The sequence below is a fragment of the Physcomitrium patens genome, chromosome 22 (assembly GCF_059467195.1).
Source record: "Physcomitrium patens ecotype Gransden chromosome 22, ASM5946719v1, whole genome shotgun sequence".
Lineage (NCBI taxonomy): Eukaryota > Viridiplantae > Streptophyta > Bryopsida > Funariales > Funariaceae > Physcomitrium > Physcomitrium patens.
In genome coordinates, this window is record NC_143431.1 from 6713879 (window position 1) to 6785967 (window position 72089).

The 72089-nt window shown below is 33.8% G+C and overlaps 4 protein-coding genes across 6 annotated transcripts; 1 reads left to right on the forward strand and 3 right to left on the reverse strand.

Annotated features, from left to right (window-relative positions):
• The first annotated feature begins 8541 nt into the window (after positions 1-8541).
• On the forward strand, positions 8542-11914 carry LOC112274848 (heparanase-like protein 3). The gene is made up of 7 exons (XM_024504658.3): positions 8542-8974; positions 9790-9826; positions 9934-10123; positions 10225-10619; positions 10748-10937; positions 11062-11187; positions 11289-11914. Exons 1-7 carry the CDS (start codon positions 8678-8680, stop codon positions 11752-11754), a joined length of 1701 nt encoding a protein of 566 aa, XP_024360426.1. The 5' UTR covers positions 8542-8677; the 3' UTR covers positions 11755-11914.
• Positions 11915-41650: 29736 nt separating this feature from the next.
• LOC141044727 (uncharacterized) lies at positions 41651-44076 on the reverse strand. Its single transcript, XM_073530026.2, has 3 exons — positions 43944-44076; positions 43526-43674; positions 41651-43226 (listed from the first exon to the last, which is right to left on the reverse strand). The coding sequence occupies exons 1-3, from the start codon at positions 44001-44003 to the stop codon at positions 43223-43225; spliced, it is 213 nt and encodes a 70-aa protein (XP_073386127.1). The 5' UTR covers positions 44004-44076; the 3' UTR covers positions 41651-43222.
• Positions 44077-45261: 1185 nt separating this feature from the next.
• Positions 45262-49933, reverse strand: LOC112274864 (ERAD-associated E3 ubiquitin-protein ligase component HRD3A-like). 2 transcript variants are annotated; one of them, XM_090246290.1, is made up of 8 exons: positions 49662-49894; positions 49180-49388; positions 48480-48737; positions 47807-48298; positions 47384-47602; positions 46934-47254; positions 46388-46630; positions 45262-46069 (listed from the first exon to the last, which is right to left on the reverse strand). In XM_090246290.1, exons 3-8 carry the CDS (start codon positions 48714-48716, stop codon positions 45863-45865), a joined length of 1719 nt encoding a protein of 572 aa, XP_090102416.1. In that variant the 5' UTR covers positions 48717-48737; positions 49180-49388; positions 49662-49894; the 3' UTR covers positions 45262-45862. The 2 variants fall into 2 exon arrangements, with proteins under 2 accessions (XP_090102416.1, XP_024360456.1); XM_024504688.3 differs by having other exon boundaries at positions 49180-49933.
• Positions 49934-50096: 163 nt separating this feature from the next.
• LOC112274863 (uncharacterized) lies at positions 50097-59057 on the reverse strand. 2 transcript variants are annotated; one of them, XM_024504686.3, is made up of 27 exons: positions 58517-58856; positions 58095-58213; positions 57844-57979; positions 57544-57615; positions 57211-57282; positions 56798-56869; positions 56567-56638; positions 56346-56417; positions 56125-56196; positions 55816-55887; positions 55634-55702; positions 55429-55500; positions 55156-55227; positions 54901-54972; positions 54698-54769; positions 54491-54562; positions 54291-54362; positions 54102-54173; positions 53795-53866; positions 53598-53669; positions 53333-53404; positions 52847-52918; positions 52600-52691; positions 52365-52496; positions 51856-52194; positions 51331-51698; positions 50097-51222 (listed from the first exon to the last, which is right to left on the reverse strand). In XM_024504686.3, coding segments are annotated over exons 2-27 (2820 nt in total). In that variant the 5' UTR covers positions 58096-58213; positions 58517-58856; the 3' UTR covers positions 50097-50835. The 2 variants fall into 2 exon arrangements, with proteins under 2 accessions (XP_024360454.1, XP_024360453.1); XM_024504685.3 differs by lacking the exon at positions 58095-58213 and having other exon boundaries at positions 58517-59057.
• Between the last annotated feature and the right edge of the window lie 13032 nt (positions 59058-72089).

The following is a 72089-nucleotide window of genomic DNA, read 5'->3' on the forward strand; positions in this document are numbered from 1 at the left end:
TGGCACCGAGCTTTAATTGACCTTTAGTACGTATCAAGGAACCTTAGCACAAGCAGATGGAGTAGTCCGGACTCATGGTACACTTGACTTAGAAGGTCTTAAAGAAATTTTTGTCTCAACCTAGACCAGATTGACTGGACCAAGCGCATGGATGGAGCTTGAGTGCCATGCTCTTGGTCTGTCCAGAGCAACAACAGTGAGCTAGTGCTGGTGCTGCAAAAACAAAACGCTCACATCATCAAGTAGCACAAGAAAATCAAACTGTGCACCGCTCCATTTGCTACAACGCAGTGATGGTTGTCGTGGACCTAAAGGTTGGGGTACTAATTGAGAAGTCACAAAATATGGAAGTTGTGGCAGAGCAAACAGCGAGTTCACAATGCTTGTGTGCAACAACTATAATGCAAGTTGACAAGTTGGTGCGTCACCCCAGCTTTGACCCAGCATTCTTGAGGGGGAAGGGTACGATTCACAGCGCTAGTCGGCCGGCTCAAGGGAGCAGTAACCGACAGGAAGGGATAGAGAGGATCGTCCTTGTGTCTTGTAAGCGTCATAGTTCTGTTCTGTTGTTGTAAGCACATCATTTAAAGCACAAGTGAGCTACTGAGAGGCTGTGTTGCTACTGTCATAAGCATAGCAGGAATAAGCAGTTCAGTCGTCCACTCCATGTGTGCAACAACCATCAGCGCTCAGATTCAGAGGAAGATTCCAGGGATCCTGATGTGTTGTATGCCATAGGCCTTTCGACACTATTCAGTTTCAACCTTGCACTATCATTAGAGCTGAATTCTTTGTTGTGGCAGGATTGGGTTTTGTGGTCTCTATTTTAATTTTAATCTCTTTAACAAAAAATGAAAAATAAAAAATAAAAATAGTTTCGACTTCTAGTTCATAGCGTGGCATCACTGGTAGCATGGGTCAGGTTGGTCTCAAGGCACAAGATGAACTCTATGAAAAGCACAAGAGTCGTCACTAGGCAAGAGGGACGTTCCCAGGATGGTTTATGAATTTTGTCAAAATATTTTTCTGAACGCGGTCCAATTCCAAAGAAAAATGAATATGTGTGTGTATATATATATATATATATATATAGATATATATTTCAAAATTAAACCAAATGTATGAGGAGTAAACATGGAAATGTGTAATGCAAATGACTGTTTATATGTTCTGTAAACTAGGTGTTGTTGATTGTAAATTTCAATCACAGTATAAGACATAAGCGACCAATGACAACAAATTTACTATGAAAACAAACTGTTGCTTTCAAGTGAATACAATTTGGAATTCATTTGAATTTTAAAGACTTACACATATAATTCTTGTTATGTGTAAAATAGATTTGTTAAAAATAAAGAAGCATTGCAGGATGAAATTGTGATAAATTAAATTTAAGCATTAATTTTGATGTAAACATGTTAATAAATCAGAAATTAAGTTGAAATGATAGAGTATATTTATTAAAAAATTCTTTAACTTCTTATGAAAAGTCTTGCTACATATTTCTCAACACTTGGTCACAAGTACTATGTATAAATGCATCAATAAAAAAATTTAATAATTTTTTGACATAGACTATTTTCAAGAGTTATTTAAATTTTTTATTAATATATATTTGAGTATTTTTAAAAAGAAAAAAATGAAAATTGCTAAAACATTGAGAACAAGTCTTTAGTCTTGCAAATAAAAGGAAATAAAAAAAACAAAAAAAAAATTTAATGTCATATTTAATCATATCAACTTTTTTATAAGTTAAATAATTCTGTGGCTTTTTAGCATAATTAAGATTTGACATAATTTTTGTAGTATTCTTATTATTTTTCTGTATATATATATATATATATATATATATTTAATTTCTAAATATTTTTTTCAATAATACAATAGAATATTTATAAAATTAAATTATTATATCAAGTTTATATATTCCATAAATTATTTATTTAATATTTTTAGTAGTTTTGGATGATCTAGTCTAAAACAATGTAATGAAGTAAAAAATAAAAGATGTTGGTTTATTATTTATAACTGCAGTATATCCTATGTGATTAGTTTGGTGGAATTCTAATACTTATTTATTTAGTATTATTAATGAGTAATTGGTTAAAATATTTAGTTGCAATTGAAATCCTAAACTGAATATCTAATCATTTATTAACTTTATTTTCTCTACTCCAACTCCATCCAAATCTTATATCTTAGTGTAATTGTTTATTTTGCAAATAGGATAAAGATTTATTCTGATTAATCTCTAGTTCTGAAACCAAAATAAATTTGTGAAGGATGTTAAACTTATAGGTGATTGATTATCTATTTCTTAGAATAGTATAAGTAAAAGCATCAACATATAAACTTACTAATTATTGTCCATCAATCCCTACAATTTTTACTTCTTTAGTACTTTTGTTTGTCAACATTCCTTAGAGTGTAGCATTAAGGACCTCTAATACTCTAAATAATAAGTATGGTATCAAAGATAACCTTGTCTTAAACCTATTTATATAAGAAAGTAAGATGTTTGAGCTCCATTAATAAATAAATAAAAATCTCGAGTAAATAATAAATTTTATTAATATTTTTAACTTAAAAATAATATTTTATATTTTACAATAAAAAGGAATTAAAAAAACTCTTATACACGTTTTGAAAAAGTCAAGTACCATGATATAAAGACTTGTTTAGATTTCTTAGTTGAATTAGTTATCTCTTGCATGACTAAGATTCTGTCAAGCTTGTCATATACACTTCTTTCAAGAATTCAACTCTTCTAATATGTTAAAAAAAACAAAAACAAAAAAACAAAAAAAAAAAAACAATTCTATAGTATCCTATTAAAAAATCATGTATAAGTTTTAAAAAATTAAATTAAAATTAAATATTGATAAGAATCATTATGAGCTGCAATAAGAGTTTTTTAAAAAATCAAAAGTGATTGAGGATACCGCAAGTTGTTAATATATTTATTTATGAGCTGCATTTTATTTTTTTCGTAAGCTATAATTCAAATTAAACAGAAAAGTTTGACCAAGTTATCCAACCCAAATAACAGGAGGTACTTGTTATTTTAAAAAGTATGTTTGTTTATATGACTTTGTTGAAGTCTTTAAGAACCTAAACTTGATTAATATTCGAATTATTGATTTTTTATATGATATTAAATCCTCAAATTTAGTGCCAAAAACATGAATTATACTATTTTATGTAAAAAAATGTAAAGAAGTTAAAAATAGACAAAATGACAGAAGTTTTGGGTGCCAAAGAAAGTGAAAGAATTTAAGAAAATGCTCAAGAAATTCTTTAAACAAAGCAAGTATAATATGTATAAAATGATGGAAAAATACAAGTTTGTCTTACAAGAGAAAGCTTTAAATCTCATAAAATGATACAAAAATATAATTGAAGATAATTGAAGATAAAATTTGTTGTTCTTATTGACACATAAAACTTCGCCTATTGCTATAGTAATTGTTCTATTCTATTCAACATATATATATATATATATATATATATATGCATTTGTCTCAAAGAGTTAATAAGTTTTTAAAGAATACATTAAAAAATATGGATGTAAAGCCTATTATGTTTTTTCAAATAAAATTCAGACAATATTCATTTTAGATTTTAATCAAACTTTTGATTTTATATATATATATATATATATATATATATATATAATTCGGAAATCCATATCTATTAGCTATTTTATATTAATATTGAATATGTATTCAAGTTGTATATGTATTAATGGATAAATATTTTTTGTTAATTATATGTAATAAAAAATTACTGTTTTTATAATATATTATAATTATAATAGTAAAACAAATATAACATTTATAACTATTCTATAATTGTTTTTTGTAAAGTTGATTCATTGATTAAAAATCATACAAAATCAATAACACTTTAAGTATCATATTTTTAAAATTTCAAAAATGTACCACATGTATAATTTATATAATTGTGTATAGTATTTATGTTATATTAAGATTTTGGCAATTACATAGAGTTTGACTTGTTTAAGAATGTACATATATATATATATATATATATGCATACATACATATTCATATGCATATTTTAGACATAGATTTTTTTTTACAGTTATTATTTATTTATTTATTCTTAAATTAATAGACTATTTTGTATGATTCATAATTACATTGTTTATACTATGATTTATTATGTATTGTCTAACCTGCTTAACAATACTAATTTGGAGGTGATTTAAGGCCCTTTATATTGGTTAGTTAAAAATAACCATTACTACAAATAAAAAATTATAAAAAAATCTAAACGAATAAATCTTTTAAAGATTAATTTTCTTAAGTCATATATTTGTTGCACCAAAAATCTTTATAATTCTTGGAGATTCTACAATTAATTAAAATTATTTTCAAAATTATACATAAAAAATTAAAATATAATTTATAAATTATAGTTTGATCTTTTTAATATTAATTTTAATTTTTTAAAAAAATCAGCCCAAGCATTTACTAAATCAACCCACCCATCATCACTGGTTAGAAATGCAACCGTTTTTTTTTTTTTTTTTTTTTTTTTTTATTGGTTTTCAACAAATGCAGATTCAACAATGGAGACTTTTTGGATGAAGATTAGAATAGATGGGTTGATTTAGTAAACACCTAGGTCAATTTAATAAATTTTTAATTTATTTTTAAAAACAAATGATCATATTTTTGTAAAAATATTATTTTTAGATTTAATATGATAAAATAAAATATTTTTAATTTTTTAATTTTATATTAGTTTTTAAAATTAAATTACCATTTTCTTTTTAAATTCAAAAAACAATTTATCAACTACTTTGATTGCTAATAAGATACTTTATTATTTTAAAAGAAATTTTAGATAGCAAAATATGCTCAAGTCATGTATTATATCTATTATTAGAATATATATATTAAAAATAGGTCTAACCAAAATAATATGCTTTAAATAATTTAGAATGTTGTGCCACATGGAATTAAATGAACAAGGATAGAAACAACACATGATTCATTGAGTTTCATTTCTATATGCATTATCATTATTAATCTATGAATTATTTGCAAACATTGTTGTCTTGTTAGAACTAAAAACCTCTCCAAGATATTTATTTATCAAAGATAAACCGCTTTTTTGACAAATTTACTTTGAAGTTATTTGTACTAAAAGTCCTATTGATTATTATTATTATTATTATTATTTTTACTTTTTCCCCTCTTTCTATCACTTTTTTTAAACAAAACTTAATTTAGATATTTTGATCATAATTCTGGGTTTAGTCTTGTGTGTCCTCTTCATGCATCTCACCATCTTTTCCAAACCCATTGCAAATCCACAAGAGATCTTTACACAACACAAACATCAAATTCAAAAGCACCTTCACATCTCCCCTCTCTAAGCACCAACCTACTCCAAATCATACCTCTAATGTCAAGTATTATGATGGGTGAATGTGCTAAAACACCCCCTCTAATCCTTCAAAACAAAAGCACAATCATGGGCATGTTTTCCATCAAAAATAAATTGAAAAAACAAAATAAAATTAATGAAAATACACTCTCCCTATGAAAAAGGCAAATGTGGACATTACTCTAAAAGATGGTGTGGAGAAAGCTCAGTGCGAGAAAGATGCAACCCTCACCAACAAATATGGGTAAGCCAATGGCGTGAGTCTGCATCACACAAATGATCCCCAAAAGACAAAAAGAAAACTGCTGCATCAGCAAAATTCATATATATATATATATATATATATACATGTGTGTGTGTGTGTATAAATGTATATGAAATCTATTATATCTGGAAATTGATTGAACAAGGAATGAAATGATTTATGTATCTCTGCTTTCTGTGTGTCTGCTTCCCATTGTTGTTGTTTCAGCTGTCTGTGAGTTGGATGCAGATGATTCTGGCTGAACCACCATGTCTCTCAGATGTGTACAATATCCAGTTCCCCTTTGTTGACAGGAATAGGGAATACAACCCCCTGTTTCCCTCACATTATCCCCTGCCCCCCGTGCTCCAAAACCATCACTCCCTCCCCCTCACAATCTATAGCAAACTACTTGGCAGAGCTCTTTTTCAATTAATTTCTGTGTGAATGTATATGTATGTATGTATATACTTGTATAGATATATATATATATATATATATATATATATTTGTGTGTGTGTGTGTGTGTATTTTTGTAGGAAAAGGCTTGGGTGATTGTCAGCTGTAAGAAAGAGTAGGCGGGGATGGATTCTGGGGTACACAATGGGCTTAGAATGAAGGAGAGCACGTGTGTATGAGTGTGTGCAAATGAGGAAGAATGTTTGGGTTTCACAGAGCTTTAATGTTTGTTTTGTTTTGTGTGTTCTCTACATCACCCATTTGGAGCAAGATTTGTTTTGTTCTTGTTGTGGTTATTAATTTACTTACCCCCCCCCTGTGGAGTGGAACTTGGAGGTGCAGGTTTTGTGCATTTTGCTTGAAGCAAAAGTGTAGAAATGTTTGTTTAAGGGTGTGTGTGCATGTGTTGGCTCAAAGCTGTGAAAGGGAAGCAATGCAAAACTTGTATTGTAGACCAGCAAGATCCAAAATATAAATGAATATTTATATATATATATATATATATAGACACACACATACACACAGATAATTCAGTGACCATATTAAAAATAGGGTTTGAGAATGGACATATGATTATCTGTTATCAACGTGAAATTATTGATATGGTTATGACCATCTTTTACAAATGCAAGGTTTATTTGTTTACTTTTACTTTTATATATATATATATATATATATATATATATTCACGATTTTAAAAATTTTGAATTTTCAATAAGGGATACTTTAGTGGAAAGAGAAAAAAAAATGTCACTGTCGCTTATTTGTTTTGTAAGTTAGAATAATCGTTTGAAAGAAGGTTCTCATGTTTTTGTTGACCTGCTTTACAAACTCTATTATTGTTTGCAACTTAAACTTTTTTCTACATACTTATTTATACATTTTTCCTTCCAACCGTATGATCTAAATTCCTATGAGTAAAATTTTCAGAAAATTTAATCATTATTATCATACAATGAAATGCAGTTTTACAAGATAATCACCTTGTTAATATAAAAGAATGAAAATGTGATTTTATTCATAAATTAATATAAACTACAAACTGTTATGTTACATAATTTAATACTATGAATGATAGTTTTATTGAACCAGTTTTAACTTGAACATTTTGATCCTTAATCTTACAAGAACATTTTATAATTCAATTTCAATTACCAAACAAACACATAACATCAAATCTAAAATCATGCTTCTATTTATTATTTATCATATCAAGCACTAAACCTTAGTATTACCCTGTACATTGATAGTTTTGATGTATGTGATTGTGTAATATGAAAATCAATGTGTTTTTAAAAGGTACATTTGATACCCACTATTCCTTTGTGAAAATTCATTATGTGCAAGACACCTGGTTGCATCAAAAAAAAAAATAGAATCAAGAAAAAACTCCCTTCCATGTGAAATTATGTTTACAAAATACGTGCACTAACATCACATTGCACAAACACCGATTCTTAAAGCTCTGCATCAGTTGATGGAAATCACATATTACAGCGCTGGGGCATCATAACTGAAAGAGTATCAAGGATCAAAATTAATCTCCACCAAGAGATGGTAAAAAAAAAAGGGTAATTCTTAGAATTACATGGGATTCAAACTTCCAAAAGTAGTAGGGAAACTTTGATCACAGAATCATGCACAAATAGCTCAATTCTCAGTTTGTGCGTGTCAATTCTCCAGGTTTTGCTGCGTGATATCTTCAACGTTGAACCAGGTGAAGCTTTCGCCCAAAATAGAGCACAATCTTCGAGGTTATGCTGCTTTGACTTGCTTCCCAATGAGTCAAAGCAGGTAACCCACACTGAGCATCATTCCACGGAGATATATATGCAAGGTGTGGTGAAAACACAAGCTCGGAAGCTTTGCTAGTGTCCTCCATGGGTATCCTGTTAACTAGAAGCGAAATGCTAAATTTATGAGGAAGACCACCGAAAATTAGCACATGTTCAAAATGAGTGAACGCCACATTGAAGCATCGGCACCCACTTGACAGTAGCTCTTGCATCCTGATGAATGAATGCTGCCGAGCTCTCGGGGTTGCTGCAACTGGAGCGCTGAGGAGGTAGGAAATGCACCCGTGCTGGTGCAGCACACTGTGAAGAATCCTACATGGAGAAATTGTGTACTGTTTTTTTATTTTATTTTTGTATTTTTGTATTTTTTGTTTTTTTTGTGCATTTCTATCTTTCTTTCTTTTTTGGCTTCCTTACTTTGGCAGGGATCTGCAGACAACTCCAGTGATCCTTCACGTCACTCCAGGAGCATGTGGTGTACAGCTCAATCATAGATCATGACATATAATGTGTAAGCATCACACTGGAGCACTTCGCATCAATTGCAATTTGGATGTATCAGCCAGCTCGGTAGGTGACTGCTGATCCCACGAACACACTCTCATGTTGCAATTGAAGCCTTTCAACAACGCTCTGCGGTGCAGGAAGGGTCATTGATCTCCTTTCCCCCTACCTCCAATCCCACCCCGACACCCCTCCCTCCCCTTTTTATTTTTATATATCACTGGCATATAGTTGCAGTATCCGAGTACGGGCACCCATGGGTCCAGGAGCAATGGATCCGATCCTCCACGCCTTCCTGTTGTGTTTGCTCACATCTCTGTCTGCTGTGAGTACTCTGTCTACGCTGCCACAAACATGTTTGTGTGAGGTGATGAATTCAACCGCAACTCAGGACAGCCATGAAGATGGTTTACATCTCCAAGTTGAAGTGGACGGGAGATCTGTCATGGCCACTACAGACACTACATATCTGTGCGCGACGCTGGACTGGTACCCACAGGACAGATGCAACTATGGAAGCTGCTCATGGGACCATGCCTCCATCCTCTACATCGTGAGTTTTCGGAGCACACTGAGCCAGTCTTGTCTGCCTACAACTTCCTTCGGGTCCACAGACCGTCTAACATTCCATGTTTTTGGTAGAGTCGTCTTGGTTTTGCTTCAGATTCTGCAGGTAGCCTACTGACTGGCAGTCTAGGGGAAGAGTTCTCATCTGTGTTGCCCTAGTTGTCGGCACAATATCGAATTCGTCGGAATTCTCCGAGACTTTTGCTCCACAACAGGAACTGCCACAGACGCGGACATGGTTTCCTGAACATGACAATAACTTGCAGGGAGTCTCTCTAGCTATGCACTTCTGCTGCAATCGAAACACAGCTGCAACAGCATTTTTCATTGTCAATTACAGTGATTCTTTCGATTGTCACGGAGAGTACGAATCTGATTGTTAGTGGAAGATATGGTCAGGATAGCAACACACATTCTTATCGGTGATGGACTCGAGTGAGGTAATCGACACTGTGTGTGTAACTCGAGTGAGGTAACCGCATTGTGTGTGTGCCACTGTTCTCTAACTGTCGTGAATCGGGTTTGCCCACAAGTTTGGCGTGGAGAACAGCAAAAAGGGACACTGATCTTGGAGCGGTGATGAATGCACAGTGGTTCGACCAACACTCAATTGGGAGTGGTCCTGCTCATGTGCATTATTAATGACAGGTCCATGTGGCGTCCACGTCAATGACCATTAGATGTACAGAATTTATGTTTGTCGATTGACAGATTGTGACAGCGGTGAAGATGAGCTGGGATCGTTGCTGTCTGGTTGTTGTGGAGTCAAGTACTGACGTGCTTCTCATTGGGTGTGTATAGGATCTCTCCAATTCGTTGCTGGAGAAGTCTCTCGTAGGTACGTCGATACTCTGCCTCACCTGTCAACTCTGAGTTTCCCTCGCAATCACGAGTTTCGCTAACCACACCGTAACTTTAAATCTGATTATATCTGAAATCATGCAGCGTTATCTCCTCTGAGACTTCGGCTTGGAGGAACAGTGCAAGACCAGATTGTCTACGACACAAAGTTGGGTAGTCTAGCGCAACCATGTCTGCCCTTGGTGAAAGACGACTCGTTTATCTCGGATTATCGGGGCGGATGCTTGTCCATGGAACGGTGGATTGCGCTCACCAACTTGTTTGCGAGAACAGGGTACGAGAACTTTGATCTTTTCTGACCCTAGAGTATCGGATGCTGTTGTAGACAACAATGCCAGCGATTGAGAACTAAATCCATGGAGTTTTTTTTTGCAGCACTCTGCCCGCGTTTGGACTGAATGCTCTTTACAACCGCAATCGATCAGCGGACGGTGTGTGGGGTCCTTGGGATCCTTCCAACGCACACGATTTCATCAAATTTACTGTGGACCACGGCATCTTTGTGGAGGCTTGGGAGCTTGGTAATGAGCTGACTATGAATCATGTGGTGACAAGTATTCCTGCAAAGCAATACGCACAGGACGTCAAACAACTGCGCTCTATCATAACCACCCTCTACAAAGGTCATTCGCAACAGCCATTGCTAGTGGCTCCTGATTCAACCGGAAACGTTGCAGGCAATGAGTACGACTGGTATATCACGTTTCTCAATGAATCCGGCCCCGGTGTCCTCGACGGTATCAGTCGCCATATATACAACCTTGGACCAGGTCGAACACTTACATGCTAACCCTCATTTATGCTGGCTTGTGATCACTCAATTCGAGTTGGTTTGCAAATTGCTATCATAGTGCTGATGTTATCTCTTTCCTTCTTTTTTCATTTCCCCAAAACGCAGGGAACAGTCTTGATTTAGTGGAGAAGATACTCAACTATACTATCTTAGACAACGACCTTGACAACTACCGCGCAGTCCAGAGGTTAATCCAAACATATGGACCGTGGGCAACTGCCTGGGTGGGAGAAGCAGGTGGAGCTTACAATAGCGGCAAGAATCTCGTCAGCAATGCTTTTGTTAACAGCTTCTGGTCAGCAACCCTCTTCCACATTTTTCAAATCAGATATTTACAAATGAAAAGAATTATAACTCAATCGCACAACACTTCCAAAAAGAATTTAAGCACGCCAATAACACGAGATCTTTCTATGTAGGTACTTGGATCAATTAGGATTGGCCGCAACATTCAACACCAAAGCGTACTGTCGCCAGACACTTATAGGCGGCAACTACGGACTGCTCAACTCCACCACCTTTAGACCAAATCCAGATTTGTACAGGTGAGGTCCCAGGTTGTCCATCACTACATGACTTCTCTGAAATTCTTAGCATCAGAAAATGTGAACGTGTATCTAAAGATGTGAAGTACTATTCAATGCAGTGCCATCCTATGGAAGAGATTAATGGGGAGAATCGTCTTAGCCACAAAACTCAAGGACGCATATCCACAATTAAGATCGTATACACATTGCCAAGCAGGAAGCAAAACTGGAGGACTTACCGTTCTCCTGATCAATCTTTCAAATGCAACGCTGAGCGTTGTGGTTGATATCAAATCGCCTTTCGTGGGTGAACCAGTATCGTCTAAAAATAAGATGTCTGGGCTTATCCCCAACAAGTCCAAGGTAACACTTAGACATGAATACCACTTGTCTGCTTCAAACGGCGACCCTCACAGCCAGACATCTTTGCTTAACGGAACGCCTCTGGAGTTGACCCCCCTTGGAGACCTACCGAACCTGGATCCCGTGGTGACGGAGAACATTTCCCCTGTTTCAATACGAGCGTTCTCCATCGCTTTTGTGGCGTTGCCAGATGCACAAGTTCCCGTATGTATTTACACATAGTTAAATATCATTCATATCCTAGCACTGCCATTCGTAACAATACAGCTCCTAAAAAACAAACCAAGTTTAAAGCTTTTGAATTATTCATTGATCTCTCATTGAGATGTATTCATTGAAACAATAAAGTTGATTCAGGAAAAGTAAACTGACATTCAATAAATGCAACTAGGAACACATGCATGAAAAACAGAACCACACCGCTGAATTGAATCTGAATTGCAGTCATTGACACAGCAAAACAAGATGCAACAAAAGAGACGACCAGACCCATATCAATGATACCCTCACTAGCTCCTAGAAAAAACATGCATCAATACTCACTGGGACACCTGACAACCTAAGCGACCTAAACTCAATAATTGGCATCCCCTAGCATCACTCCTGACACAAACAGATCTATCCATCAGAGGAAAAAATCCAGTGGAAATTAGGACAGAAGGAGGAGGGAATGAGAGAGAATGAGGGAGGGAGGGACGGGGGAGTAGAGAAGAGTGGCAGCGGCAATAGGGAAGTGTTGTCCTGTTTCTTCATCAAACCATTAACAAAACAAAAAGGCGGACAACGAGAGTGTCCCAGTCAGTCAAAGGCCCATCTTGCGACCAGGAGGGAGGTTTAGGGCTGCACTTAGCTGGGCTGGGCTGGGCTGCTGGGTGCAGGAAGAGGGACGAGAGTCTCGCCTTTCTTTTCAATGCGTGGACAAATTCATCGACTTCTATACACATGTAATATCTTGCTAGAATTGAATTATTCTGCAGGAATACCTTTGATGAGTAGAGCGTGCGGCTACCAACTACAAGATCGGACTTTCGACCCTTCGAAGTCGATTTGGTAACTCTTACACTAAAAATTATCTTTTACTTTTCCATCCCACGAAACAAATTTCAAAATAAAATAAAATAAAAAAACTATCACCTGATTGAAAATTGGCACTTCCTTCAAACCTTCTTCTTACAAAACTTTGCATCTTTGTATCAATTATCAAACAACTGTATTCTCTAATTTAAGAAAAATAAAACAATTTCACATATAAATACTAAATTGATTGTCTATCATTGCACGTGAATCCCAAATATACAAATTCTATATGACATCTACCACAAATATTTAAACTACCACGCCTTCTATCAAGTACATGAATGGAAAGAAGATGCATAAACTTAAAAACTCAAGTGTCAAAATAAAAATAAAGAAGTATATATATTAAAAGAAAACTGAAAAGACTATTGCCAAAAGACAAAGAAATTAGAAATTCTTGAATCTAAACTAGAAGCAAGAAAAGAGTTGATAAGAGTGAAGAAGGCTTCATTCTTACCTCTATATATATTATCTATTTAGGATCTATGTGGCGACATTCTATAGGACCTCTATAAATAAGTTAACTTTGCATGACACGTATCTTGACTTCCAAGGTAAGTTTTTTATATGGATGCCACATAGTTAGCTTGTTTCGCAAGCTACTAAGATATGTGGCACATGGGTAGCTTGTTGACTAAGTTTCTAACCTATCAATCAACTATACACATATGTAAAGTCAAAATAGCATCTAAAAAGCCTCTAAGAAGCTTCTTTAAAAGGTATTATGAAATTAATCTACTTTTATTTGATTCTACCTATTCATATTATTTAAGTAACAATTACAATAGGTATATATCCGTAACATTACCTCCCTTTCTAGGGACGAGTTCAACAAGGAGTAGTGATCATATGTTGAGGAAGTCTAAGATGCGGCAAATTGTATTTTCCATGTACTCTGATCTTTATTCTTTTTGAAGGTAGTTAATAGGTCCTTTGAATCATTGATAATGTCCTATTCTAAGGTAGAAAGATCAACCTATGATTTGATTATTGTTAAAATCTTTGTAACTTCCTTCAAACAAAATATTTGTAATACCATCAAGAGTTGTATCTACTTCCAATGAAATCACCAAACATTGAGAATCTTTTTCTAGGTCGTGATATCAAATGCATTGTATCTCGCCATCTATTCAAAGAAGAAAATATCATTCTTGAAGGTTTTCATTTCTATTACGTCATCTTGAAGACTGTGATAATTATAATGTCTTATCTGATAAGTCAGCAAATGATGGCTCTTGAGTTGAATTTGTCAACAGTTGGTTTTTAATCTCCCTAACGCCACTATTATTCAAAAACTACAAAGAAGAATAAAAGATAGAATGTAATCTTTCTTAAATTATATTTTTTTTATAGCAAAGGTATGTTATCTTTTATCTTGGTTTTGATGCATGTCATTGATAAAAAGCCTCCACTATCTTTATTGCATTTGTAAGATTTTTTGTTGGCTCTCATGTGCATTCACTAATATCATATCCATGCTAATAGATAAGATATTCTAACTTATTTCAGCATTGCCTTGAGTTTAGAACTTCTTGTATTTCAAACTCTTCATTATTCTTGACTTTCATAGGAAGAGGTGGGACTTGTCTTTTTCTTGGTATATTCACAGTCTTGTATGGTTCAAGAAGAGACATGTGGAATATAGGATGAATCTTCATTGACTCTAGTAGATGTAATCAATAAGCAACAAGATTGATTTGTCCACAAATAGGAAAAGGTTCAAGCTTGTGGTAGTCCAACTTGTCACAAGGATGAATAGTATTGATATTATAATGAAGTAAACATACCTTGTTATCTACATTGAATTATGGTTTTTCTTTTCAATAAGCATCTGAGTTGATATTTTTTCATTTTTGAGCTTCTTTTAATTGCACCTTCATTGTAACACATAGCTTTGATAAATAATTTACCAAATCTTTCGTTGTAGGATTATCAACTTTTAAAAAGTCAAAAATATCAAATCATGGATGGTAACCATAATTGATAAAGAAAGATATTTTTTACATAGAAGAATGTATCATATTATTATAAGCAAACTCTTCTAATAGCAAGAGGATTGTCTAATTATCTTGTTGATAATTGATGATATATTTTAAGTATTACTTCAAAACTTAGTTTATGCACTCTATCTATCCATCAATTTGAGGATGAAAGGCCAAAGAAAGCTTTATGTCCACCTTTAGAATCTTAAAAAAGATTCTCTAAAATCTTAATATTAATTGACTCTTCTTATCCGATATAATATCTTTTGACAATCCACGATATTGATAGATATTTTCAAAGAAAAACTTGGAAATTTCTTCACCTATAATAGATTTTGTACATATTATAAAATATGCCATTTTGATAAAATAATCAACTATCATAAATATAGAATCATATAAATCTAAGATTAGAAGATCTATAATAAAATCCATAAAAATAAAAGACCTTGGTTGTTCTAGAATGGGTAATGGCTAAAGAAGTCCATAAGGTCAATGATGAGGAGTTTTTGACTTTAAAGAAATGTCCCATGATTGAACTAATTCTTTTATAGCTTTCTATATTTGTAGCCATAAAAAATCTCTTAATATTAGCTTTAAAGTCTTGTTGTATCCAAAATGCTTTGCTGTTGGAAAGTCATGACATGCTTGAAAAATACATAAACATACTTCTCTTTCTAGAACATATAAGCATCCTTCAAAATAAAGTAGGTTGTTCTTGAACTCAAATTTGGAAGTATTATAAGACTTAGAAGAAGTATTTTTGATATTATGAACAAGAGGATTAGAGGATATACTTGATTGAATTTGTTTGAGAAAAGTTGAATCAATAGCCAATGTTGATTTCAATGCTCAAAAATGAAATTTTTCTTGCTTCAATAAAATTATTTTTTGTTGATCAAAAGTTACATCTCCTTTTTTAGATACAAGATAAGAATGTCTAGGAAGAGTATCAAAAAATCTTGTTATTTACCTAGACAATAAGTGATATTAAACTTGAATCTTCACAAAAACATGCTCCAACAAGCCTAGTAATGTTTCAAAACATGTGTTGATATGAAATACTCAAGGTTCTTATGATCCATATATACAGTGACTAGATTAGAAGAGCCTTCTAGACAATGATGCCATTCTTAAAAAAAATCTATAATTGTAAGAAGTTCTTTGTCATAGATCTCATAATTAATTTTGATTGTTGAGAATTTTTTAGAATAGAAAATTACTTAGTGGAGCTTATCATCTTCTCTTATTTATGACCAAATAGTACTCATAGCAAAATTTGATGCATCTATTTTCATAAAAAATATCTTCAAAAAGTCAATGCAATATAAGATTGATGCAGAAATAAATGCCAACTTCAAGGCTTCAAAAGATACTTTAGCTTCTTTGCTCTAATCAAGTTTGTCTTTGCATGGAAGATGTATAAGAAGAGCTGCAACCTTATGAATTTTTTTTGATGAAGATGTGATAGTAATTGGCAAAGTCCAAAATATATTACACATCTCTTATTACTTTTGGAATCTTCCAATTTATAATAGTTTGAATCTTCTTTGGATCGATCACAAGTTTTTTGTTAAAAATGATATATCTAAAGAAGTCAACTTGAGTAGTATCATGGATATACAACCAAAGAAGGCTTGGGAAGGTTCTAAGAGATTCTATAAGGTTCTATTAGATCCTAAAAGATTCTAGAAGGTTCCAGTAGATTCTATGAACGTTCTAAAAGGTTCCAATAGATTCTAAGAAAGTTCTAGAAGGCCATAAGAGATCCTGGAAGGTTTTAGAAGGCTTTAGATGATTTAAGAAGTTATCGAAGAAGGATCTTAGGCTTGCTTTGTTCCCAAGCTTCATGAAAATTTTTTAAGAAGCTTTTTAGGACCTAGTATATATAGGAATCGAGGCTAAAGAGATCTTCAATCTTGACAACTCACTTCTTGTGATCTAGCAAAGACCTTTTTGCTTTATATTTAGTTATTATTCTAATGTCAAGCTAATTCCATTTCTTAGTCTTGAATCCTTGTTTTTTATATGATTTTTAATAGTTTGTTGACATTGCCATAAAATAATATTAGAATTTTGGTCTTTTTTGACAAGAGTGGATTATTCCTCTTCTTGGAAGTACTATAGCATTCTACAAGTTGTGGATTATCTTCCTATAGACTAATATTGTTCTTTTCTTAATATTCTTTTGATTTTTTTCTTTATATCATAGATCAAGTTTTTTTTTTTTTTTTTTTTTTTTTTTTTTTCTTTGAATGTGTGTATTTCTCTGATTTTCTTTGGTAGAAGGTGAAAAAGTTAATATGAAAAATTCTAAAGAGATCAAGTTATATTCTATTATTAATATTCTTGAAGCATTGAAGATCAAGACAAAGACTTTGTTAAAGCAAAATAAAGAAATATATATGATCATACATAATGGTCAAGGAGCTGGAGTGCCTCAATCCCCACATCAAATAGCAAAAGAGGTTCTAAATTTTCAAACGATTATATTTGCTTCAACAAACATGAGAGGTACATTTATCCAAGGCAATGATCTGACAACAATAACAACAAAAGAACTAAGAATTAGCATTCCAAAAAAGTTCGATAGCACTTGTTCAAAAATTTGTGGCTTTATAAATTAAGTATGACTAATCACCTTATTTCAACCTCAACAATATTCTACTAAAGTATCTCATGTTGGATTGGTTAAAACCTTATTCTCAAATCAAGCTTTATCTTTATTTGCTCTATTATTTGAAAAGAATTCTCATATATTACATAATTTTGAATCATTTTTGGTAGCATTTGTAGAAACGTTTTATGAATACGATAAGGTTTGGTCTTCAATAAATAAAATTTGAAGCCTTTGACAAAGAATATATTTTGCATCAATATATGCCTCAAATTATTGACAATTAGTATGTGATATAAATTGGGAAGAAGATCTATTGATGAGCCAATTCATTGGAGATTAACAGACAATGTCAAGGACTTATTGTTGTCTATGCTAGATCTTCAAACACTCAATGAAGCTGTTAGTCAAGTTGTGAAGTGCAATAACTGTTTATTTTAATGATGATGAAATAAACGTTCTTCAATTATACTACATATATATATATATATATATATATATATATCAATTATTTTGTAACTTCTTTGCCATCCAATTCTAATGAGCATTTAGAAGCAAAAGATATACAGATTGATGCAATTTGCTTCAAACTTTCATCTGAGCAAGAAAAAAAGTGTCGAAGGGAATTTGGCCTATACTTATATTATAAAAAATCTAGTCACAAGATTGATAATTGTTTAGAGAAATACCAGCATATATATTAAATGAGGAGTGTGGCCACAACATCAAAAGCTTTGCAGGAAAATAAGGGCATCCAGCCACATTAAGGACCGTGTGCCTACATTCTTCACTATTTTAAAACTAAAAAAATTCTTATTCTCTCTACTAGCCCTTCCTGTATTTTTACTATACATGTACAGCTAAGAGTTATAAAACTAGAGTGTCATGCATTACTTGATTCAAGAGCCGCTACATGTTTTATTGATAAAGAATTTACTAGATCACACAAAATTTGTACGGTCAAAAAATCCAAAGCCGTACATATAGAAGTAATGGATGGTTGATCTTTATCCCTAGAGACATCACTTATGAGACAATTCTATTAGAAATAACCTTTGATAATCATAAGAACCAAGTAGTATTCAACGTTGTTATATTATAATTGCTTATAGTATCTAAAAATTAGTTAGAACATATAATATGTTCATAAGTCCTAATATATTTTAGAATGGTTAATAGATTAATTTAAAGAGAGTGGATATAAGAAACTCTATTTTAAATTTTATCTATTTTAATTATGACATTTAAAAAATTATAAGACCTAAATCTTAAGTATGAAGCCTTGAGAGGAGATTAGAGCCTAAAGATGAAAATCTAAATTAATAGGAGGCTTATTGGAAGGGATGAAAGAAAGATATGGTTGGATGAAGGTAAGGAATGGAAATCTTCATCCCTATTGGTCGAAGGCCATGCCTAATAGGCTTTTAAGAGGCAGTGGTTTGTAACCATAAGAAGAGTTTTTGGCAATTTCACAAAGGGATTTGAGAATCAAAGGCTAAAATTATAAGATTTAGGATTTAATCTACAATTTGAATACAAAAATTAGTGAGTTTGAAATAAGAGTGAAGAACTTATAGCCATTTGAAGTTAGGATATCATTTTAAGAAATACTGTTATTCTTTTGAGCATACGAGGAGTTTCACGATAGCTTTTGGAAATCAAAATATGTGACTAAAACAACGATTTCATGACTTACATCTTTTATGAAAGAATTATTATATTTAAACTTTGGATGAAGAAGTTATAGAGAGTTGAAGTTAATGCATCCAAATCAAAAGCAGTAAGTAAGTGATTTTATTCATAGTAATAGTTGGAGCCATATCTTGAGTTTCCAGATGAACTTTTGGCTCAAACCTTTTATAAAAGATATATTAATGTCTTAAAATTCTATATATATATATATAAATTTGTAGCATTTGAATGCTTAATTTGTGAGATATGAATAAAATTGCACGTAAGTGTATAAAAACTAGGATTTTTAAGCTATTCTTAGGATTTTTGTAATATCTTAAGATCCGCAATGAATTTGTAATTAAAATTTTTTGTAGTAGTTTTTAGAAAAATATCAATACTTCATATAAAATTTGAGTGTAATTGAACGATCTGATTGGAAGATATGAGCTGTTGAAATTCAAGAATAATATCCCATACGGATATATAAGGATTGAGGATTTTTTATCATACTTTAGATGTTTTTGGAAACTTAAGACTATATGTTTGATGTAATTGCTTCTAAAAATGACATACATATATATATATATATATATATATATATATATATATATATATATATATACTCTTTCTTATCTCAAGACTTGATTAAGTAATTAAAGACAACTAGGAGCCTAGTACTTTCTTGTGGCAAACTCTCTCTACCCTGACAACATCATTAGATCACCATCAAGTTCAATCATTTTAGGACTTTTATAGCTTAAAAAATACAATCCATTGATAGATCGGATATCCCAAAAGTTAGAATTTCTTTTAATAGAATATAGAAATCCCAAATCTATGAAAAAGCTTTTAATACTTGACAAGCTAAAACTTAAAGAACGTTTATTTATTGAAGCTAGAGCATTTGTGAGGGTGACCAAATATGGCATTATATTTGCTGTCTATGCAAATCTATGATTGAAACCTATAGTTGCTACAACAATAATTACAAAGGCGTATAAAGATTTTATAGATATATTTGAAAAAAAAAATGTGAACGTTTTGGCAAAGCATCGCCCTTATAATTGTGCAAATGACCTTCAAGAAGTTGCTCAACTTCCATTTAGACCCATCTATAATTTATCCTAGAATGAGCTTGTGACTTTAAAGGAGTACATTGATGAAAATCTAGCTAAGAATTTTATTTGACATTCCAAGTTGCTACTTGGTGCTTTGATATTATTTGTGAAGAAGAAAGATGAATCTTTATAGATGTATGTCGATTATCACGGTCTTAATAAAATCATGGTAAAAAATTAATATCCATTGCCATTGATATTCGGACTTTTGGATCAACTTAGTCAAGCAAAGATCTTTACAAAAATTGATCTACAGGGCGCATATAACTTGATATACATTAAAAAGGGAGATGAATGGAAGACAACATTTTGCACAAGATACTGATATTTTGAATACATGTCTTTTCGATTTATTAATGCACAAGCCATATTCCAATATTTAATGGATGACATATTTTGCAAGTATCTCGATGATTTTGTTGTGATCTATTTGGATGATATTCTAATCTTTTCCAAGAATCCAGAAGACCACAAAAAATATGTCTGCCTTATATTAAAAAAGCTACAAAGTATTGGACTATATGCAAAACTGGAGAAGTGTATATTTCTTGTACCTCAAGTCAAATTTGTTGGACATATTATTTCCAACAAAGACCTTTTTATGGAACCAAAGAAAGTACAAGCAATCATCAATCAAGTAAAGACAAAAATTGTATATGATGTCCAATACTTTTTTAGATTTGTAAACTTCTATAGGATTTTTGTTAAGATTTATTCTAAGATTGCTGCTTTACTTATGCGATTGATATGCAAAGATAAGCTGGATTAGAACCTCAAAGTAAAGAAAGCTTTTCAAAGCTTAAAACATGCTTTTACAATAGCTCCAATTTTGATACATCCAGATTTCAACAAGCTCTACTTTATGAAGATCAATGCCTCAGACCTTGCATTGAGAGTAGTCTTGTTGCAATATAGAGAAGATGGAAAATTTCACCCAATTCCATTCCATTCTAAAAAATTCTCAGTGGAAAAAATCAACTACAAAATCTATGATAAATAGTTGCTTGCCATCATAGATTCTTTCCAATAATAGTGCCACTTTCTTGAAGGTGCCTCTCATTAGATGACTATATATATAAATCATAAGAATCATAAATATTTCATATCAATTTGAGTCTTAAATTGTTGCCAAGTACGTTGGAGTATATCTTTATCACGATTTGACTTTTGCATCATATATATATATATATATATATATATGAACAAGTATCACTGACATATACATGTAAGCCACTAATTATATGTATAAATAGATAGAAATAAGTAAAAGTAGGTAAAGTAAGTAAAAGTAGATAAAAGTAAGTTAATTCTATAATATTTGCTATAAAAGCTTTTTAGAAGCTTTATAAATGTTGCTTCGACTTTATAGGTGTCTTTAATTGACTTTTTGAATTAGAAAGATAGTCAACAAGTTGGCCATATGCCACACATGTTATTAGCTTGAAGACCATAGCTTGCTACTATTGTTAATTTTACAATTGTCGGTTGTCTCTTAAAGTTCCACAAAATAGCTCCTATTTCAACAAAAAAATACATATTTTATTTTTGATCTTCTATCATTTATATTTCCAACCTAATTTGTATTATAATAGCCATGCAAACTAATGTATTACCTCCAAGGCTTAATTTGAGAAGCAAAGTACCTTTTAAGTATCTCATAATCCTTTTGATGGTTGTCTAATGGATTGATTTAGCCTTTGACATGTGTTGGCCCACAACATTCACTGCATATGTAAGATCCATCCTTAAGCCAAGCATTGCATACATAAATAAATCCACTGATGCTTTGTATAGAGCACCTTGTATTTTATCTTCAATTTCAGCAAATTCTTCATCTGAGAGCTTCATCAAATTCAAATTGGCCTCCAAAGATGTTCCAATAGGCTTACACTCTTGCATGTTGAATCATTTCAATACTTCTTCAATGTACTTACTTTGGTTCATTATAATGGTCTTCTTAGTACAATTTTTTACAAACTCCATTTCTAAATAATAGTGAAGCTCTTCCAAATTACTCATCTTATACTCATTTTTTAACTTTGCCTTCAATCAATCCATCATCTTAATAGTATTAGTTAAGATAATCAAATCATCAATATAGAGGATAACAATCAATATGAATTCACTTGATTGCATCACATACAAAAAATGATCAAATTCACTCCTTCCAAATTCTTCATTCACAAAGAATATATCAATGCATTGGTACCATGTCTTTAGAAATTGCTTGAATCTATACAAGGCTTTTTTCAACTTATAAACGAGATGTTATTTCCCTTCTTCTATAAATCCTTGAAGTTAATCCATGTAAATAACTTCTTTTAGATTTCTATTCAAAAAAGCCGTCTTTACATTTATTTGATGCATTTCAAAGTCCATTGGTGCTCTAATTGTAGCAATGGTTCTAATAGTGGTAAATTTGGCCACAAGAGCAAATTTCTCATTGAAATCAATACTAGCAACTTGTGAGTAGCCTTTGGCAACCAATTTAGACTTATATCTCACAATACTATCTATTGCATCTTTTTTGGTTTTAAACATCGATTTACAACCAATTAAAGATTGATTTAGTAGAAGTTGAATCAATTTCCATGTTTCATTGTCCATGAATGATTTTTATTCTTCTTCTATAACATTCTCTTACTTCATGGCATCTATGGATATTATTGCATCATATAAACTCAATGGATTAGCAAAGAGTGCAATATTGGCATATTCTTCACTTACTTGAAAAAAAATGTGGTTCTTCTACCATACACCAAGTTGTTTTCTAGCTCTCAAAAGATATTTCCTTTCACTTAATGAAGCTTAACTTTCTTTCACTCCAAGATTTCTTGTAGGCTTTTTCTCTCTTAAAACTTGTTTCTTCACATTTAAAGATTAATACTCCTCTTTATTATCATCATCTTCAATATTTTCATTATTTTTATTCTTGGTTCTAATAATTGTAGGCACACTATGGTCTTTTTTCTTTAACTCTTCATCTTGATTTTAATTTCTACCATCATCAAAGCCATCATCTTTTTCTTCTTTTTTTATTGAATTTAAAGATGTGTCCACAAATACACCATTAATTCTATTTTGATACATCTCCAAATACTTATAATTACTCTTATGCTTCAAAAATTCTATATCATGACTCTTGATGATCTTTATGGTTTCTTAACACATTAATTTATATACCTTGGTACTTTCACAATATCTAATAAATTTATATTTTATATCTTTTGCATCAAGTTGGAACCTCATACAATTTGGCACTTTTGTATAGGCAATGCATTCAAAAATCATCATGTTTAAAGTACAAGGTTTTTTACCACTCTAAGCTTCTTATGGAGTCATTGATGTGAGTATACTTATTGAGTATCTATTCCTTGTATACATTGCATTTATCACTGCTTCTGCCCAATATTCATGCCCAAGGTTTTGTGCATGATGCATACTCCTTGCCATCTCCACAATGGTGCAATTTTATCTTTTAGCAATTCTATTTTGTTGTAAAGTATAGGAAAGAAGGAATTACCTTACAATACCTTGAATCTTCAAGAATTCATCAAAATATTTTGATATGTACTCACTTCTATTATCCCTACAAAATACTTTAAGCTTGTACTCAAATTATTTCTCTACAAGAGCCTTAAATTACTTAAACTTTGAAAAACATTTACTTTTGGCTATAATGATGTAAATTCATATTTTTCTTAAAAAATCATCAATAAATGTGACAAAGTACCTTGTTCTTCCAATTGATGGTGTCTTTATTGGTCCACAAACATCAAAATATACAATCTTCAACAATTTACTTGTATGTATTGTAATTCCTCTTGGAAATGAAGCCTTTTGTTGTTTGTTTTGTATGCAACCTTCACAAGCAAATGTCAAGGCATTGTGGTTGAAATGACTAAGATCCAAATTACTTACCATAGATTGGAGCTCTTTCATGCTTTTGTCATTTAAATGACCAAGTTGTTGATGTCAAATTCCAAAGATGTCTTGATCTTGTAGAAAATAAGCAAATGATGCCACTTCAATTTCATTTACCTTCTTACAATTGATGAAATAGAGGCTACTATCTCTAAGGCCTTTGGCAACATATTGTCTAATTTATGGTAAGCTCTTTCATGTTAATAGACTTTAATGCCACAATGAGGTAGTTATAGGACTGTGAAAGGCTCATTAGCAATGTCAACACAATATCCTTATCATCAATTATCTTGTCAAGAACTATTAGTTGGTTTGCAAGTACTTTTATCTTATTGATATGAGCCATGAAGTCATCTCCTTCTTCTATCTTTATCATTAAGAACTTCTTCTTTTTTTATAGAATTTTGGCAAGATTTCTACTTTCATAAATATTGCAAAGAATCTTCTATACTTTTGCAATGTCATGTAAATAATGGTCATTACACACAACACATTGAATACCACCAAATAATTATAAAGTATGTAATTCAAAATAAAATATAAATGTACATCCAACACATTCTCAAGTGTCCTACATAATTGATTAAGAGTCCCTCCATTTAACTAGAACTACGAACACACATTCTTAAAGATGAGCACCACCATGATATGAATGTTGAACTATATTTCTTCAAATTTAGTATTGTAATAATTAGATCACCAAAGTGTGTAACATATATAATAGAAGAAATCTTCAATCCTTATCAAGAAATGAAACATGGCTAGAAAACTTCTTATAACAAATACAAATCCAATCTCTTGATGGGAGAGTCAAAAGAGGTGGTATCAAACATGCCATATGCCATCCATATTACCATTGAACACATAAAAGCATGGTAGCAACCACTTTCTTTTTTACTACATATAAAATAAAAAAGATCAATTCATACAACTACCAATTCTAGATGTATAGAGTCACCAATTAGAAGATGACAAGGAGCACAATTTTTTAAATGCTTTCCACACTCTTATCCATCTTTGTATTCTAATAACAAAATACTACTAAGCAATACATTCTTTATTCATAGAATTGTTTGCTTTGCCTTAACATCAAGATTTGTTGGAACATCACATTACAAATATATATAATCTCTTTTAGAAAATCTTTGCAACTGAGGTCGATAATCTCCACTTTAAATACAAGCATATTGCAAAGTATCACAATGGTGAGCAATAGATAAGTTTTCCATAGCCATAGGCATGGTTTATTTAAAAAAACTCTACTTGATGTTATATCATAATTATTTATAGTATGTAAAAATTAATTATAATATATAATATAATTATAAGTGTTAATATTTTTTAAAAAGGTTAGTAGATTAATTTAAAGAGTGGTTATGTAAGAAAATTTATTTTGAGGTTTACTTATGTTGATTATAGTATTTAAAATATATAGGACTTAAATATTTAATATTATGATAAATAAGAAGATTGGAGCTTAAAGATGAAGATCCAAACTTCTAAGAAGCTTATTTGAAGGGATGAAAGCAAGATATAGATGGATGAAGGCTAAAAATAAAGATCTTTATTTCTATTAGTCAAAGGCTATGCTTAATAGGCATTTAGCAAGTTTTATGTGACCATAACACGGATTTTGGTAAATTCTAAAGGAAAATTTAAGAATCAAAAGCAAGAATTATAAGGTTTAGAATTTAGACTATAATTTTTATATAAATTTTAGAAAATTTGGAGTTAAGATGATGAAATTGTAGTCGTTGAAATTAAGGTGTTTTTTCAAGACATATTGTTGCTATTTTGAAGATACAAGGAGTTTTATGATAGATTTTGGAGGTCAAGAGAAATAATGATAAGAGTTATTTTAAAATATATATCTTTTATAATAAAATTTCTACATTTGGAGTTTGTATGAAGAATTTATAGAGTATTAAAGATAGTTTATATAATTCAAAGACAATAAGTGAATTTTTTTATTGATAGTAATAGTTGGAACTATATCTTAAGTTTCTAGTTGAAGTTTTTTTTGAAAATTTCTAAAATTATATATTTTTAGGTTAAAAAGTTATATATCAAAATTTTATGGTGTTTGAATACTTATTTTGTGAGATATGACTAAATTTGTATATAGGTGTATGTAAGCAAGGGTTTGAAGCTACTTTTAGGATTTTGAAATATCTTGAGATCCATAATGAATTTGCAATTGAAATTTATTATGGTAGTTGTTAAAAGTATATCAATACTTCTTGTAAAATTTGGATTTGTTTGAATAGTCCAATTGAAAGATATAAGTTTTTGAAGTTTGAAAAAATTTCACTTGAAGGATATACAAGGTTTTATAATATTTTTATCACATTTTTAATGATCTTTGGTATTCAAAGCTTATATATTGATGTGATTGCTCCTATATAAATAATTTTATATTTAATCTTGATATTTTATTTTTTATATTAAGGCTTGGTTGAGAAATTAGTGATAGTTAGAAGCCCAATGCTTTCTTAAGGCAAATTCTTTTTACTTTGACACTATGCATATAGACATTGAGTCCAAACATCAAGATTATCTAGATCTACAATTGGAGCTAGCTTTCACATACTGAGGTAAATAGAATTGGCTCTCATCTATATTACAATTATTAAGGACTATAAGATGTCAAAGATGCTTATCCACTAAAGCGGTAATCTATTATAATCTATTGCAACATCAAGTTTCAACCATGATGGTTTCTATAAAGTAATCTATACTTTTATAAATCCATGTTTGATAGTTTGAACAATCCTTTCAGCTAGGCTATCTATTTTACGATGATTTCTACACGTAGTACAATGATCTATCAAAGTTTTAGTACATAAAGCTTCAAAATCTACAAAAAAAACTTCTTTCCTTGATTTGTTAAGATTTCAGCAAGTGCTCCAAAGTATGCCAATACTTGACCAAGAAAAGCCATAACTACCAATTCTGAAAAAAATTGTGATAAAGCAATAAGTTCAATTCATTTATTAAAATATTCTATCATCACTAATACATATTTAGCTCGATGTGAAGTGATAAAAAGTGATCCAAAAAAGTCCAAAGACCAACAATAATCTAAGCTCATAATAGATAATGGCTTCAATTAAAATAATAAGGTATTAAAGCTTGATTTAACTTGATCACATACTTCACAACAAGTAACATATATGGCCACTTGTTGATACATACTACTTTACTAATATTAATTACACAACATAAAATGTGTCATGTGCATCTTAAAATGTCTAAGTTCTTTATGTACTTCGCATATTAAAGAGACTCTTTGATTTGGCCATAGAACTATGTGCTTGGCTCTATCAAACCACAAACAAAATAACAAATTATCCTATCACCAACATCTTATTATTTGGTTGTTAATCTTATCTCTTTTCATGTTAGAGATAGCTGAAGGAAATGTTCTTTATTGAAGCTTGTGCAAGACTACAAGAACTTTTCACATATTATTAATTACTTGATTCTTGTTCAATTCCTCATTTGAATTGTGGTCAAGAATCATGGTTGCAAAACATGACATTAAAGTCAAGTATATAGCTATATGTCATTTAAGAACTACTTCTCAAATATAATTTCCATGCCACCAAGCTCTAGTTAAGTCTTTTTTGTGAAGGACATGGATTATGAAAAAGTCCATCGATATCCAAATTGGTAGTGTCTGTCTAATGTTTAACCTCAAAGTTATATTCTTGAAGCAACAAAGTCCATCTTGCATGCTTGCTAGTAAGCTTATTTAACTCTATAAGCTACTTTAGAGGTTGATGGTCAGTTACCAATATGAAACATTAACTATGCAAGTAAGGTCAAAAGTGAGCAATGGCCCAAACTGTTGCCAAAGCTTTTCCTTCATAAGATGAGTAATTTAACTCTGCATTGTTATTACTTTTAGAAGTAAATATGATAATAAATTCATATCTTATATCATCTTTTTGTATCAAGACTGCTTTCAATCCTACTGCACTGTAATTTGTTTTTTGTTAGAAAGATCTATTGGCATCTAAACATTGAAGCATTAGAATTGAATCTAAGTTTTGCTTTAATGTATTGAATGCATGTTATTTTTCTTGATCTTAAGTCCATAATTGATCTTTATCCATGAGAATAGTAAAAGACTTGGTAATGATGCTAAAATTTTTAACATATCTTTGATAGTAGTTTGTCAATCTTAAAAAAGTTCAAAGTCATGAAACATCACTTGGTGTTAAGATTTTATATAAGGTATCTAATTTTTCTTGTTTTATACTAAGTCTTTTTGGAATAATCATGTATCTTAAGTATAATAATTATTTATAGGAGAATTTATACTTTTCATGATACAAGTATAATCTCCATTGTTGTAGTTGCTCAAATATTACTTATAAATATCTTACATGATCTTATGAGGTACTACTAAAAATAATAATATCATAAATGTAGCATCTAATAAATGACAAGCTAGATAAAATTTGATCCATCACTCCTTGAAACTCAGTTGGTGCATTCTTAAGATTAAATAAAAAGAACTACCAGTGATAGACTTGATCTTTGTAATCTTAAACAACTCCCTAAAATGTTGTCTTTACCTGATTTTCAACAAGTAATGATAATTGATCACAATCAGATCTTAAATCCAAAGTGTTGAATATTTGGAACAATCTTATTGCATCAAATAATTCTTTTGGAATTGGCATTAAATATCAATCAAATTTTGTCTTATAATTAACTGAATGATAATCTCCACACATTTGTTTCTTTGTCCAATTGCAAAAAACGTCCTTCTTTAAAGGAATAAGAAATCAATCCAATTTTTCTTAATAAGTCCAGATTATAAAAGGTATAGGAATCAACTTAGAGAAACTCCTATGGACCATGAGCATGATGATTTTTTGGATTTTTAGACTACACTCATAGAACATGAGGTGCCATGGATTTAAAGAAATCATTTGCAATTGCAAATTTCAATGTACATAGAAGAGGTTGTAAGATTTGGAATTTTATAAAGGATGGATTTGTAAGTTTTTAAAAGATTAAAGATTTAGATTCTATGTATAGAGGATCAATTAAAAAGATAGAAAAAATATTTAAAAGAGCTAGTGTGATTTCAAATAATGAATTTATTTTTGGAGATATTAAAGAAGAAGGATTTTTAAAAGATATTTTATAAGTTTTAGATATTTTGTAAAGAGAAGATATTTCATCTATTGATATATTGGTAGAAATTCATTCAAAGAGATTATATAAAGAAATATTGAAAATAGCTATTAATGCAAGGTTGATTGAGAGTAATGGCATGGAGATTGAAGCAATAGTGAATACTAAGTATAAAATAATGACAATGAAGGCAAAGCCAGTGGCAATACAATTGCTACTAGAATCTGAAGATCAAATCAAGAAAGTTGAAAAAAAGCTTAGACTAAGGGAGATAAGAAGGATTGCACATAATTTCACAATGGGAACATTGAGTAAATTAAAGATAGGAAGAGGTGACTTCTTGAAAGAACTTGAAAAAAAATATTTTAAAAAATAATTTCTAAAAATGGCAAGGCTTTTGCTTCTTTACCAGATGAGATTGGATGTGTTATTCTAAGAGTTATTATATTAATGGTCATTTTTATTATTCTACATGTACCTTGGAATTTAAAGTGAATTCTTGTACCAATGGCTTTACTACCTAAGTTGATGAATCTATTAAAAAAAAGATACAAATGGATATATTTGAACCATCTATGGTTCTATATTCTAATCAATAATTTGGAATGTCAAAGAAATTTAGAGCTTTGAGATTCATTTAAGACATGCAACCAATCAACAAAGTATCAATAAATAATAAGAAATTAGGATCTATTGTGGATGAAGTTGCTAAGGCTTTTGCAAGACATGCCATCTATTTTATTAAAGAATTTTATTCTAGTTATGATTAGTTTCAACTTACATCAGAAAGTAGAAATCTAACAACCATGAAGACTTTATTAGAACTTATGAAGATGTGCACTTTGCCTCAAGGTACTACTAACTCAGTAGCTCATATATAAAATGCCATGAATCAAATCCTAAAGAATTTTGTGCTTGAAAAAATTATTTCTTTTATAGATGATATATCTATCAAAGATTGCAAAGAAGAGGCTAGAGATTTGACATTAGATGTTAATAGATGCAAAAGATTTGTAAAAGATTACATTAAAGATGTAGAGAAGATTTTGAAGAGGCTTAAAGAGATGGATCTAATCTTATCCATTAACAAGTCCAAGTTTAAAGTTTATAAAATTATGGTGGTTGAATATTTATATAAGAGATATGATAAAAAATCTAACCTAAAAAAAATTAATGCCATTACTAGGATAAAAGCATGTAGTATCATCATTGAAATAAGAAGGTTTTTAGAAGCTTGTATCTTCTATTAAATTTAGGTTCTTCATTTTTCTAACAAAACTAAGCCATTATATAGTTTCTTAAAAAAAATGACTAATTTTAGATAAAAGCAAAAGCAAAGACTAGCCATGGATTGTCTAAAAGAGATTTTGAAGTCACCACCTATCTAGAAGCAAGTTGACTATGATTATAGCAAATCAATTATTTTTATTATTGATATAGTTCCAATTTCTATTGAATAGACTATTAGTCAAGATGATTTAGAAGATGAAAGATTCGCCATCAATTTTGGAATAATCATTATTATGGATAGATCAAAAATATATCTATAAATAAATAATGAGCTTTTGAAAGTACTTATAGCTATGAAAACAAACAAAAATTACTTAATTAGAACTAATGTAGTATTAGAGATTAATTGCTTATCATTATTGGATATGATTTGTAGAATAGATATTAGTTCGTTTTTGAAAGATATTAGTAAAATAGACCAATAGTCCATAGAATAGTCAGTTCAGGAGGACAAATGATTGATTTAGTTATTAAAAGCAGTTAATTATAGGATTACGGATAGAATCTGGAAATCAAGAGTAAGTATATAGGAGTTGTAGAAGTTTGTTGGGAGGCCAGACTATGATAGTCATGAGCCGGGGTAAGCTTGGTGCTACCTCTTTGTTTCTTTGTTATTGAAGAATAATGAATGGTTTCTGAATACTGAGAAGTGAGTCTGTGGAATAAATCAAAGATTGATTTATGAGTTATTGATTATGTAATTGGAGTACTAAGTGATTGAATTATATGAGGAGTTATTGGAAGATTATGATTGTTGTATATTGAGAGTTATGTGTGTTTTGGACAAAAAAAGTTGGTGATTACAGAAATTATGTGAATTCAGATTGTTGGAGTGAAGTCTATTATTGCTAGTGTTGGATAGAGATTATTGTGTTTTGAATGGTATTTTAAGAATGTAGGATTGTACATTGTGGTTATCAGTTGATGAAAGAATATTGTTACTGAAAGAGAGCATCGTAGTGTTTCTTAGTGTTTTAGTGGTTCGGAATACAGTTAATTGTGTGATCCTAACAAGTAAAATTCATGTACTTAGTCTTTCCCTGTGTTCGAATTCCCCTATATAGGTTTATTCTTAAAAGAATTGTAGAATAAGTAAAACATTTTTATAATTAATACATATAGATATGAAGCCAATGTAAATATTAATTTTAATAAATAATCCTTGATACTCAATAATAAGTAAAAATACTTAATCAACTAAGATAATTGCTTCTAAGTCTTACTAAGATTCTATTTCTACAATTAACATTCTAATTTTCTATTTGTTTAAAGATTTTTATACTACTTATCATATATTGTGATTTTAAGTACTCCAAATGTATCTTTTTATTCTAAAATAATTAGTGAGTCAATTTAGTGACTCACAATAATCAAAAGATATTACAAATATCGTTTGCATATAACCAAATCAAAACTAAAACCAACAACTATAAACTTCTCAAGATGTTAGATTTATAATGGCTCAGCTTAAAATATCTTTTATATTTAATTTATTATTTTTTCAATTTAACTTTGTATAATTACATAGTAAGAAGATGCCTCTAAATAATGGATATTACCCTCTATAGTTGTAACCAGAAGTATAAATAATAAAAGACCAATAGATTTGATATAACTTTAAAAAGATAAAATGTTTGTAGTTACTTTAGAAGAATCACCTAAGTTTACTAAATTGACAATAATTATTCAAGAAGTAGCTAAAAAATTAAAAAATAAACAATCTATTTATTTAATTAAACTTGATGAAGAAGAATACTAATATGTAGACAAAGAATATGAAAAAGATCACTTGAATCAAGCTAAGATCTATACAAAAATAGATCTAGAAAGAGCATACAATTTGGTATGCATCAAAGAAGGAGATGAATGGAAGACTATGTTTTGAACAAGGTATGGACATTTTGAATACAACATCATGCCTTTTGGACTTACAAATGCACCAGCAGCATTCCAACATCTAATGAATGATGTCTTTTGGGAGTTTTTAGATGATATTGTTATCTGTTACCTAGACAACATCTTAATCTATTCTAAGAACAAAAAAGAACATAAACTTCATATTTGTCGTGTATTATAAAAACTAAAAGATGCAAGACTCTATGCCAAAATAAAAAAAATTATATATTTCATACTACTCAAGTTGACTTCTTAGGATACATCATTTCAAATGATGGACTTATGAAAGTTCAAACTATTATGAATTGAAAGATCTCAAAAACGGTAAGAGATGTCCAATACTTTTTGGGATTTGCCAATTACTATCGGATCTTCATCAAAGACTTCTCTTAAATTACAACTCCACTTACACGTTTGACTTGTAAAGACAAACTTCAATGAAATGAGGAAGTGGAAGTAGCATTTGAAGCTTTAAAGACAACCTTTGTTTCTACACCAATTTTATATTGCATTGATTTTTCTAAGCCATTTTTTATGAAAAAAGATACATCAGATTTTGCTTTGGGTGTCGTATTGTCAAAAATGGGAACAGATGATAAACTTCATCTAATAGCTTTTCATTCCAAAAAATTTTTAGTACTTGAGATCAATTACGAGATCTACAACAAAGAACTTCTTGGAATCATTGATTTGTTCAAAAATGGCACCATTATCTAGAAGGTGCTTCTAGCTCAATTATCAAATATAGAGATCACAAGAATCTTGAATATTTTATGTCAGCACATGTTTTGAATTGTCACCAAGTCCATTGGAGTTATCTTTGTCAAGATTCAAATTCAAGATCACTTATCGACCAAGAAAACAATAAGGTTTGTCAAATGCATTCTATAGATGATCTTACCTTGTACCAAAAGAAAGAGATGGTACTTTTGAATAGCAACAGAAAATTCTCTTGAAGTTAGAGCATCTTCATCTTTAAGCAATGAAATCAATACTAACTGTTGATTCAACTTTTATTAAGCAAATTTAGTCAAGTATGTCTTCTGATCCTCTCATTCGTGATATTAAGAAAAATCCTTCAAAGTCTCATGATACTTCCAAGTTTGAATTCAAGAACAATCTACTATATTTTGAGAGATGCCTATATGATCCAGAAGATGAAACTCGATTATATATTCTTCAAGCTCGTCATAACTTTTCAGCAGTAGGACATTTTGGGTACAATAAAACTTTCGAACTAATAACCAGGGACTTTTGGTGGTCCTAAATGTAGAAAGCAGTCAAAGATTTTGTACAATCTTGTGATATTTGCTCAAAATCAAAAACTCCTCATCATCGATCTTACAGACTTTTCCAACCATTACTCATTCTTGAACAACCATGGTCTTTTGTTTCTATGGATTTCATCACGAATCTTCTAATTTTAGGTTCTTATGACTCTATATTTGAGATGGTAGATCATTTTACCGAGATAGCATATTTTGTACCATATACAAAATCCATCAGAAGTGAAAAAATAGCTAAGCTCTTTTTTGACAATATCTATCGCTATCATGGATTATACAAGGATATTATATCAGATAAGAGAACTCAGTTTGTATCAAGATTTTGGTGGACTCTTTTCAAGATTCTAAAAGTGGATATAAAATTATCTTCGATATTCCATCCTCAAACTAATGGACAAACAAAGCATATTAATCAAGTTTTGGAGTAGTATTTAAGATATACCATCAACTACCAACAAGTTGATTGGACAATTCTTTTGCCATTGGCAGAGTTTGCTTACAATAACACCATACATTCTTCTACAAAATAAATATCTTTCTTTGTCAATTATGATTATCATCCATGACTTCATACTTTTGACTTTTTAAAAGTTGATAATCCTACGGCAAAAGATTTGGCAATTCATTTGTTAGAGGTACATGCAATAATGAAGATACAATTAGAAGAAGCTCAAGAATAACAAAAGGTCAATGCGGATGTCTATTAAAAAGAACAACCACCATTCCATATGGGTGGTAAGGTATGATTACTTCATCGCAATATCAAGACCACTCGTACTTAAAACAAGTTGGACTATCAAAGGCTTGGACCATTTTCTATTTCTGCACAAATCAATCGAACTACATATCATTTACTCCTACCAGTGTCAATAAAAATCCATCTTATATTCCACATATATCTTCTTGTACCATACAAGACAATGGACATATCAAGAAGAACACAAGCTCCACCTCTTTCTATAGAAGTAGACAATAATGAAGAGTTCGAAGTAGAAGAAGTCTTAGATTCAAGGCGGTGCCGAAATAAATTAGAATATTTTGTCCATCGGAGCAGATATGATATTAGTGAATATACATGGGAGCCAGTAAAGAATCTTATAAATTTAGCATAGGTGATGGAAGCATTTCATCGATGACATCCATCAAAGTCAAGATGAAAATCTTCTTTATAAAAGAAACAAGATCTAGGCAAGATAACATTCTACTTTCAATCCTTGTTTGTAGCTTCTTTGTAGTTGTGATGCTGAAGCGATGGAGAACCAACAACCAACAGATTCGACTCAAAAGTCTTTGTTTGCTGACCTACCGGACGAGACATTACGATTATCACAACCTTCAATATGATGCAATCGAGATGAGGATCTTCAAGAACGACATGTTCTTCCTCAAATAGATGGCGAGATATAATGCGTTTGATATCACTACCTTGGAAGGGACTTCCAATATTTGGTGATTTTACTAGAAGTAGGAACAACTCTTGATGGTTGAAAGGTCCTATCAATCATCTTTGAAGAGAACAAATCTTTGAGTATGTGGCAAATACAATTTGTCACATCATAGATTTTGTCAACATATGATGATCGCTCCTCATGGAACTTGTACTTAGAAGGGAGGGGTAATGTCACGGACATACGCATGTAAGCCAGTAATTACATGTATACATAGATAGAAGTAAGTAAAAATAGATAAAAGTAAGTTAATTCTATAATATTTGCTATGAAAGCTTCTTAGAAGCTTTATAGACTTTGCTTTGACTTTATAGGTGTCTTTAATTGACTTCTTGGATTAGAAACATAGTCAACAACTTGGCCATGTACCACACATATTGTTAGTTTGAAGACCAAGCTAACTATGTGGTCCACATGTAGAAAAACTTGCCTTGTAAGTCAAGGCATGTGTCCTACAAAGTCAACACTTATTGGAGGTCCTATAGAACATCGCCATGTAGCCCCTAGTTAGATAGTATATATAGAGACAAGAATGAAGCCCTCTTTACTTTTGTCACCTCCTTTCTTGTTTCTACTCTAGTTTCAAGGGTCTCTAGTTTTCTTGTCTTTTGGTAATAGCCTTTCCAATTTATTTCTTAATATACATATTTAGTTATTTCTATTTTGTCATATTTCTTTGAAAGAAGTCTCACTTGTTTATTTGTTTTTATTAAGTTCTTGTCCTTGACAGCAACGAATATAGAAATGCTTGTAGATTTATCATTTCTTGATCAAGTTTATAAAGCCTCAATCATGGACTCTCTTATTTTTAATATCAAGTATCTTACTAATAACCATTTTAAAGAGTCTTCTAAATTCAAGCTTAAAGAACATTTGTTTATTCTTAAAGAGCCAACTTACGTATGCATTCTTCATACATGCCATGACTTCTCTGAAGCCCAATATTTTAATTTCAATAAGACCTTAGAACTTCTATCTAGAGACTTTTGGTGGCCTAAAATATGGAATAAAGTTAAAGTATTCGTACTATCATGTGATACTTATTCAAGGTCAAAAAATCCTTGATACTTGCGATATGGACTTTTTCAACCTCTTTCTATTTTAAAACAACCATGGTATCAAAGACATGAATCTCAAAGAAAGAAAATCTTTTATACACTCTTTTGTCATTGAAAAGAACTAGAAAGTCACTCCAAAGATAATGTAATATTAACTAAAATGGCTATTGCTGAAAACAAGAAGACTAAAAAGTCTTTAAACAAGACTAAGGACTAGAACGATATTGACAAGAGAGAAGAAGGCTTCATTCTTGTCTCTATATATACTCTTAACTAGGAGCTATGTGGCAATGTTGTAATGGACCTCCAAAACATGTTGACTTTGTTAGGCACATGTCTTAACTTGCAAGGCAAGTTATCTATGTATGTGCCATATGGTTAGCTTATTCGACAAGCTATTATAGAAAGTTAAATTGTTCTACAAGCTACCAACACGTGATTAACTTGTTGGCTAAGTTTTCAACCTACAAACACATTTAAAGTCAAAATCGTATTTGTGAAGCTTCTAAAAAGCTTTACTAAAAGACTTTATGAAATTAATCTATATTTACCTATTTTTTATCTAATCATATAAGTAATTATTGAAATAAATATAATTACCTATGACACATAGTCATCTATCTCCATAGATTTTATTACAGATCTTCTACCATCAAGCTTATTTTATACTATTTTTATAGTTGTTGATTGATTCATCAAGATGGCACATTTTATACCTTACAAGAAGTCAATTTCTAGTGAAGAGATGACAAGAATCTTTATTGACAATATCTATTGTTAGTACGGGTTACCAATTGACATTATATTGGATCATGGGCCACAATTTGTATTAAGGTTTTGGACAACATTCTTTAAGATTCTTAAGGTTGACATCAATCTTTTTTTTGCCTTCTACGCTCAAATTTATGGCCAAATGGAGGGAGTCAACTAAATTCTTGAGCAATATTTGAGATGCACCATCAATTATTAACAAAATGACTAGACTTCCTACTTGTTGTTGGTAGAATTTGCATGTAATAACACAATTCATGTATCTATGCAACAAACACCATCCTACTCAAACTATGGTCATCATCTAAAATTGGATATGATAGAGCCTTCAAAGTCAGCAAATCTAGCAACAGAGGAGTTTGCTATGAAGATGGCCGAACTTCAAGCAACCATGAAGACTTACCTAGAAAAGTTTCAATAACTTTATAAGTTAGTAGTGGATGAATTGAAAAAGAACATCCTTCATTTGAAGTTGGTGACAAAGTGTGGCTTCTTTGGTGCAATATAAAAACCAATAAGCTATGTGATAAGTTGGATTACTGAAGGTTGGGACCATTTTTGATTCAAAAACAAATTAATATCCCTTGAAATTACCTTCATCTATGAAGATTCATCTAGTCTTTCATGTTTCACTTTTGAAAAGGTATAAAGAATCAAACATACTAGATCAAAGACAATCACCACCTCCTCTGGTTGAAATCAATGATCATGTTGAATTTGATTTAAAAGAGGTATTAGATTCAAGGATAAGATATGAAAGGCTTTAATAATTGGTCTATTAGTACAGATATGTTATCAACAATTGCATGTGAAAACTAACTACCAACCTTACAAATGTACAAATAAAGGTTTAAAAGTTCTATCAACGACATCCATCTAAACCAAAAGTGGCAAAATAAAGAATACTAGCTTGGTAAGATAGCTTCACCATGAAGATTCTTAGTTCTTGACGTCATAAAGAAGGGGAGGAGGCAGCTTGTGAAGAGAAATTTTTTTCAAATGTTTAAAATAGTGTAAATCAATAGTTTGAATTCATGACCATAGCCTATTTATATTCTTTTGATCTTGTCTACTTTATGTGATATGAATAGTCAAGAAATTGATACCCTGTTGATCATACCATATCAACTAAGTAGCTCGTAAAGATGACCTCGAGATAAAGAGCCGCTTAAACCACAAAGACATTGAAGGATAACGAGTAATAGGTCACTGATAATTGTATTTGAGATAGAATCTGCCTATAAAGGACACCAAGAAGGAGTGTTTGTATGACAATTCCATAACAAAGATATCAAAGTTTATGCTTGGTGACAAGTAGAAGGCTTGGGGCACTATCAATGGCTATAGGGGCCTACGAATTATTTGCCTCGTAAAAAAAAACTGGAATATATTCTAGACATCATACAATAGATCTTTAACTTCTTGCACATATACTGACTTATATATACAAGTGAAGGCCAAGGAAATCTTCAATCTTGACAACTCACTTCTTGTAGTCTAGCCAAGACCTTACCTTGTATCTAGTTATTGTTCTAATGTCGAGCTAATTTCATTTTTTGGTCTTGAATCCTTGTCTTATATATGGTCTCTAACATGTAATGTGAAATACATATTTTTTCAACTTAGCATATAATCTCGTATTTCTAAATTTTTATAATATACAAAAAATATGAATTTCATGCTACTTTATATTTTTAGAATAGATTAAAATATGGTCTAAGAAACACATAACAAAATCATCTAAAAACTCACAAAAAACATTATTAATAAGATGTTGAAAAGCAGCTAGTGCATTTGTTTGTACAAAAGGCATGACATTATATTCAAAGTGCCCATACCTTATTCGAAATGTTGTCTTCCATTCATCTCTTTTTTTCATGCAAATCAAATTATATGTTCTTTATAGATCTATTTTTGTATAGATCTTAGCTTGATTTAGTATATCAAGAAGTCCATATATCAAGAATAAAAAGTACATATTCTTGATAGTAATCTTGTTGAGTCTTAAATAATCTATGCACATTTGTAGTGATCTATCTTTTTTCTTTATAAATAAGATAGGAGCTTCATCAAAAGATTTCAAATGACATATGAAATTCTTAGCTAAATTCTTATCAATGTACTTTTTAAGTTCAGCCAACTCATTTTGTGTAAAACTATAGATTAGACCAAATAGTAGCTGACTTCTCTCTTTAAGGTTGATTGAGCAATCATATAGACAATGCTCTGAAAAAATATCTACATTCTTTTTTTCAAAAATATCTTGAAAATCTTAATATTGACTTAGTATGCCACTTAAAATCTTTCTATCATTAAAAATAGGTATACCATAAATAACAAAAGTCAATCATTCTTTTGTAATATGCAAGAAAGCTTTTGCATCTACGAGTATGGATTTGAGTATACTAGATTCATGACTTTGTACAAAACTTTTAATAATGCTCTGAAAAAATTTAAGTTTATAAAATATCTAATCTATTAAAAGATTATATTTTTTTAACCACAATAAATCTAAAATGATTGGATTAGAAGGAGACCTAATTATATTAAAAATCACACAATTATTATGACCATTTATTGCTATATCTATAAGAAGTGTCTCATGAATAATATCTCTAAAAGATAACAAATGACTATTTATGACTTCTACATGTACGGGTTTAGTTTTTTGTACCAATGATATTCTATGGCTTTAAAGAAACTTTTCATTTAAAAAACAAGTTGAAGCTTCTAAATCTATTAAGGTAGAGGCTTTGTGATTATTAGGTCCTAAATCCACATCTATTATAAAATAAAGAGAAGGTTTTGAAGAGAGGATAAGACCTTTACTTATGCAAGATTTCAATTGCATGGTGACATGTTGTAGTTCGGCTACTAAGTGAAAATAATGTGATTATGTATTTAATGTATAATTTACTTAACAACATGGTGAGAGCCATGTTAATAGATTTTAGTTGGTTGTAGAATATAATTTGATTATTACCTTGAAAAGAGATTGTTTAAAAAGATTACTATAAAATTTGTATAACTTTATTTTCTTTTGATAGTAGTTTTTAAGTTTGGTTTTGATTATTAGTAACTTCTAAATATTTAGAGTCACCTTTGCTAGACATTGGTGACCTTTGAAAACTTATTTTGATTCTCTTATTTGGTATTTAGAACATAAATTATGTAAAACTTATAAGAAAAAGGATTGAAGAAGGGTTTTAGTAGCAAAGAGAGTTTAGGGCATCCATATAGATGAATGGAGATGGATGATGAAAATCTCCATTCCTATTGGTGAAAAATCATAATCAATAGGCTTTGAGGAGGCTGCCCAAGGCCATATTAGAAATTAGAGTTAGATTTTCGAGGCAATTCAAATTTTGAAGACTAAGGTTAGAAAGCTCATGGTTTTGGCAACAGTTTTGGTACAAATCTTGTATGATTTGGAATTTATATGAAAGAGATATAGGCACTCAAAATTAAGGTGTTGATTTGGGAGCTACCGTCACTCTTTTTGACATAATACATGCATACAAAAAGCAATTGAGGATTGATAACTGTGATTGGAGAGAATACTTTTGCAAATATAATTTTTGAATACTTCTTGCTGGATTCCAAATTGAGATGAAAGAGATATTGGATTTTAAAGTTAGTGCATGCAATCTAAGAGTAGTAAGTGACCCGATTTACTAGTGGTTGTGTCTTGAGCTATATCTTGAGAAATTTGATAAGGTTTTGGCTCAAAATTTCAGAAAATGTATATATTCATGTTAATAAACTTTTTGCTTAAGTTTGATGGCATTTGAGTATTGGATTCTTAAGATATTAAGAAAATAGTGCTCAAGTACTTATAAATTAGGATTTAGAGCATCTGCTAGGGTTTCTTACATGCCTGAAGATCGGAAGTGAATTTGCAATTGGTTTTTTTTGTGGTAAAATTTAAGGATAAATTCTACCTATCCTATAAATTTGAAACAAACTAAATGGCTAGATCAATAGTTATGAATTTCTAAAGTTTAAGATGAGAAAATCCTTTATGGAAAAAATATGTTTTGAAGGGATTTTGTTATATTTTGAGTTTTATGCAAATTAAAAGAATTTTGGAAGCTAAGAAAAGATTCATATAAAGTTTTAAGCTAAAATCTCTATAGCTAGATATGTAGTGTATTCTCAGATAGCAAATCATGCTATACGACAATGGTCTCTATTGTAGCTAGACAACTTTGTTTTTTGACTGTTTTTCAACTTTGACAATTGTACTCTTCATTTTGTAGTTGTGTCATTTCTTTGGATAATATTGAGCAATGTACTTAGCTTCTTTATAATATAAATATAATCCTTCTTGATAATGAACAGTCTTTTTTTGTTCAGTAAGAGGTTTATAACATACCTCATCAATTTGCATGTCTTCTACTTCCAAATTTTTAGATCGAAAAATCATTACTATTGTTATTGAATTGTAATAACGTTATCATATTATAAATGCTTATAGTATGTAAAAATTAGTTAAAATATATTATATGTTAATAAATCTAGATGTGTAATAGAGTGGTTAGTAGATTAAATTAAAAAGAGTTGGTATAAGAAACTTTACTTTGTTTTTTTTTACTTATTTTGATTTTGGTATTAAAAAGAATAAAAATAAGACTTAAATGTTTAGCATGAAGCCTTGAGAGAAGGTGGAAGCCTAAGGATAAAAATCTAAACTATTAGGAAGCTAATTGGAAGGGATGAAAGCAATGCATGGTCTAATGAAGGCAAAAAATGGAGAACTTCATCTCTATTGGTCGAATACCATATCCAATGAGCTTTGAGGAGGCTGCTTGCAATCTTAACAAGGGTTTTGGTGACTTCAAAGTAAGCATTTGTGAATTAAAAGATAGGATTTAGCAACATACATGGTGGCAAGTCGAGTGCTTAGATACCTCCCGGATTGCTATGCTGAACCCATAGCAACCCAGGAACACGAGGAATGTACCTTGCTACAGATCCATCCAGTAGATCCAGTTCACCATATGCCACCACCTGAGCCAACACCACCCGAATCTAAGCACTCGAATCGCTTTATGAGCATGGCGACGTCCTCCCTTTCAGTTACCTTGTGTGTGAGACCTAGTGAGGGATATGTCTGGAAAACATCTTCTGCTTTCTTTTGTCTTCCTTGTACCTGTTTCTGGAGTAATTGAAAGATATCCCAATCTGACTCCCCACCATCGGGGAAAGAGTCTGATTCTGTGATGTATATGATGGTGTTCTGGCCTTTGGGTTCGAAGGTTATGTGAGCCTGCTTGTCCTAGGTTGTGTTGATTGTTGGTATAAAGCTGTTGTCCGGTGTCGGAGACACTGGGTCGACTTCGGTATCTGTTTCAGGCACACGAGTTGATTTAGATGTTACCTGGTCTTGGGATGTAACTTGCTCCGTGCTCGCCTGTGAGATTTTTGCTCCGTGTTTGGTGGTATTCGCCAAGTTCTAGGTTTGTACGGCGGCTCTTGTGTGTTTCAATTTCTTACTCCCCGTCGTTCCCTTGCTTGGTTGGTACTGCAGTGAGGCTACGTTAAAAAAATCTTGGTGAAGTGGTATCTTCTCTGTTTGCTAAATTTTCTACACTATGATTGTTTGGTCTCGCATCAGATTTGCGGACAACTACGTTGTCACTACTATCCTGCGCTCTAACCCGCCAACTACTTGAAACTGCTCCACTTTAACTAAAAATTCACAGAATCTAGTTTACTATACACTCCAAGAGACGTAGAATGCAATGCTGGCAATCATATTGAATCAGTCTTCGAGTTGCGATCACATTTGAGGGATTCCGATAATATCGGATCTGCCGGGGCTGCGCCTTCCGCGATTCACGGAGCCACACCCCCTCCCCCCCAACTGAGGTATTCCTGCAGAATAATTCAATTCTAGCAAGATATTACATGTGTATAGAAGTCGATGAATTTGTCCACGCATTGAAAAGAAAGGCGAGACTCTCGTCCCTCTTCCTGCACCCAGCAGCCCAGCCCAGCCCAGCTAAGTGCAGCCCTAAACCTCCCTCCTGGTCGCAAGATGGGCCTTTGACTGACTGGGACACTCTCGTTGTCCGCCTTTTTGTTTTGTTAATGGTTTGATGAAGAAACAGGACAACACTTCCCTATTGCCGCTGCCACTCTTCTCTACTCCCCCGTCCCTCCCTCCCTCATTCTCTCATTCCCTCCTCCTTCTGTCCTAATTTCCACTGGATTTTTTCCTCTAAGTGATGACGAAGACGAGGTTCTGAATTGTCATTGACGAAAACAAGTGGTTTGGTCACGCAGTCACCGATGAGCCACCAAGACTGGTATGGTTAGTGCAATTACAAGGAGCACTCGCGTCACTATTGATGGCTTCCTAGCTCTAATTAGCACCATCTTCAAACTGCTTCTACTCACCTGCAGGAAACCACATTTCTCAGTCAAGACGGCGAACGTTTATCCACCCAGTTAGTGTGCAATGGGAATTCCAAAATGATCACCTTAGAAGTTGAATACAACGGTTGCGTCTTTACATGGCTTTCAAAGTGTGACTCAAAATTTACAATGAAAGGTTATGTGAAGGAATGTGTTCACAACTATTGGTGAACAGAAGCCACCGTCCTTCTATTGCTAGCGTGACATTATCATGCCAGAGAGGTCCAAGTCTGCTCTATTAACTCTTCGATGCATTGGGCAGCGGCGACTGCAACCCTTACTTTTTCGTTGATAGGAAATCTGGCCACAGTTCCACTGCAATAGCTTGCACCTCCTCGGCCATTCGTTGCATGATGCCAGGAGCTTTCACGTCCATGTCTGCTGTCAGATCCTCCCTTCTGCCGTGGGATTCTGTTGTGTCATCTGCACTCTACCTCCACCCAGCCCTTTACATATCAGTGCCACAATTTCGTTTCATTGCTTGAGTTCTTTTCATGAAGAGATGATGGAGGACATTGACCTCTCTCTGCTTCTATTACTTAGGCATGCATTTTTAAAGAGTATGACTAAATAGACGAAACTTTGAAAATTCGAGAAGTTTACAATTTTGGGAAAGTAATTGTGCGGTACTAAACATTTAATGGGCACAAAGTTCGCAAGACAGCCTTATAAAACTAATTCACTGTAGAATCGTCTCACCTGCGGCTCAATCGGTTTGAATATTTCTTCCGTCCGAGAGTCTGTCCCGCTCGACGCCATGTGGTTCTAAAGCTCAACGTCGCTCAGCCCCTTCTGGACAATGTGTTGTTCAAATAATACAATTCACTTCGGGGTTTGCGAATAACTCCTCTTCATTTCTCGTTTCCTTCAATATACTTCTCGATAAAGTGAATATTCCAACCATCCAGCGATTCAAACCATCGATTCATGTAACTTGCGTTTCGTCCAAGCCGATTGCAAGCCTTTACTGACGCATGATGAATGTGACCGGTATTGCAAACGTTTGAGTGGCTATGGTGTGCGGAGGGTGTCCACGCTAGACTCAGGACTTGTGTGACATGTCTTCAAGGGGGATCGTAGGTTACGTATCTTCCTTTCCAGTCCCTCGTAGATACCATCCATTTTGCATGGTTGTGCACAAAAGCTCTGTAATTGCCGTCCACATGGCGAGTTTCGAATCGCCAAGACTCTTCCCAGGGTCGATTGGGGGTAGCACAGCTGGTTTCAGTGCCTTTTAGAACCTTGGTCCAGCCTTTTGTGTGCACAAATATCTTCAGATTCAGTGGGTGATTAGAACTGAAAACAAAATTCCAGATTGCAGAGGCGGACAAAGCCACACCTCATGCGGAAACCCTTTCTATTAATTTTTAGTTTGATAATCTTTTACAATTTATGGCTTCGATAATTTTGTTTACAAGTAAGTTTTAGTCTTTCTACTTTTCAGTTAAAATTTTCTTTATCTTATTTGTTTGTTTGCCTAAATTTAATAACCATCTCATAGTTCTTTAATGTTTCTAAGGATCATGTAACAATATTTTGAGTTTTTTTAAGCTTATTCTAATTATGTTAATTTTTTGTGTATACAATCAACTATTTTATTAAAATGAAAAACAAATGCCTTCAATAGTATATATATATATATATATATATATACAAACAGAAAATTTGAAATTAAGATGAAGTCGTCCAATTAAATTTTAGATACTTCTACTTTAAATAGTATCTACAAGAATTATACATTTTAAAAACTATTGTATTATTAGTATAAAAGTCTAATCAACACACATTTTTGCAAATTATTTTTTTTGTTGGTAAAATTACTACAATTTAATTTATATTTATCAAAATTTAATAAAACTTGTAAGAAGAATTGTGTTCGATGAAAATCATAAATATCTTATCCTACATACGTCCCAACAATAATAAATTCTTAGGTATTCTTCAAACTCATGCAAATGTTACAGCTCAACATCAATTATCCACACAACATACGTAAAAACAACAATGTATATTTGCATTGTAGAAAACTGAACCACACAACAATCAAATTTTTCAAAATTGTTACAATCGAAGGTGCGGTAACAATTCATAACAGTTCATTATTCGGTTGGATCTACTGTGTCATTTTTCCCAATGCAATGATTTGTTTATAAGCATCTTCTAAGTGGTTGCGTACTTGGGGTTTTGTTCTCAACAGTTCATACCGAACTTAAGATGGCCACTATACAAGGGGGAATAATTCTATAAAAAAACAATGTTAATCTTTGTGCTCTTCATGAATGATAGCTTCTCGTCAGACCAGCGACAATCATCTCCGAACCTTAAGTTCAGCTCGAGGATTTCTAAATGAAAGCATTACTCTACAGATGATGGCCTGTCGAGGCACGATTCTCAGTCGAGAAGCGTATAAACTGTACATGACACTTCAGTGTTTGAAGCGGAGCTCAAGGGCGCACCCATGCAAGGAGGGCAACAGGAAAAGCAAGTGCTCTCACCACATGGTGCACCCGGTTCTAATCCTCAAATACGTGAGAACCACCAACCGAAACTTGAAGTTAGTTGATGATTCAGCAACCAAGCGAACTACTACAAAAGCCAGGTAGAGCTAGGAAGAGGGATCACTGCGGGGGCACCATGGGAATTGGGGCAGCAGCAGCAGCAGCTGCTGCTGCATACTCCTGCCGATGTCTTTGTCTGACGTACACAACAAATAGTAAGCTCATGAGTAAAGTGACTAACAGTGCATCAAGTTCATCCACGGTCATTTTGTTCCACCACTCCTCAAGGTTCGTTTGCAAGTCTGGCAAGGAATCGATGACTTTCACCTGCAATAATTAACAAATCACCATTGAGAACATCGTCACACAAAACAATTCCTTCCCAATATATATATCTATAGTAAACTTTGCATAGATTTGTTCTGTTTGTTTGTTTGTTTGTTTGTATTTTTTAATGAGGCGCATGAGATTATCGTTCATTAAACTAGAGCTGAATGGCACAACACTAATCCATGAGACGGCGCATGCGACACTAAGCTGTTGAAACTGATATCATCCTACAATATGTTAATCATGGAAACCAGTTACAGGAGCACCTAAAAGTACTGTCATTCAGTCTAGTGCAAATCAAATGATTCACTGTACCAGAAAGCTCCCGCTGTAATGCTGGCGTAACCAGAGGCTGGTGAGAGCAAGAGTGACAGGCACAAATGCTGCTGGCTCCTCCTCAAGTGCTTCATCATAGTACCGCTTCGCAAGATGGAGATCCAATGGTAAACCCAAGCCTCGTTCGTGCATGTAGCCCAGATTGAACATTGCTTGTGAACTATGCTTCTCCTTTGCTCTAATGTAAGCCTCTCCTGCTCTCTCCAGATCTTTCGCTGCTCCCTAAAAACAAAAAACAGAGATGCAAAAATAAGTCCCACCGAATCACAGCAGAAGTGCCGTTGACCGGTCCAAAAACCATCAGATCACATGCGTAAGTTCTAAAGTTTTGAATTCGTTCTATAGCTCGGTTTATCCAATTGCAATAACTTAAAAACAACGGTCAGGTAAAGGTGCATTCTCTCAAGCATGCAACCTTGTTCCTTGCACAACTTATATAAGAACAGCTGCTCAAATTAAATTCGAATCGAAGATCAAGACATTGATAGACATGCATATTTGGGAGAAATTCAGCTGAAAACATACTCGGCCATAATAGTAAGCGTCTCCTAATAGCAACGACGCATGCTCGTTGCCCTGCTCGGAAGAATGTCGCCACAGATTGTGAGCTCGCTCGTGACGTTCTTCTGTTGTGCAAATGCCAGAACTTCCAATACAGATCCTACCCCGGTACTTCTCAAGCAGCCAAGCTGCATTGCTTTGACCCACTTCATAGCCAAGCTCTGCAGTACGAGAGTAAAGTAACAGTGCTTTGCCAACATTGCCTTTAATGTAAAACTCCAAGGCTTGACGCATCAATCTTCCCCAAGGCCCCCTCTCTGCTACGAGCTTATATAATGCAGCAGCCTGTAAAATTTTAATTCATGCAATTAAATCCAGTATCAAGGAACCTTCACAATACCTGAGTAGCGCATACAAGATGGTTCAACTGATAACAACAACGTTAACAATAAGAGCCAATGTAACTAGACGTACGTGCGTAAGATCTTTCTTCATGCCCGCCGAGCCCTTGTGCAACATAATTGCAAGATAGTACCGAGCTTTAGAATGCCCTTTATTGGCAGCGTCCACCAAGAGATCCCTAGCACGTGCATAATCCTTCTCAACTCCCAGACCCTTCAAGTAGAGGATGCCAAGATTGTAGAATCCATCCACATTGCTAGATTCTGCAGCGCGTTGGAAATACTCCCTTGCCTGGCATCCATGATCACAAACGAAAGTCAGAACAACCACATCAACAACATTCTGTATACCAATCTGACAAATTAGCTGCCAGTTTAACCTGAAAGATACTACAAGTAATTTATCCGAAAACCAAGACGAGCGGCGAAAATTACGAACGCAAACAACCTATTAAGTGACATCCCAAGCAGTTCACATTTGTCACAAGACAAATACCTTCGTATAGTTCTTGCCTTCCACACCTTGCCCTTTAATATAAAGAAAACCTATTCCATTGAGGGCAGAGTGTTGCTTCCGGTCAGCAGCAGCCTTAAAGCACTCCAGGGCTTTCGTATAATTCCTCTCTACACCATATCCCCGAGCATAAATCTCCCCAATCAATTCGAAAGCGCGAGACTCGCCCTTCTCCACTGCCTTCAGCAACCAGAAGAGTGCTTTACTGTGATCACGTCGAACCCCTCGCAAGCCATAGTAGTAAAATACCCCAAGCTGAAACATAAAATCTGGATGTCCCTTGCGAGCCTGATACTCCAAAAACTGGAAGTCATCGTCGTCTTCCCCTCTGAACCTTTTCCGCACATCCTTGCTCTCCTCTAATCCATAATTCAACCGCACGTACTCTAAAAGAGGACCCTCTCGGGAACTTACAAAACTTGTCATGGTAATGACAGCGAGCTCAGAATAAAGCTTCACAGCTTTTTCATATTCCTGCACAATCTCACAGTAGATAACGTCACAAATATACAACCATGTATAGTGATTTGAAAGCCCTTTCAGCGGAGAAAAGCGGTCCAAGGTGTTGAATTGAATAGGAAATTGCATTCCTTCTGCCATCTTTGCCGTCACTCAGTCATCTCGCATTAATCCAGATGTGAAGCAAAACTCATACCTGGTTGCGATAGTGGCGATACGCCAGTGCCATTTTAGACTGAGGATTTCCGCCTTCTTTAGCGAACTCATGGTAGAGATAAGCCTTCGCGTCACTATAAGGTACACCGATTGCCATCCAGTGCAAAAAACCAAGAGTTGACTGAGCATGAGCATTTCCATCAACTGCCTCTGACCGCAAAATTTCAATTGCATTGTTCAGCATGCGGGGGTCTTCCTCATCCACCGCCTCAACCATCTTCCGAATCCCCAAAGCAAACTGAAATAGAGCAGCACATTGACTCAAACAGAAAGCTCAAAAATAGTTAGTGTTTGAGAGATAATATAGAAAGAAGAGAAAGACAAGAAAAGACAAGAGTTAGAAAATGAAAATAATCCAATCAAATCTGAGCAATAACAATATTGTTCTTAACAGTAGAGAATTCCTAGCTGACAAAAAGTGAAAAATGACCACCAAAGTAAATACACAAATTCATATCATTCCCAGATCAACACAGAATATAAGCAAAGAAATCAGGAAATAAGCGCAAAATTTAGAAAGCGACCGTACAACCGGTAAAAACATAATTAAAATAATAATAAACCACCTTAAAATGTATTACGTATAATCTATAAAGTTAACACAGCAGATCAGATTGAACCGAGAATCAAGTTTTGCGATACAGAATGTGAACCACGGGCAATGAGCGCATGCATCGTACCTTTGTATTACGTGAATCCCAAATAGATGGCTCCTCAAGGACCTGGCTCCACGATCCCGAATCCAAGTCCTCGTCAGTCCGTGGCGAATCTTGAGAGTCACTAAACTCATCCCATTCGGGAGGGGCATCCTCAGCCTTCCCCTGCAAGCTATCAGATGGCCCATCCTCGCCATCTGGAAGACTACCATCGTCTCTATTATCATCCGAGTCTGAACCCAAAAACAACAAGATGGTTGAGCCATCTTTCTTAGGAGAATTAGCTGCTGCGGTGCAAAGAGCAGGGAGCGACAACACAACAATCAACGCCACTGCGAGCAGAATAATGCCACCCCCACGCCACCGTGATAGCCCCATCCTAAACCCACTGATCTTCGTTTCACTACTCACCATCTTCCTAAACCTCCCGATCCCCTAAAAACCTAAACAACTCCCTCCATACAGAATCCTCCACAATCACCTCAAATCACCCATGTCAATATCACCTCATCCTTAAAATTCCCACCATCACCTCGAAAAAACCCACGTCATGATCTTTCTTCCGCGGCACTATAATTCACAACCTCTCACTTAGATCAGCAAGTTGGATCTCTATCCCTGCTCCTACCCTAACTACTCACTCACGACCCACCAAGCACCTCGTCGAGATACATCCAGACCGCAAACCCATTTTCAGGGGTGGTTTAAATTGCTACATCTTGGAAGGAGACGGAGCCAATGAAGTGGCGCCGAGTGAGTTTCCTGTTTCTGATACTTAAGCCCAGCAGAACAGTCCAGAAGTTCATTATAGAGGGGAGGTAATGCAGGAGTTCACGCTTGGATGGATGAACACACGAAGACTAGCTCTTCGTTGCTTTGCATATTCTACTGAACCATGTGCACTTGAGCGGTTTAACCCTAGTCACATGGATGTGGACTAGTTTGATTTTCTACAAGTGAACCGACATTCTCATTACTGAAAACACTGGATACAATACATACTATAGAATGCATTTGCTGTAACAATAGTCTGCAAGCTACGGAGGGTCTTGCTTATTAGAACTCCATTTTCTCCTTTCTAAAGCTTCATAACCAGCGCAGTTATCTAGTTAATTACCACATGAACAAGTCTAAGAGATTAATGTAATAGCCTGCATGAGAAGCTACCGTAATCTAGACTTTAAAGGAACATTAAGTATTGGTACAACTGCACTTCAATGTTGAAAACTGAGAGTGCATATGGTAGCAACAGGGTGGTATAATTACAACTGAGCATGGACCTCACATGTTCTCAATTCTATGATGAGATCCTCTTTGGACGATTATCTCTGAGAATCGCCTCTGTATAGATCTATCCCTCTAGCAATCCTCTGTCAAAACTTTGCCACAAGATGTGCTCCATGTGTTCTGGATCAGAACCTTGCAGGCTCACTCCACCGCTTTCAAGGCTTGAGATCGAGCCTGACGCTCATTGCCGCTCGATGTCTGGATGGAGAGCATCCTTCAACAGGCATTGCGTTCTCGTTCTATGAAATGCTCGTCATTGTGAGGACTAGCACGTCATCGAATTGTTTCGGAAGACCACCAGAAGTTCAGCCTGCTGCAGATCGTGATGCGGCATGCCGATCTAATTACTATCCATATCCAACCCTTCTATGTTTTCGGATTATCCATTCCTCGTCAATCATGTCGCTGCAGATTCTGGTCCTGAGGCTGAGGAAATTCTCCGGAAATCGCTTCTTTGAACTGGTACAAAAGTGTGTCCCCAGATGAGGTCTTACTCAGAGAAAACGATTCGGTGTGCTTGGTGCTGTACATGTCAACGTAGCGTCGTTGAGTCGAAGGAAACGAATTCGAAGTGTGAAAATCATCTGAGTACTGTGGTGGTAGCAGAGAGAGCAGCACTTGAGACACATCGTACATTGATGGACGATGCGAGGGGTTATCCTTGGAGCAAAGAAGGGCCAGCTTGAGAGTCTTCTCCAGCGAGTCCAGGTCTTGGCAAGTGGCTGTGACGTAGGGGTCAATCACATTCTGCATTGTTTTGCCTTCTAATCGGGACATGACCTAAAAATGAGACAAAACCTAATCTTAGTTTCCAAACGCAAAACGATCTTTTGTGCAAATTTCAGTGCAACAATTTGATTCCTCATGAAGGTTATGAAGTTAGGGTACCCAGTTAAGGAGATTCACTTCATCGTCGACTGCTTTTTTGTTGGTGAGAATCTCCAAAAGTAAAATGCCGAAGCTGTAGACGTCTGACTTCTCATTCAAGCGAGACGTCTGGGCATACTCGGGATCTATATATCCAATCGTGCCCATAACATGAGTGGATGTGTGGGTCCTAGCTGGCTGGATGTTCTTTGCTATGCCAAAATCGGCCACATGTGGCTCCATGTCTGCGTCCAGGAGAATGTTGCATGATTTCACGTCACGATGCACAACTTGGGGTTTGCAGTCTTTGTGAAGATACGCCAGTCCTTGTGCTGCTCCTGATGCGATTTTGAGCCTCGTGTTCCAGTCGAGCTTGTTTTTCACACGACCTACATCACCAAGTTACTGAATTCAAGTCACCAAAATGCATCAAAATAAACATAACTCATACACAACATACACGTCAAGTGAAAACTGCTTACAGGTGGAACGTAGAATATCCCACGCAAGTGAGTCCCAAAGCAAGGATTTGGTAAAATAGTTCACCGTGTAGGTTATCATAAAGGCTTCCATTATCCATGCAATCATAGAAGAGAAAGTTCCCGATGGAGGACATTGAGAATCCTCGCAGAGTCACAAGATTTCGATGCTTGATGTTTCCCAATGTTATCAATTCTGTCTCAAATTCGTTCACATTCTGTGAGAACTGGTTGTAAAGCTTCTTAATTGCAATAGGATGGCCGTTTCTAAGGCTACACCTGTAAACCGTGCTTGAACCTCCTCTCGCAATCACATATTTTTCACTAAGATTTTCCGTAATCTGCATCATCTCCTCGTAAGATTGAGGAGCCATTCCTAGGTGAAATATCACAAAACTTGGTGGACCTGCTTACAACCAATCTCTCAGTTCTAATTAGTACAGTGAACTCTCCAATTTCCGAATAAGGTTCTAAGGTGTTACAACCAATAAACACAGACCTGAGGCGTCTCACAGTCCAACACCTAAAAAATAAATGCATACTCACACGAGTTCTTCAGTTCAGAGAATCACATACCTTGGGCTGTTTTATTCGAAGATATTTTGAATCCATGTGGCTGTGAATATCGAATAGCCACAACAGTAAGGAGAGCGAGCAGGATAAGTGCTGATATCGTAATTCCCCATGTAGCGGATGGCCCAAGGGCTCCTGCGCAGGATTTGAAATTTGTTTTAACTGGCTTCATCATTAAAACACCATTGAAAAGTTAATGGGATCTCTGACTAATATCAAGCATGAAGGTGTCGCATACCTGGGCGTTGTGATGCGATTTCTCCGGGCTGCTGAGAGTTTAGTCCACAAGGTGATGTGGAGTTTAAGCACAGCAAGGGGTTCCCAAAGTAGCTGATAACCGTCACACAACTTGTTCAGGTGTAATGTAACTTGCACAACGAGAAGTAGCCAGAATGAGAGAGATGAGACAATATTTCAGTATAACTTTCTAGTTGCGAGGACCTCTGCAATTCCTACGAGACAAGCATTACTTTTGAACACCTTACCTGCTGGTTGGAAATCTGGAAAAGACTTGATCTCGAGGAATAGTGCCCGAGAGATGATTGTTAGATAGGTTCCTGCAAAACATATTTTGAGAAGGTGATAGTGAGCTAAATGACCACACACTCTCCACTAAGACGCGACTTGTAATAATGTATTGAAATATTAATAAACAGGATTTACATTCTGAATACCAGTACTGCACTCTCACAACGCTCAACTATTGAAGAATTCTGAAGCAGATGATATTTCACGTGAATACTTGTCTCAATAAGCGCGAAAGCTTAGAACAATCAACCATCTCAAAATGGTTCACAAATATATTCCAAGCTAAACCTTAGCCACTTGAAAATTACATCAGTACGAATCTGATAGTTAGCCAAACCTACTGATGAACATGTTGAGACGTATGACTGTTTGTACTCAATACTGTCAATGGACTACAATACAATTATAAGAGATGAGAAAGAACAGATGTATCAAGCTCTCACAAGTAGGATAGTTCCAGCAGTTTGCCAAGCTCGGGAGGGATAGGTCCTTGGAGTTGGTTTTGCGACAAATCACTGCCACCAACACAATTAGAAACATACAACATGTTTATCCCTAAAAATTTAAGCCTTTAAATGAAGTAAACAAACAAAATAATCCAATATTTAGGATCAATTCATAGTCTTAATCCACTTCTACGTAGTTTTTAAAAGAGGTTTCAATTAAGCGGTTGGATCTACTCGATCTAGTGAGGAGCATGGAACTTACAGGGAGCCAAGACTCTTCAGGTTGCCAAGCGCAATTGGTATAGTTCCACTCAACTTATTGTTCTGTAGATCTCTGGTTTCACAAGTAAAGTTTGTTAATGCTAGTGAACCAGTTTTACACTCACAATTGGAAGACACTGTTTGTCAAAATTAAGCAACAATTAGAACTTCCGTACATTCGTCTGTTTATTATCTTACATTTCAAGCAGATGCTCGAGATTCGAAATTGAAGGAGGTATTTGTCCAGTTAGACTGTTCTTCGACAAATTTCTGCACAGAAACTGATATCAGCAATCCGATGCAATGAACTGCTTCAAAGCTTCACCTCAAGTGGCAGTCGACAAAACTCACATTAATAGAATTAAAACTCAAATGCATACGACATGAAGCTAAGAAATGAAGAAATGCAATGCAAGAATTCGACAGATATGATTTTCTTCCAATACATCTCAGGTGTAAGAGAAGCCGTATTTTCAGAGTAGCAAAGGGGAGAGCGTCAACTCACAGTATATCCAGGTTCACAATCATGCCAATCTCCTCTGGCACACTTCCGGTGAAGTTGTTGAAGGCCAGATTTCTAGTCAAAACAACGATTATCTGGTGAGTACTGCACCTTGAATCTTCATGTAACAGCCAATATATGGGGACACGTTGCATTTGAAATAACATTCATAAAATCTGAAAGTATGCTCACAGTAAGGTAAGGTTGGTAAGCTGCTGCAATGCTGGAGAAATGCTTCCAGTTAGCTGGTTACCGTGCAGGTTCCTGATCATAACAACGATGCGCTTCATGTACTGAGAGCATTCACCAAAATGCAGCATCTTCTAAACGTGTCAAAAATTTGTGAAAGTATGTGATTGAGCCTTTCAACAAAGTATAATGTGCAAACTCACAGAAGATTTAGAGCTGCAAGTGAGCTGATGTTCTCTGGAATAGAACCCTTCAGTTGATTATTAGACAAATCCCTGCAAAAAGGAGATGTAGTATGAAAGCTATTAGCTCTTCGAAAGTTTCGTAGGAGTGACTTAAAGATGAAGATGGTGACCTTTTGAATAAGCATCTTACTTCCAGATTACCAAAAAAAGGCAGAGAAGACTTACAATTCGAACAGACCAGTGAGGTAGCATATTTCGGATGGTATTTCCCCTATTAGACTATTAGCGCTCAGTTCTCTGCATAGAATGAAAATGTGTGAAGTCAAAGCTAATCAATTTTCTAATTATTGCAAGATATACAATGAATTGTCCTCAGAGGAGCAAATGAAGATAACGATTTCATACTTATCAGCTGAGGAGATTCTTACAGGTAATTCAGTCGCGACATGTTTCCAAATTCTTTCGGTATGGGTCCCGAGATGTTATTATTGTACAGATATCTGCAAGAGATTATCAAGTTTGTAGAAACTCTTTCAGAACGTGGGACCTCTTCGTTTCGACTCAAAGATGTAAGTGAAATTCATGAACTCGCAACAGCTCAACAACAGTTTTCGAATACATGGCTTCCAGGTGACATTAGCTTGGATCATTGAGGGACTAAGACGGCAATGAATTCAACTTACAGTTTCGTAAGAGAAGTCAAATTTCCTAGTGATCGAGGAATCTGACCTTCAAGCTTGTTGTTGCTTAGGTCACTACACCATGAGACACGACAACTCAATATTAATTTCACTAAAGATAGCACGAAAATTTCTGTTTCTCAAATGATATATATTCACTGAATCCTTATACCGTATGTTATACATGTGACGTGTAAAAGAACTATAAAAAAATAGATCAGGTCGTTTGATTTGCTGTGGACAACACAAGGCAACAATTTAAGCAGCCTAACTTACAGTATCACCAGGGCTTGCATCAGGCCTAACACATCAGGAATCACTCCAGTAAGATTGTTTGATTCCAACGACCTGCAAAGTTTTATTAATTTTTATCAACCCAATGATACGTAGTCATTTGCACACATTTCACGTTCAAACTTTGCTTGGCAGATGAAAAGCAGCATTGTAAATGCGAAGGTGTTGTTGCGAAGGGAGATATTACAGGGTGCTGACTTGCAAGTAGCCAATGTTATACGGTATCTCCCCAGAAAAGTTGTTATAGCTCAAGTCTCTGCGGCGAACATAACGGAACCAGACTTTAAAATGCTGTTATATCAGGACCTAAAAGAGGCAGCAAAATTTTGACGAGAATTAATGAGTGATGGAGTCTGACTAGCTGCTTACAAAATTTGAAAGGATGTGCAGTTTCCAATGCCAGCCGGTAGTGGTCCCGAAAGTTTGTTTTCGCGGACATTGCTGTAATGAAAGAAGAAGAACTTCGACTAAGGATTTTTATCAGAGATAAGACGTCCCTTCCTTGAATGACTTTTGTAGAAGAGCAACACTTAATTTTTCTTGGGGGAGGTGCCATTCGACCACAATCTTCCTTGTTGCTAATACAACCCTCCGTATATTGCTGCTGGAGACGACATCCGTGCGCAGCAAGGACGAATACTAAGATCTAGTCACAGAATGAGGGTTAATGGAACTTACAAATAGGCAAGCTGCGTTAATTTGCACATGTCATCAGACAAACCTCCTGTGAGCTGGTTTGACTTCAACATTCTGCAAAACAAAATTCATAAGCAACACTCTTGCAGGATATATTTTAGAGATACGTGAAAAGGTGGAACCCATCTACACACATCACCAGAAGAGTTCGGGAAAGGAAACGATTATGAGCATGTAAACAAGTGTCCGGGTTTGGAATTTACAAGTACTGTAAAGTTTCACTCCAGAAGAGTAAGGGAGGTATGGGACCCGACAAAATATTAAACTGCATATCCCTGCGCATAGGAAAGCTTTGACGTCAGTCAATGATGTAAAACTGTTTGCTGGCACGTCAAACATCCTAGGAAAAGTAAATGTATTACGGTAACAAACCGAGCTGCATTCAAAACATTATAAGGTTAGTGAGGACAGAAGTTCTGCTTACAAGTGTCGCAGATTTGGCAGGCCAGCAAACGAGGAAGGAATGGAACCCGAAAGCTTGTTACTCCTCAGATTCCTACACCGCAACTATCAACAATTCAGACGCTAAACTCTAAGTGCCTTGACTTCGAAGACATAGAAGAGAATTGATGCAACAAAACCAAGAACGTACTTGTACAGCTGGAGCAAAAATTCAGCACATAATGAGATACAAAAGATGTTACGGTTAACTTACAAGAACTCAAGCAGCTGCAATTGCGATAAAAGATATGGAATCTCGCCAACGAGTTTATTCGAAGACAAATCTCTGCAACCAAAGCGAACACCATTGACTAGTGGGTCCTATGCCACACACCAAGAAAGCTCAAAAAACAACTCGTCACTGAAATTGGAACGCAGTTGATATCTGGGAAACTCGCTAGGACGACTCATATTGATTTACAGACAACCAGAAACGTAGAAAAAATATTTTCCTTCCTCCGTTTTTCAAATATGCAACTGAAAATCCTGCAATGCAAACTGTGAGGTGTCGCATTAACGGTTCACCATATGATACGGACACCAAAGCCATAGACAAGGTAGGCGATTGTGCTGCTTGATGACCACATTGTTCTTGCTGTTGGGCAACTCTCCAAAATTGGTACTTACAAATGGATCAAGTTCGTGCAGTTGCAGATTCCAACCGGAATTTGTCCAGATATATTGTTACCGCTGAGGTCCCTGCCAGAATTGAAAGCACAGATTTGAGTGCTCCGTGAGGAATTTTCGCTTCGCTGCACTAGATAAATTGTTCCGGCATGGATTAGCTTGAGTCAGTAGCTCTTCACTTGGTTTAATGATGAACTGGCACAATTCAACATTTTCCTCTATGAAGCGCTTGGTATATGGCATCCTACTTACGACGTTCTGAACCTTTAAATTCAGACTTTATCAAAATTCTGAAGCGTGGGGGTGTAAAAGTCAGTGTTGAGAGGATCTCACAAGACTTGAAGGCTTTCCAAGAGTCCAATCAACGGAGAGATCTCTCCTCCAAGGGCTAGTGCCGACAAATTTCTGCGCACTCAAAGGTAAGAGAAAACAACTAACGAGACTTAGAAAGTGTCATTTTAAGCAAAGCTTTGGAGTTTAAATGTTCCTTTTAGAGTGATACACTGAGCTGAAAAGCTTGAACAGAACTTGTACATAGTGTAGCCTTAGCAAACAAGCACCATTTCATTCTGGAGCGCACAAACGCTAAACCCCAAGAGGTGAGACACCGTGTAATCTGCAAAATCAACTTACAGTGCTGTCACTTCGAAAGTAACGTTGTTGCAGGTCACACCCGTCCATTCACACGGAGATTGGCTTCCCACGCTCCAGTCTTCCAGCTCCTTCTCACCATTCACAAATGTCGCCTTAATGTTCACAAGAATGTGCACTGCAAGCAACAACACAGTTTGTGACATGAGCTGATTGTAGAAATTTCAGGGGAACTAAGTTACTGTTACGAAGATTAGTACGTTTAGGAACATCAGGCACACTTTGAAACGTACTCTAACGTATTCCTTTAAACAGTTGCAAAACCTTGGTAGTTGTGAATCTCGAACCCTGAAGATTCATTGCGTGTTAAAGTTGTGCTGACAAAGCTGTTAGTCCAGCTTCTGTAGCAATGCTGCAAGATCACTCATAAAAGTTTCAAGGCGGTGCAAGTGATTTCAGGGATGTATAAACAATGCTTTAAAGTATCACTTTCAAGCATTATGAAAAAAATAAGAAGTCGTGGAACTGTAGGAACGTCAACATCTTCGAAGCCGGAATCTAAAAACATGAGTGATCGATTGGGTACTCAACACCACCACTTACATGGTATTCTTGTACCTTAGCCATCCGTCATCCCTTCAAGAAACAAAAATACTGAGTAGAAACTTAAGGTCACAATAGAATCGATGCAGCGTACGCAAGTGAATTCACTCACCTTCGTCAGGCAATGAGATTGCTAAAATCGGTACGCCCCAAGAGCAGAGCACGAATATCATCGTAACCTGGGGGAGAAGCTTCATCAATGCCGGCCATTGCCGGACTTCCGTCATCATTCTAGCTACCTAGTATCTCTCGCTCAAATAGACAGTTCTCCTGAACTACTCTACAACGAAAGTACTCTTGAGCATGCAGGTGATGAGAAAATATCCAGCTCCTTCAAGGAATTATTCTCACACTATGCCTTGTACCCAAATCAAAATCCCAACAGAGTGTGCTCAATACAGCTGAGAAACTAGACGAAGGGCAGGAGTCTCGCAGGAAGGTAATGCCGTCACTAAGAACATCTCTTGCTGCCACCACTACCCATCACTGTGATCTCAAAAACCTTATTCCCCCCTGACATCGTGAATGAGTGTGACTAGTCAGAATGAGTGGGGACCTCAGACAGCAATTAGGAATAGAATCGAGCTGGGCAACAACAATACGTACGGTGACAGCTTGGAAAGCCAGCAGCTCCCTATGAGCAGTCAAAGCAGTCGAGAGAGAGATAAATTGAAGGATCCTTCGGAATGACTCCTATCAATCAATGCTGTGGAAACCACCTGCAAGTGCCCTCATAGCGAAGGCCTGGATGTTTACGGCACTAAGCAGCGATCAGGCGAAAGCACCGTTGTCTCCGTTTCAGTACATGAACCTAAATGGGCACAGCTTGATCACCCTCTGTGGCAAGCATCAACTGTAGTCTTCGTAGAGGAAACGCTTCGGTGAAGTTCTACTCCCCATACGCAAATTCAGTGGCTGTAATCGCAATTTACCCATATCCATAGAAGAAAACTATCCCTGACAAACTGAATACTCTAGACCCTACGGTGTTGGTGCGATGAACACCAAGGAGCATGGGGGGCCTTCAGTGCAGCTCCCTGACATATTCTGCGCAGACATAAAGAGAAAAGCTAAACTGTACTGGAGCGTTAACCTGGATCCTAGTACTGAGATTATTATAGACCCCCTCCTACCTACTTCTAACATACAAGCACCACATCATTTTTATAATAATATGTAATAGATAAAATGACCAAAAACTTGGTGACATCAGCACTTAATTCTCCATCTTCTCATTCTTTCCGATCTCTGAGCTTCGTGTGGTCCTTTTCGAGTAAATCCCCTGAGTTGTTTAACCAAGCTTGGATTATCCATGCTAAATTTTGGAATATGCAAACCTAGAATGATTTGAATCCGCTGCTATTCTTCAAAGGTCAAGATTCTCAAAATTTATCCACATCAGATTAATGAACGCAGCATTTCCTACAACCGACAGATTTTCTGACCTTGACAACTACCAGATTTTCTTGATGTCTAAAGAGTGACATGTGACACGTGAGAACACGGAGGTAGAAAGTGATTGGTGCCCCAGTTCCCACTAGATTTCTACCTCAATTTTGCTCTGAACGCCGCCCGGTACCAGCTAGACCAAACCTGTGGGGGCACTTCCAGTGACGACAACTGTTGGACATTTTGTGCCCCATTCCTTCAGCCTCAATAAAAATTATAAAATCTTCCGAAATGGAATGTGAAACCTATCAATACAGGATTCCTGACTAATCATGGTCGGGATGATCAACGCCTAGCACCTACAGTCACGCTGCACTTACTACTCCTGTGAGGTAAAATACCCTTCCTCACCTTACTGTTTTTTTATTTCCTCATGTGCATCTCAAGTAAATGTACGCCCAACCATGATCCAGGTATGAGTAACAGAAATGATGGAATGAAGAAGAAGAAGAAGAAGAAGACGAGAAAGAAACGGCGTCATCATGTGAAGCAGATGAAGAAGATGATCAAGCCAGGTCATTCGGGGTGTCAGAGCGCCAACTGAAGCCCTTCCTTCATCCCTCTTCTCTGGACCCAAAAGCTTGAAGAGCCATGTGAAGAAGCAGTGCGAGCACTGGCAGGGCCTCCCTCACAAAGCATCTAGATTCTTCCAGCATTCCTCCATGACGCCATCCCCCATGCTTCCCACTCACTGCTTCATGCTCCCCCTCTCCCTCCATCTCTCCCTTCCACCCTGCCTCTGCCTCGCACTGCAGCGGAATGCTCCCCGCTCTCCGTTCACACCGCATCCGCTCGAATCTCGATCCACGATGAAAAAGTAAGCCCGCGGTGGATGAGGTAGATGAATGGATGATCAGATGGACAGCTATGTGGATGAATGCTGTTATGGATGAATATGCCTATGGATAGGTGTGTGGCTTTTCTATTGGATGACAGTTTCTCGTTAGTGCATCGTTCGTTCATGAGGTCAGTGCATTCAGTTTCCGCTGTTAATCCAACATACAAAACAAAACATTAAAGTAAAAATGAGACATGATAACCAAAGTGTGTGATTATATGGTTGAATGACGTGGGGTTACATACTTTTGCAGGAAAAAGGTGCTGCTGTGCTCTGTATAGGTTTTCTTTTTTCTTTTTTCTTTTTTATATATCATCTAATTGACTAAATGAAATAATAAATAAAAAAAATACATATGGTTTGTATTTATTGTTGCGAATGTCAAAAGGGTTTGAGATAACATTTGTAAGAGAACAAAACTTGTTGGAAATTTAGTTTCATCTGTAATTAGTTTATTAAACATTACATTTGATGGTAATGACATCAATAGAACATTGCTTGTTGAGTTATAGAATTGTTAGGTAATGATAGTAATAAAACAATGATTATTGATAAATATATTTTTTAAGTATATATGCATGTATATATATATATATATATAATCATTGCTAATTCTCCATAATATTTTTATAATACTGATTTTAATAAATTCAAATGGTTCAAAATATCATTTTCTATATTTTTCTTTCCAAGGTCATATCACATCATTCAAGTGTTTTTATACTATTTTTTTTACTCTTTAAATATAATTGATATTTATTTCATAAATAAAAAAATTAAAGATAAAATATTTCTACACTACTTTTGTAAATTGTGAATTTTATAATCTAAAGTATTTAGTTTATTTTATTTTATTATTATTATTATTATAAACTTCCAAATTTATTGTTGTAATTACTTTATTTATTCAGCAAAGAAAATAAAAATGACTAGAAGACAATTATAAACTTCCCACATAATATTTATTGAAAATTTTAACACAGAAGCAAGACTAATGACAATCTAGGAGTTTTTGAGGCCAATTTAATGTAGAAGTTCTTGAGGCGAATTTTGTTATAAAATATTACAATTTAAAAAACGTCTTTACATTTACTTTACTTTAGTTTCTTAAATATTTTTTTAACTCGATTTTTAAACATAAATCAGTGATAAATCACAATAACTGATAATGTGTATTTAAAGTAAAATTTTAGCATTTGATAAAAATTTGATATTTCTTTATATTATTATTATTATTTTTTACAAATTTATAATATTCAAACTCTATTGAACTAAGATTTTTTTCAATATATTTATTTGTGTCTTTCTAATTTAAATTTTGATATACCTATGCTCGTGTAGATAATATGAAAAGCATAAATGTTAGCGACAGCTTACAACATGAAGCACGCAGTTCTGATTGATACCTCTAGAGAAGACCGCATGCTGTTGGTTGGGTGGGCCATCTCGTAGTGCATAGTCTAACAAAACAAATGAAGTGAGCCTTGGATTTGAAGGAGCCTTTGTCAAGAGTTACTAGATTCCAAAGTTAGCGACAAACATTGTTGTTGTTGAGCACTACACTGGGTTATAATGGATTTTGAAACAACATGCAGACGATGGGTTCAGTACGATGATGGCATTAGCTCTAGCATTTTTGGTTGTAGTCTATGCTCAAGCTCCCATACCCGCACTCCTTCTGGATTATACTTGCAATGCTAACATTAACAGGCTATTGGCACCCAGCACAGACCCATGTGCTAACACATTGTCGTTCGCAGACCTCAAAACATGTGCAAAATTTATGAATGGATCTGAAGAATTACCCTCCGTTTTGTGTTGTCAGAGTTTTTGAAAGGTGTGGATTGCAAACCTCGCATGTTTCTGTAAATTCACCTTCCTCTAACATGAACTCGTGAATGTCATTTGCAGATATTAGAAATATGGAAGGTAAGCCTACACCATATCCGTACCATGTTCTACGACAAGCCACGCAGAATTTCAATCCGGAAAATAAGCTTGGAGAGAGGTGGTTTGGCTCCGTCTTTAAGGTACATGGAGCCTTCTAGAAATATGACAGTTTTGGGCCCTGAACACTAAGGGCTTTTTGTTTTTTGTAAGACGAACTGAAGTTTTGTGTAGGTGACACAATGGCCCCAGAATGTTGTCATTTATTTTGTGATTATTTCCTTATCTTTTCTCAAGATTTTCTAGTCGGAATGGCATCAGAGAGTATTACCAGATGGTAATGAAGCAGCTGTCAGCTAAGTTTCAACAAAAAATCGACAAATTTCTCAACGAAGTGACGATGATTACTAGCATGCAGCACCAAAATCTTGTCCACCTTTGGAGATGTTGCCTCAAAGGCGAATTGGGGCTACTTGTCTACGATTACCTGGAAAACCAGAGCCTTCACCATGCCATATTTGGTGGGTAACAAACTGTAATTGGCTTAGGACTTGGGGCATGTGTGCACAGTAACTATAGGTTGTTCATAGAAATGGCTGGTTTTCTACGGTCAGAAATGTAACGCATAAGCAGTACAATTTAGGGCAACACAAACGTGTTTATAGATAAACTCTAAGCGATTGCGTTTGTCATTGAGAACTACCTTTGCAATAAATATCTGATATGACGCACTTGATCGAGCAGTTCCTAAGGTTAGAGGATCCACATTTCAGTCCAGTTTGTATTTGTCTTCAAGTCTAGAAAGTCTTTGCTTGCGGATAGGATACCCTAGTCTGGGAGCTTTACCGCCCATCCCTTGCAAATACGCCAAAGACTACCTTAGATTGGAAAACAATTCTCAAGATTTTGGAAGGAACGGTGCATGGTATGGCGTACTTGCACGAAGGATATCACACCTGGATTGTGCATTGCGATATCAAAGCCAACAACATTCTTTTGGATTAAGACATCAATCCTAAAGTAGACCGACTTTGGGTTGCCTCACATCTTCTCCGAGAACAACACGCACGTCAGCACTCATGTGGCTAGAACAACGTAAGCTTAACATGGCCATTTACCACATTGTACAGCAACTGTCGTATTCAACGAGTCAGTACCAGTTCATGTCTTCTACTCTAATTTTGCAGCAATTCAGGTCAGTCTAGCGGTTCATGGTTTGAAGATCCTAACTTGTGTCATAAAGGTCTATTGATTTGGTGATTTGGTGATACCCTTCCATGGGGGCACATTCATCAAGTAGTAACAACAACACTAGTATTGTTAGTGCTTTGGAGCCTCGGTAGATCGCCCGAGGTACCCACATTCGTCGATTAACATTCACCTGCACCTCTGGTTGCTCCCTGCCAATTCGTGAAAAGCTTCATGAAACCACCACAAAACATCTCGTCATTTGATACACTCTTGTGATTCTGGATCACAACCGAGTTGACAGTTCATGAAATCTTCGGAACGGCTATTCCTCCTCCTAAGACTTGGATGTTATGCCAATGGTCCTGCACTGCCGGGCCACAAATCAGGGTCTCAAGCTTCACCTGATTTTTTGTACAGTCTTCTGTCTTAGTGGTGGTGAAATTGGAGCCGAGAAGAGCTTTCTGCTGAAGGTGTTATTGGTGTTTTTGGCCATGTGGGGCTGAGTAGAAATTATGGTAGAACTCGATGTGTGACGATATGTAAAGACTGGAGCATGACTGGAGCATACAATTTGACAGCAATTATTTCTCATATAATTTGAGGACTGGAATCTATGTGTTAATCTGCGTATTTGTAGGGTTAATGATTATTTTGGAAACCAAGGTATATCAGTAAAGTAAGATTGGCTGATTGGTTTGCAAAGGGGGATGAATTTTATCGTTGTGAATGTAGTATGAAGAGTTTTCTGTACCTAGAAGACACTAGTATTATTGTTACTTTTATTCTTTTTCTTTTTCTTTCTTCCAATAAGTACAAGCATGATGCTCTTATAGTCCATTCAAAGATGATAGGAATTTTTAAATAAAAAATAAAAAGAAAACTTCTTAAATAACTCAATAATCCCAAAGAATACCTTTAACAATTTCTATTTTACTTAACTATATCACATCTTCAATGAGGACTAAAACAATGGATGCATTTTGGATAAACAATAAAGAACTATAGTCTATAGCCATCCTTGCAGATGGATAGCGAATCAAATCCAATGAGCTATAGTGATTGGAAAGAGAAAGAGAGCAAAATATTGGCATCATTGATTAGTTGCTTTCAAATTAACACCATTGAAACCATGCATCTACAATTAGCAAGGTACATGGAAAGAATCATGGAACCGATTTCTTAACCTAATTGAGATTAGGTAATAGTACTCCCACAAATAGAAACTTATAATGTGTTCCATACTACCCTTGCTAAAACACGAGCAAAACTGTGGGCATAGCATTAAGACGAGATTGATGCTTCTTGCCACATTGCCATTCTATATGACAGCACTTTATTGTCACTATATTGATGTGCTTGGCTTGGATCTTATTTCCTTGTTTGGAAATGGTTCGAGATGGTCTAGTTTATAATTCTAATTTTTTATGCAACAAGACATCTAGTTCTTGTATTTTTATAAAGTTTTTTAGACTATTATTGTTGAAAATATTATTATTATTAATATGATCAATTCTCATTTTATATATTATGTATACAAGAATGATACAAAGAGTCACAATTCTTGGTGTAAGGTCAATAAGAATAAAAAATATTCTATATACAAGACAAGTGTATTATAGAGAATAATTCTTCCAATACTTCCATTAAGACACCAAAAATTGTAACTAGTTTTAAATTGAATGATGCTTAGTTTGTTACAAGATTAACTTAAAGATGCTCTTACTTCAACAAATTTTGTTGTGACCTAGTGATCCAGTTGTGAGAATTGCTCCTTTGAAGATGAGTGATTTAAACTACTGTGGTGATCAACCTCTTTCACTTAAAACTTTGCTAAAAATCCAAATTGTCTTCAAATCCAGCGAAACTTGTGCCTTTTAAAGCTTAGCTTATAAAGCTTAATGCTCCCAAATTCTTAGATCCTAAATCAAATCTTAAATTAAATCCTAGACAAATCCTAAATCCTAAATCAAATCCTAAATCAAATCCTAGATAAATCCTAAATTATTAATAAAATCCTAGATTAAATCTTAGACTCTAAACCAAATCCTAAATCAAATCCTAAACAAATCCTAAAACCTAAATCAAATCTTAGATCAAATCCTAGATCCTAAACTAAATTTTAATCCTACTCAATCTAATCCTAGTATAGATTAAAACTTCCATATCTATCAATTGAATTATTAATCTTGTTTAAAATTTTTCATAACTTTCAACAACTAAGTTGACAATATGCACACAAATTTTGAACATAATTGCACCTATCAAATGGAAGAAAAATCCTAAAATTTGCTTAGGTGTTGGCCGGCCTCCTACTTTAATCTAAATGTTGAACTCCTAGCATCAATATCTCCTTATTAAACCATTAAATTGTCTTCAAATTTCAATTGCATATAGCAAATTAAGTCTATTATCCTCAAACAAAAATTTTATTTCAATCCAAGTAGAAGATTATTGAAGATCTTAGAAACCCTAATTGCCTTTTAAAGTCTAATTTCAGAGACTTCAATCTACTTGAAATTCAATAGCCTTCAATTTAACTATTTGATCAAGCTCAAACTTTCAGTATATACTTTAGATAATTATTTTCATAATTCACCAAATTTTGAATTATACATCTACAACCAAACTCACAAAATTTTCCAAAATATAATACTCTTTTTATTTCATAAATTCTAGAGTCACCTAAAACAATTGTGACTTTGCAAAGCTATTGCATGCTCAATTCTATTAAAATCAATGTTCAAAGAAATCATATCAAGTTTGCTCTCAAATTCCACTCTCTAATCTGCCGAAAAATCCCTTAGTTGACATTTGTATCTAGTTTTGTGCCTTGGAATCTGATTTCAATCCAAATTGATAAGAAGTCCTCTTTGGGTATCAAATTTTACCCTTTTGAGTTAATTTTTATTCCAATCAACTCTTGACTTCTTCCTTTATATGTTCATATTCCTAAAAAATACTTATATGATTAAATAGAAGTAGATAAAATTAGAAAAAATTTCATAATATCTTTTGGAGAAGCTTTGTAAAAGCTCTATTGACACTTCTTTGACTTTACATATGTTTGTAATTGATTGATAAGTTAGAAACTTGGTCAAAAAATTAATCACATATTGATAGCTTGTAGAATATGCTAATTATGTGGTACACATGTAGGAAACTTGCCTTAAAATTTATGATACATGTCTTGCTTAGTCAACATGTTTTAGAGATCCTATAGGGCATCGCCACGTAGCTCTTAGTTTAAAGTATATATAGAGGAAAGAGTGAAGCCTTCTTCACTCTTGTCAATGCTTTTTTAGTCTTTAGTCTTATTTCAAGACTTTTTAGTCTTCTTGTCTTTAAAAATAGTCATTCTAGTTCAATAATATATCATCTTTGAATGACTTTCTAGTTCTTTTTAGTATCACAAGAGTTTATTGAAGATTTCTTTCTTTAAGATTCATGTCCTTGATAGTTTGATAAGAGTGCTAAATTTTTGTTTTTGTCTTGTTTTAGAAGTGAGTGGATTATTTTATTTCTATTATTATATTTTGAAGGTTATAGACTATCCACCTTTAAACAAAAAATCTTATTTTCTGATACTGATTTTTTCTTTAAAGATAGTGGATTATCCCTCTTTGTGAAAATTTTCATTTTATATTAGAGATTGTGGATTATTCTTTTCTAATTTAATTTTTTGATTTTATTTGAATTATTTATAGAAAGAAAGATTATAGATGCTATTCTCAGTGGAAGTGAAATAGATTTGCAACTATTGCAGATCTTTATGAGCTTTTCAACACTCTAAGAATAGAAATCTAATGAATTTTCAATGTGAATCATGGAAGTACTATACCTATACCTATAAAAGAAGTTCAAAATCTATGGCAAGAAGTTGTGTAGTTAAAAGAAGCAAGTAGATTGACCTTGCAACCAAATCTAGGGAGTTTTTATTTTTACAAGTATGGCGAGGATAAGGATTAGTATGCTTGAGAAGTTTGATGGAATAAGATCAAAATTTTAAAGATTTTTGCAACAAGTCAAGCTCTATCTAAAATTGCATCATTTCCAACACCTCGATGGATTTACTCAAGTTGGATTCATAGGCACACTTCTATTAAGAAATGTTCTTTCTTAGTTTACACCTTTAATGAAAAATGATTTGCAACTCCTTTATAATTTGAATTCATTTGTAGAAGTATTCATAGCCACATTTTGAAAAAGTGATCAAAAAAGAATATGAGAGACTAAGCTCTTATCTTTACGGCAAGGATTACAATCAACCACCATATATGCTGCTGAATTCCAAAACCTTGCTTACGATGTGGACTAAAATGACAAAGCCCTTATTAATCAATTACGATATAGATTAAAAGATAATGTCAAAGATTTATTTTTGATAATGCTAAAGGTAGAATCTTTTGAACAATTTATTACTTAAGCCATTGCATACAAAAATTGATTATTTGAAAGATATCAAAAATAAAGATTTGACTAGAGAGAAACAAATCAAATAATGATGGTAGCTCCCAAGTTTTCAGAAACTAATTCATCAAGGCTAAAATCAATACAAATTGATATGGTATGTTTTAAATTCCTTACAAAGTAGAAAAAGACTTGACGACATTAAGAAGGCTTATTCTTATATTATGGAGAAGCTAAACATACTACTTAACATTGTCAAAAAAAACAATGCAACAACAAAATGAAAAGCATGGTTGCCAAAGAAGACAATTTGTTGAAAAACAAGTTTTTTTTAGCTACAATAGAAATTGTGTTGCTAGAATCTTATATAACTTCTACTTAAGGTCATATTCTCTCCTCAAATATCTCTCTTTATTTTATAATAGAAGTTTATTTAGGACAAAAAAATCACAAATTTTTAGGTTTTTTAGATTCATGAGCCTTAGAGTGTTTTATAGATGAAGATTTTGTCAATAAATAAGAGTTATCATTAGTCAAAAAAACTAAACCTGTACATGTAGAAGTCATAGATGGTCATTTGGTATCTTTTAGAGATATTACACACGAGACTATTTCTATAGATGTAGTAATTAAAGATCATAATAGCATAGTAATATTTAATATAATAAGATCCCTGTCCAATTTGATTATTTTAAGATTATCTTGATTAAAAAATTATAATCCTCAAATAGTTTGGATTTCTGGTAACCTTAATTTTTTTGATAGTTTAACCCAAAATTTCATTAGTCAAGTAGAAATAAATAAGTCTAGTATGCCCAAACTCATACTGACAAGTGCAAAAGCTTTTATGCATGCCCCAAAAAAAAGATTATCTTTTGTTTTACATGCCATGCTTATTTTTGACAACAAGAAGATGTCAAGTAGTATTCCTAGCTAGTATTAAGATTTCTAGGATGTTTTTGAAAAAAAAAACACAGATATTCTTCTAGAGAATTGATCTTATGATTGTTCGATTGATCTTTATAAAGAAGCTCAACCTCTATTTGAACCAATCTATACCCTATTACAAAACGAGTTAGTTGCACTTAAAGAGTATGTTGATGAAAACTTGACTAAAAATTTTATATATCATTTTAAATCTCCAAACAAAGTTCTTATCTTATTTGTGAAAAAAAAAGATGGATCTTTGCAAATATAAATAGTCTATTGAAGACTCAACAAGATCACCATCAAAAAAAAGTATCAACTACCTTTGATTTCAGGACTTCTTGATCAAATAAATCAAGCAAAGATTTGTACAAAAATAGATCTATAAAGAGAATGTAATCTGGTATGTATTAAAGAAGGAGATGAATAGAGAATTGAATTTCAAATTAGATATGAGTATTTTGAATAAAATGTCATGTCTTTTGGATTCACAATTGTAACAATTTCTTTTCAACATTTAATGAATGATGTCATTCATGAGTTTTTTGATGATTTTATCATCTATTATTTAGATGACATCTTAATCTATTCTAAAAACGTAGAAAAATATGAATTTCATGTTCATTGCGTGTTACAAAAACTTAGAGATGCAAGATTATATGCTAAATTAGAAAAGTATGTATTCCACACTATGCAAGTTAATTTCCTAAGATATATTATTTCAAATGAAGAACTAATAATGGATCTAAAAAAGGTTCAGATTATCATGGATTTTAAGATTCTAAAAATAATAAAAGACATGTAATATTTTTTAGGCTTTAGCAATAACTATCAGATCTTCATTAAGATTTTTTTTCAAGTTGTAGCTCCACTTATTCGTTTGACTTATAAAGACCAACTTGAATGGAGTAAAGAAGCCAAAGTATTATTTGATGTTTTAAAAAAGGAGTTTATTTTTGTATCAATCTTATATTGTGTCAACTTCTCTAAGGCATTTTTTATGGAAAAAAATGCATCAAACTTTACCTTAGGTGTAATATTATTACAAATGGGAGGAGACAACAAACTCCATCTAGTAGCTTTTTATTTGAAAAAAATTTTAGAAGCCGAGATTAATTATAAAATCTACAACAAAAAGTTTCTTGCAATTGTGGATTCATTTTAAGAATGGTGTCATTATTTAGAAAGCACCTCAAGTCCAATCACAATATATATAGATTGCAAGAACTTCAAGTATTTCATGTCAATATGTATTTTAAATTGTTGCCAAGCTTGTTGGAACATATTGTTATCAAGATTTGATTTCAAGGTCACTTATCGATTTGAAAAACAATAAGGTTTGTTGGACAACCTTTCTAGACATTCTTATCTTATACCAAAAGAAAAAAATGCATCTTTTGATCAATCAAGAATAATTCTTTTTAAGCCAAAATATTTTCACCTTTGAGCAACAAAATCAACATTAGCCGTTGATTCAACATTTGTCAAGAAAATTCAATGAAGTATGTCCTTTGATCCTCTTCTTTATAATATCAAGAATAATTCTTTTAATTCTCATGATACTTTTAAGTTTGAGTTAATGAAGAATCTATTCTATTTCAAAGAATGTTTACATATTCTACAATGTTGGGTATAATTACGTGTTCTTCAAACTTCTCATGACTTTTTAACAATTGGAAATTTTTGATACAAGAAAACTTTAGAACTAATATCAAAAAAAAATTGATGGCTTTAAATGTGAAAGGCAATCATAGACTTTGTACAATCATGTGATTTTTGTTCAAGATCCAAAACTCCTCGCCATCAATCTTATAGACTTCTTTAGTCTTTACCTATTCTAGAACAAATGTGGTCTTTTATTTCTATGGATTTTATCACAGATCTTCCAATCTCAAGTTTTTATAATTCAAAATTTGTGGTAGTAGATTATTTTACAAAAATAGCATATTTGTACCATGTATAAAATCTATCACAAGAAAAGAAATAGCTAAGCTTTTTCCTAACAACATCTATTACTATCATGGATTGAGGCCTTGTTAGGAATTAAGATTACTCTTTTGAGGCCATTCAAACTTGAGAGACTAAGATAAAAAAATTTAGGTTTTTGGCCATAGTTTTGGTGTAAATTTTATGTAACTTGGTACTTTTATGAAAGAGATATACAATGACTGAAAAAACTATTTCAATGTTGATATATTTTAATAAGAATGGTATATTATAGATGAATTGTAGTAAATAATGACACATGATTTTTATAACAAATAAATTATTCTTTTACAGCTATTAAATGAGCTCAAATTGAAAAGAATCTATTAAATAATTATAAAGCTATGACTAATTCAATTTAAAATAATATTGAAATATTTTTTGAGTATGGTATCCAATTACATATCAATACTTTGTAGGACCTCTTTTGGCCTTGATAATTGCTTCTAATCTTTTAGGCATACTTTCTATTAATTTTTGGTACAAAACTGCTACAATATTATTGTATTCTGTAACTATTTTTTCCATAATTCTCAAACTTCTTCTGATTTTATCTTCTAAGTATTAAGTTGGAGTTTGAGGTGCTCCCAAAGATATTCAATGGAATTAAGATCAAGAGATTGAAGATGCCAATCTATTACTTTAATTTCATGATGATCAAATTTCTTCCATATTAGTTTAGAATTATGCTTGAGGTCATTATCTTATTGAAAAATCACTTCCTCCTCATAAATGCTAGATTTTTCAATGCTAGGAAGTAGTTATTTTTTAAGAATTTCCATAAATTACTTGGCATCCATCCTTCCATCAACCTCTACCATCTTTTCAATCCCATTCTATCCCATACAATTTCATATCATGATATTTCTACTTCCATGCTTAATTATTTCTTGGATCTTCTTGTTGATCAAGGGCTGATCTTTTTGTTTCTACACCCATTTTTTGCCATTTGATCCAAATGTATTGATGTTTGTCTCATCTGACCAAATAATCATCTTCC

Excerpts from the sequence above, each read along its gene's own strand:
- LOC112274864 (XM_024504688.3), bottom strand. The coding sequence starts at position 49,569 with ATGGTGAGTAGTGAAACGAAGATCAGTGGGTTTAGGATGGGGCTATCA. Across the intron at positions 47,255-47,383 it reads TGAAGAAAGATCTTACGCAC|GCTGCTGCATTATATAAGCT; the intron begins GTACGTCTAGTT and ends AAAATTTTACAG. Across the intron at positions 46,631-46,933 it reads ACGCTTACTATTATGGCCGA|GGAGCAGCGAAAGATCTGGA; the intron begins GTATGTTTTCAG and ends TTTTGTTTTTAG.
- LOC112274863 (XM_024504685.3), bottom strand. The coding sequence starts at position 58,634 with ATGATGACGGAAGTCCGGCAATGGCCGGCATTGATGAAGCTTCTCCCC. Across the intron at positions 55,501-55,633 it reads TACTTGCAAGTCAGCACCCT|GTCGTTGGAATCAAACAATC; the intron begins GTAATATCTCCC and ends AAAACTTTGCAG. Across the intron at positions 52,692-52,846 it reads TCCAGATTTCCAACCAGCAG|CTACTTTGGGAACCCCTTGC; the intron begins GTAAGGTGTTCA and ends GACGGTTATCAG.
- LOC141044727 (XM_073530026.2), bottom strand. The coding sequence starts at position 44,003 with ATGGCGTCGAGCGGGACAGACTCTCGGACGGAAGAAATATTCAAACCG. Across the intron at positions 43,675-43,943 it reads TCAAACCGATTGAGCCGCAG|AGTGCAGATGACACAACAGA; the intron begins GTGAGACGATTC and ends GGGTGGAGGTAG.
- LOC112274848 (XM_024504658.3), top strand. The coding sequence starts at position 8,678 with ATGGGTCCAGGAGCAATGGATCCGATCCTCCACGCCTTCCTGTTGTGT. Across the intron at positions 8,975-9,789 it reads ATGCCTCCATCCTCTACATC|GATCTCTCCAATTCGTTGCT; the intron begins GTGAGTTTTCGG and ends GGGTGTGTATAG. Across the intron at positions 11,188-11,288 it reads CCAAATCCAGATTTGTACAG|TGCCATCCTATGGAAGAGAT; the intron begins GTGAGGTCCCAG and ends TATTCAATGCAG.